The following is a 72,089-nucleotide window of genomic DNA, read 5'->3' as shown; positions in this document are numbered from 1 at the left end:
CCTGGTGATATCTTCCTCACCAGGAGCAGTGTTGCTGACCCTGGTGATATCTTCCTCACCAGGAGCAGTGCTACTGACCTTGGTGATACCTTCCTCACCAGGAGCAGTGCTATTGACCCTGGTAATATCTTCCTCACCAGGAACAGTGCTACTGACCCTGGTGATATCTTCCTCGCCAGGAACAGTGCTGCTGCTCCTGGTAATATCTTCCTCGCCAGGAACAGTGCTACTGACCCTGGTGATATCTTCCTCACCAGGAACAGTGCTACTGCCTCTGGTGATACCTTCCTCACCAGGAACAGTGCTACTGACCCTGGTGATATCTTCCTCGCCAGGAACAGTGCTGCTGCTCCTGGTTATGGCCGCATCCAGTTCATAATCATTATATGGAACATCACATTCATCATATTGCTTGTTCAGCATTAAATTAATGAGAGCATTTCTGTCTTCGGGCTTCCAATATAATTTCTCCCTTCTGCTAGCTGGTAGTATTTCAGAGCTGGAGACCTGAGCCAAGTTTGTAGTTAACAGGTGTCATGAACAAGAGTGGACGTAGCCTCGGTTGCCTTCACGTGAGTTGTTCCTGGGCGTTCCCTCCATATTTGAGGATCTGTACATATTGGGATAGGATTTATATATGAAAGTAGGTTAATATGATAAAGAATAATGAGATTCATGAGGAGTTAAGGGTATACTGTGAGGAGGATGGATCAGAAGTTGATGTACCTCTGCCCAGACGAGTTGGGGATTCCCCTGGAAATGCAAGGAGCTTGTGAGTATAAAATGAGCAAGAGAAGACAGTGTGTGGACTAATCAGCATCGCGCAAGACGGTGACGTCACACCGAAAAGACGCCGACTGGCAGCAGCTCATCACTTCACTTCCGAGCACGAAAGGTGGCGGACATCCTGTCTGTGCTACCGTTCTTACCCCTGACTTGTTTCGACAATTTGAAACTTGTGAGAAGGCCCGAACCAAGAATAGTTTAGGCCGAGACTCCCAGGAGGAATGGGGTCCAGAAGCTGGCCTCGTATGAAAACTGATACGCCATGATGACGAGGGAAAATGTGCTGAGGATGCGTCACATCGTGGCGACCAGGAGCTTGACCCACTAAGCAGTCAGTTATCGTCAAAAGGAAGGCGTTTTAACTGCTGGGTAACAGCCTCTCTCAGATTTTGACTGAAGTAGAACTGCACCTTAGTACTTATCTGGGCTGGTAAACCAGCGGCTGGTGAAAGCAAGACGCATTGCTTTGCTGTATGGCTGGTGAGTTGGATCCTGATTCTTCAATTAAATAAAAAACACGTTAATAAGATCTTGTCGGCATGTCAGTTGTACACCCAGGATGATCTCAATGTCTCTAACGTTGTCACCACACCCCAACTGCCTCCGACTAGAAGTATGTAAACAAATCGAGAAGAACACGCAGTCAGTGCAGTGTTGTCAAGCAATTTATACAATTGGAAGGTTCGTTATATTGGAGGGCCTCCTTGACCCTACGGTGTGTGGGTTTGCTAGGAAAATTATGCTTTTACGAAGATGTCATTTACGGATTACCTCGATACTAAGCTAACATGGATATTTATTGTGGGAATTTCTTCCATGCTGGATGATTTCCGTGTAGACTCCTTAGATATCCCCAAAGCTTAACGAGTTCTCTCTGAAGCAGCCCCTCAATTCCTGGAAAATAGAGGGATGGGAGGATTAGCCTCTCATTAGTTGGCTGTTGTCTCCTGTGTTTTAGTAATGAAGATCTGGTTTTTTGTGCAAACATTCTATATGTATCTTGTAGGATTTGATCAGGTATCCTCTGTGTCTGAAAAAAATCCCAAAGACGCTAATGGATACCCTCTAGTCTCTCCCCATGACTGTATTTTTTTTCAGTTGCAGTCCCAGAGAGTAGGAAGTTGTCTCACAGTGGAGACGACATATTTTTCTTAACTTTCCATCGAAAGTTTCTGCTCTGTACAGCCTCCCCCAAATCCATAGAGACAGGTTACAAGCAACAGGCTCATGGCCAGTCTGACCAGTGTTGAGTTGCTGCCAAGCACCAACAAAACCTGTTGACCTCATCTGTACAGCTCTACTCACACAGCTATTAAATCTTCTCCCGGAACAACTAAAAGGATACTACTGACTTCCTTGAATGCTTGCGGCACTAAAGTGACCTGCCACAAGGAACATGTGTATTTTCGCTTGATGTAGTATTCCTGTACCCAAGTATTCCGCAACGAGGAGCAGTATGGCGAGTGGCGACATTTATTGACATAACTACAAGATCCTGCTCGATCCTGCATGGAGGCAGGTGTCTGGAAGCCCCCGACCATAGAGCTCCTACAAGAGGCAATACTACATGTCATGTGGAACACCACCATGACTTTCGAAAGGAAGACCTACAGACAAATTAAAGGAATGGTTATATGGGGCATCTAGTAGTGTAACCATCGTGTATTTGTACACGGATTTGAAGTGACCAGGCAAGAGTACAGACCAGCGACGGATCTACCAGCGCTACATAGATGAAATTTTTGGAATAATGATGGGAGTTGAACACGGTTTCACGGCTCTCTTCGCCTGGACAAATGGAGTCCACCCTAAGCTCCGTTTCACCCTAGAAATTAGTGAAACAGCACTGAACGTTTTGGACACATGTTTATTTCGACGAACCGAAGAAAACTCAAAAGACATTCTTTTATAAACCAACGAACACACACACACACACACACACACACACACACACACACACACACACACACACACACACACACACACACACACACACACACACACACACACACACACACACACACACACACACACACACACACACACACACACACACACACACACACATATCTCCACTACTCGTCAGGTCATCCACTATCATTAAAAAGATCCCTGCCCTACTCCCTGAGAACCCGACTAAAACAAATAGTCAGCAATGGGGAGAGACTCGGGGGGAGGGGGGGGGGTCCTCAAGCGTCTCTGGGATTCCCCCAGAGAATACTCTTATAAAATGCTACAAGATGCAGATATAAAGTTAGCACAAAGAACCAGATGTCCCTTTTGTTGTAGCAATGAACAACAGCCAACTAATGAGAGGCTAATCCTCCCATCCCTCTGTGTTCCAGGAATTGCAGGGCAGCTACGGAGAGAACTCTATTAATATCTTGGGATATCTAAGGAGTCTACACGGAAATCATACAGCATGGAAGAAATTCCCACAAGAAATATCCATGTTAGATTGGAAACGAGGTAAATCCTTAAATGAAATCTTGGTAAAAGCAAAATTTCCACACAGACACACCCACACACTGTAGGGTCAAGGAGGCCCTCCAATATGACGAAAAATCTTTAAAATATTGAATAGTAGTTTTCTCGTGATTTATAATTATACTGTAAATCACTGTTACATGTGAGCCCCCCCCCCAAATGAAGTTTGCAATCATGTTCTCGTTATACTGTCCTTGGTAGCGGTGTTCAAAGTCCAGCATAACCTGGTGAAAATGCCCGCCTTGCTCCTCCGAATAAAGGACATCTTACAGCCATAGTTCTTCACCAGTCACAATTAGCTCCTCATTGTTTTTGGCCTTGTGATTGCCCAGGAAGCCCTGAACTACTGTGACAAAGCTGTTCCAAACCGCTTTTTTCTTCATAGTAAGCTTCTTGAGAAATTCCTTGCACCTGAATGCTGCTGACTTATTGTCTAGAGCTGTGACATATTGTTTTATAAGGCCCAGTTTGTTGTGCAGTGGTGCCGTCAGCACCTTCCAAATGGCTACTACTTGACGTCGTTCCTCCCTACAGAGAACTCTGTCTGCTGTGGTCATTTCCGCCTATGGTAGTACGTCCTGATGCCCCTACTGACACAAAGGTAAAGATAGCAGGGAAACTTTGTATAACCACTTTGAAGACCCATCAGGAACACCTGCATTTTGAAATCTCTGGTGACCTCCCATCCGTACTCATTTTACTTCAAGGCGTCCAGGAAGATCTTAATGGAAATAAACCCCTGTATAAAGGGTTTAGTTCCAGGGCCCCCCTGTAAGGCAGGCTCATACAGGGGGTCGCCTTCACCGCACCCAAAGGTGTTGGCCTTCCTATGAGTGGGAAAAAGTTCAGGGGAGGGGAGGCAGGTTTCTGGGTCTGTTTCCCGTTCTGTTGACCAACACAAGGATTGGGCGAGGTGCAGGTTTGGTTTGCTTCGACCAGTGATCTGTGAATGTTCACATTTCAGTCCGTTTCACAACTGAGGAATAGGAGGCCGAGATGGGTGCTGCCGCAACTATACCGTTTAGTAATCTCTGATGTGCATAGCTGTATATCAGAGTCGCTGCCGGCGGAATTCCTAGCAGGCTGCACATTGTTGTGTACTCTGGAAAACTTAAGATTCTGAGCACCCATCAGCTTAAATAATGTGGTTTTGTGAGGAAGAGCACATCAATATTCCAAGATCCAGAGAATATTTTGTCTGCAAGGAAACAACACCGATTTTGTCTACAACTGATGGACAATGTTGTTGATTAGCTGCTTTCCAGCTGACAAGTATTCTGTGCAACCCAATATGCAAGTGACCCAAACTGTCGTACTGCAAATCATCGCCCATGACCAATTCATATATATTTTTTTGGGTGAGGACTGTATTTTTTTGGGTGAGGACTATAAGTGACTAGGTCACTTACAGTCCTACCCTGAAGGGTAAAGTGATACCCTGCGGGCATTGCCACAAGGGAACCTTAGAAGGTGTACTGAACTTGACAGGGAGAAGTAGACCAAATCACTCAAGTAGGTGTTAGGTATCCCGAATTCCACCTGGAGGATTCACTTTTTAACCTCCGTTGGAGGAGAAATAAGTTTCTCCAGGCCTAGGAGTGTCTCAGGCATTAGGTAGGGCGGTGAATTGGTCCTTACTATGTGGAAACGTCATAGGGACGTCAAAAAGAAAAGGGCAATGGAGGCAGTTTTCAGATGAAAAATGGACAGTGGACCGAGGTACAACAGGCACTGAAGAAAACTGCTGTCGAGGCTACACCAAGTCCTTCTATTAGTAAGACACCAGACATAATAGACCTAGAGAGGATAGCACCAGTCACACACAGGCCAGCATGTGACACCACCAGTCTAACACCAGACATCGTCTGACTCTGCACATCTTCCAAAATTCAAGATAAAGCAGACGAACCACTTTCCTTCAGCATGTGAAGTAATAATGGCAATGGAAGAGGAACAACCAGAGCTCAAACTTTCCACTACAATCAACCTGAAATGGTGTCATTATAATTTCTCCTGAGACCAACAGACTGCAAATTAGTTAGAAATCATAACAGTTCTGCAAGGGAAACCTGTATGCTTAGAGTAGCTGGACTCTTCAGAAAGATGCACGAGAGTCGTGCTTTTTGAATACCCAATTGACTTTCACTGGATCCAATACTAGAACACAATCAAATCCTGAATGTAGAATAATGCCGCACAAAAGTAGACAAAGCAGCGACACGTCAAGTTCTGGTGACCATCATGGGACATGTGCCAGAAACATTGAATCTTGGAAATTGGGTGATATACCAGCAGAGACCATACGCCCTGGAACTCTCAACTGTCAAAAATACGGTCACCATAAATCACACTGCAACGGTCAGGAGAGAGAGATGCGGAGTGTGCAGCCTGAGGCATCCGACCAAAGACTATAGCCAAGCACAAGACAAACCAGATCACAACAGCCAAATGTCCAAATTGTGGAGGCGAACATCATGTCTGGAGCACAACCTGCTCTGCACGGAAGGAAAATGTGCAGACAGCTAAGGCCAGGATAAATACTCAAACCAAAACTATATACACCAACGTCTGGAACACTCATGCACAACCACAACAGACACTCACTCTCACAGAACAAACTTTCCCAAATCTGTCAACTCCAAATCAGAAAATACATAAAAATTCTACAGAAATATAACAAAAGCATAAAAGCAAAAAGCAATTACTTTCGGAATCAACACAACAAATTTACATTTTTTTCGGAGGTTCAGCTGAAAAACATCGTGAAGATCTTGGCAGAGACCATTATCATTTGCCTACAGATGACGCAGAATGCCTCACAACAGACTAAGGAAATCACTTGAGTAATAATGGACAAGATCGTGCAGCAGACCACAGTTACACAAGAAATAGACAGTCTGAGACAAGATGGAGCACAAGAGGACAAACAACGCGACATAGACATGCAGACTACCAACAACAGTCGAGTAGTCAAGGCACCAGACCATTAACATTCAAAAAAGCAACTGGAAGAAGCAGTGACCACACAAGATCAACGGAATCTTACAACACAAGAGACAGACATCAACAACCAATGCAGTCTGATATTCAACAACACCAACAAAGAAATATTGAACAGCAGAGATGCACAGTGAACAGCAGAGATGCACAGGTTCCAAAAACACTAGAAACGCCCATGAGCAAACAATGCAGTCCGATGTGCAGCAAAGCCAACAGCGAAGTAATGGACAACAGGTATGCACAGATAGAAGATATACAGTGACCACAACACAGCGGTTGTAACTTCAGGATCTGCAAGTTGGTACAAGAATTCAACCAACTACGAACCACTTATTTTGATGAAAGGGGAGCAGTAGAACAACAGAAGTGCACTTACATTGCATCAGGCTTGGATAACCCCATATGCATGGGAAATAGGCTTACAAGTTCCAGAAGATGAGTGGAAATGTCAGCACTAGAGAGATGCCCACTAGAGCACTAAAACATTATCTAACAGAGTGCAGAGTTACAAACCCAGTAAGATTTCAACTCGGATTCAACGGAGCAGTTGTTGTTGTTAGACACGCGGGGCATAATCTTACGAGTCATAAATACTCATTCTCCGCCTAAGTAAAACAGAAACAAGAAACAAGTTACACTTAGTAGGCCAGCCGTAGGTTTAGGGCCCGCTTAGGAATATCCCTTAAAAAAATAGCCTTATATCATGACCAAAAGGTATCTTTCTACTTTTGGCAGGTGAATTATCGACATGGACGAATTCTTAGACAGGAGTTCAGCTGACCCATTGGTCGGCAGTTTCTTCTCATTTCTAATCCGACCATGCCAACTTAAACTCCTAAAATAGACAAGTGTTGTGCATATATTCCTAGTCAGTGGGGTGGAGGTCTCAACACCATAACACCAGAACTTGCACAAGCTCTAAGTCTCGGACTTGAGTAGAACTGTTAACGTTAACCTGCAGAGTACAAATAATCATTTACCTAACTTAATGATTGTCACTGTGTCATTCTTAATAATTTTATTCATCATGAAAAGACTGAGGAAGGTGAGAGTCTGTAGTGATCTGTGCAGACCAACCTTCTCCCTTCGTCCTTCCCCCTTCCCCTTTCCCGTTGTTGCCGTACCCTTGTGTGGTCAGTCTTCCCCCCCCCCCCCCCATCCCCTGTTGGCCGTTTCCTGCCATAAACTCGAGTCAACTTACCCTTTGGCAGTGGGACCATCGCAAGTCACTTGTCCTCTCCTGTTCCCCCAATCCTATTTCCTCTAATCCTCATCACCAGTCCTCTTTCCAATCCCTCTTCCCCTCTCTTTCTGTCCTCTCCATAACCATTGCCAGATTTAGGGCCATAACATTCATGCTCTCAAGTTTCCCTTAGGTGGTCAGGGCAGCTTCTTCCCACGAGATGGGTCGTTATTGCGTAGTTCCAGTTTCTGGGAGAGGACCGCCCCTGGGGCAAGTGTTAGGCTTTTCATTGGCCAAGAGCAGGTGCTTTTGGTTCATTGGGTAGATGTGCCAGCGAGGCCTAGTGGGCAGAGTCCCCTAGGGTAGTGCCAGGCGTCCCATTGGCGGGACTCTCTGGGCCTAGAGTGGCCTTTTGAATTCTTTGGCTCTAGACCATGAGAGGCGAGGTTTGTGGGGGCCTAAGGAACTTAGTGGGTGGAGTTTGTTTTCCACAGGTAGCTTGTTAGAAAATATTTTAGTTAGTGTGTCTTAAAGAGTGACTGGAGATAGGTCCCTTCAGGACCTGGGGCAGCCATCAACATCTGACCAGATTGCAGTTAAGGTATTGTGCCACTTGAGTATTTCATGTATAATCAGTATTTTAATCCATTGCCTTTAGGATGTTTTATTAGAGCAGGATATATGCAGGCGATGAGTCACAATAACGTGGCTGAAGTATGTTGACAAGACCACACACTAGAAGGTGAAGGGACGACGACGTTTTCATCCGTCCTGGACCATTCTCAAGTCGATTGTGAGAATGGTCAAGTCACAATCGACTTGAGAATGGTCCAGGACAGACCGAAACGTCGTCGTTCCTTCACCTTCTAGTGTGTGGTCTGGTCAGCAGGATATATGTTCATTTGTAATAAAAATACGTGCCTGTTTCAATGAAGTATATATTAATGTATTTTCTGACTTAGTTATTTGTCCTCCCTCCTCGACCTTTTCGTTATTAATGCTGTGTTCTCTTCATACGTGGTATTCATGTGCCGTAATTGAAGTCCCTCTATTCTCAGTAAGTAAAGTAAAAGTTATATAATTCACTCTCCAAGCATTATCATCAAGAGTCATATGCCCTTGAGTTTTCATGATTATTGATTTCTTTCCTTCCTGGGAGATCAGTAGTAGACACGTTCAGGTTCTGGTCAGGAAGGTGGTGGCAGTCGTATATCAATTAAGTTTTTTATTCATTATTTTAAAAGTAATAATCGCTTCATTGGTTGCTCCCCCCTCGTTTAATATTTCAGTCTTGATAGTACTAGTAGTTCATTGAGGGTCACAGTGATCTGCAAGCAGTGTTAAGCTGGGGTGTTGAGTGGAGAAAGGGGAAGAGCAGATGGGGTTATTACAACTTATTACCAATGAGATGATTCCATTATGCCATGATACCAGGAGCATGGTTCCATTATGCCACGATACCAGGGGCATGGTTCCATTACCTTCATTAGCTCTAGAAATTCATTCATAAATTTCTTGTAGGTTTTTGAAGTGATTTGCTACCAGTGAGAGCTCACTATAACTAGATATTTTATTTCTTCCAGCAGGTCGTTAGTAAATGACTCTCAACATCCAACAAGATGATGTCACTAGAGAGAGTACTGAACCGGTTATACAATGTTGTCCTCCATTCCTTATTTCTGTAGCATCACTCACTGATTTCCACAAAATTAATGTGAATATTTCTTCTTGCAGGAGGAGACTGGACTCGCATTCCACTGACTTCTGGACTGATGAAAAGAACAAGGATATGCTCATTTGTATTAGGTATGATTGTTAAAATTAACTATTTTTGTGTAATGTAAGAGTGTCTCTCAAGCTTTATAGTGTGAAATTCAATAATGTATTGACTGTAGAAGACGCTTTTCAAAATGTTGGTACTCCTTATTTTTATTGTATCAACACTGTTGGGGGAGCCTAACAGCTGGGTGGACAGCGATTCGGGTTCGTAGTTGAAGACAAATCAGCAAAATGTTTTTCACCCTGATGCCCCTGTTACCTAGCAGTAAATAGGTACTGTCGGGGTTCACCGTAAGAGGGGCGAGTAACAGTATACCCAAGGTCACTCACCGTAGCCCTGCGGGTCTTCACTCTATCCTTGCGGCGCCACTGTACGCCAGGAGAGTATCCCAGTCAATCCCAACCGGCCTCTGATCGAGAATGAGTGAGAACACAGCTTGTTCTCTTTAGAGCTGTGTGCCCGCCCCGGCAAGGGCTCTACTATTAATTAACCACAAGGTCGCCAACTGGTGTTTCCCGTGTCCAGTAACACGTCAGTGGTTTTGTTGAATTGTGGTAACAGTGGCAAGAGCACACTTAATAGGTCTGCTATCAGGCAGGTATTTATTTCTATCACTCTATCTCCTTTCACGTATTATATAGCCACAAGAAATATGGAGGGGATGATACAAACGCCAAGGTATTTTGTGTTTTACTTAAAACTCAAGACATCACATCCGTATATCAACAAGTATATCAACAGCTATTTCATGCGTAAGTCGCTCGTTCCCACATATAATCATGAACTCGCCAAGCTGGTAATGCTCCCCCTCACGTCAATGTCAAAATCAGCTGGGCGACTCCCCCCTCACTGCATGATCTCTCACTGCGTGATCTCTCACTGCACTTGTTTGTTGGCGAAATATGCCCGTTTCTTTAAATTCTCAAGGATCACTAAATGTTCAAACACACAATATCTGTGACAATAGCAATAGAACGTAATTACTTCGCTGCACTGATCTTGAGCTCAATCAAACATTTCTATATTAATGAACACAATAATTCACTATCATGGTATAACACACCACTTCATTTAATGATAACACATGCAAGTATATATTACTGGAGTTCTCAGTAATTCCTTTCGTGGGCGAATATTCAATTGATCACTGCACACATGAATGGTTATTCAATACACAAACATAGACATATATATATATAGATAAATCATAGACATCAATAATAGTAATAATATAGTTACTGGGCACATAGCCTAACACCAAATACTAGTACATTTTTATATATATATATATTCTCTCACTAAATGATCATATTAAAGTCTCATGAAAGGCATTATCAACACAGTAAATTCATCAATTACTCCGGGTGCCTGCACACACCAATAATAATAATAGATACCGTGAGTGCCCTATGTAGCCCCACTCTGCACACTGGTGCCTTACTGTAACATAGGTGAGCCTTGCTCACGACATACAAAATACTCTGGCTAAATAATATAGCTGACTAAAGGGGAATTTGGGAGGGAAACTAGAATCACCTACTTCCACCTATCCTCTGGTGAGAGTTGAATTGTAGCTCCTGGTCCAGGCTCCTGCTTCGTGTAGGGAACGCCCCCACACACACCCTGTCGTGTCCTCCAGGAACTCAATCAACGTCCCAAAATAAACGCGTCGTCTCCGTGTTCTGTCCTCTGCGGGTCCCTGCTCCTCCTCCACGTCTTGTAGGGTTGGAGTCGGTCTCCCGGCCGTCAACTTCTCCTCTCAACTACGGCTGCCAACCTACGTCTCGGTTGCAGTCCTATGGATTCCCAATTAGTGTCTTCTTTCACTGCTTCCCAGTGGATTGGCCCAGCCGCTACGTCGTCACTGTGAAGCTATCAGACGTCCCAGATGATACTGCCTAGACTTCACCTGCACAGCACCCGACCCTGGAGCACTTGATGCTCAATATTCCGTCAATTCCTTCTTCGGTCCACACATGGAATGAAGGAAGACCTCCCGGCGTACTGGCAGACTACGGGTGACGCGTAAGATCAACGGGAGTGGCGTATTACTGTCAGATTGACAGGATCAACCTTCACACATCCGTCCACCTTGACGTGTCGTGTCAGACTGATTCCCTCACGGAGGATTGGCCCAGCCACTACGTCATCACTGTGAAGCTATCAGCCGTCGCATACGTCACTGCCTAGACTCCATTCTTGCACAACACCTGTCCCTGGAGCACTTGATTCTCAATATTCTGTCAATTCCTTCTCTGGTCCAACACATGAACGAAGGAAGACCCCACAGGTGTTGGCAGACCATGGGTGATGCGTAAATCCTCCGGAGACGGGGTAAACTGTCCAACTGACAGGACCCCCCAGCGCACGTCCGACCTCCTTGACGTGCTGTCTTAGACTGATGGCGCCAGAGTCGCGCACTGACCGGACCCCCCTTCCTTCGTGACGTCATATTCGCCATGGGAGGTTTTCATTGGCTCCCTGTGTCACATCGCTGTCGGCGACCAATCAGGTGTCACTGACGTCACACAGTTTTGGCGGCAAAACAGAGGAGCCAGCGCCATATTGGCTTCCTAAAGGGCCTATACCACAGGCCAAAATACTCTTCTTTTACAAATTTCTCGCCACCTCGAGAACACTACACTCTCCCACATATATCAAACTGATGCCTGTGACGTAGAGAACGCTCAGGTAAAGTGGACATGACTCTTACAGCAGACGTGGGAGAAATATGAGGGAGGGGAACACCGTCACAGTACCTGGGAGTTAGACAACTGCTACATCCTGCTTCCTGGGGGTGGAGGCCTGTTCGAGGACCAGGCCGCGGGGACACTAAGCCCCAAAATCATCTCAAGAAAACCTCAAGATAACCCCCCCCCCCCCACACACACACACACTTTGGAAACGGTTCAAAGGTTTGCCACCAGACTAGTACCCAAGCTGAGGAGAGGAGAGACTAGAGCTACGAGGAGAGACTACGGGAATTAAACCTCACCTAGTTGGAAGACAGAAGAGTTAGGGGGGACATGATCACCACATTCAAAATTCTCAATATAGGGTAGATAAAGACTGGCTATTTAACACAAGGGACACACACACTAGGGGACACAGGTGGAAACTGAGTGCCCAAATGAGCCACAGAGATTTTAGAAAGAACTTTTTTAGTGTCAGAGTGGTTGACAAATGGAATGCATTAGGAAGTGATGTGGTGGAGGCTGACTCCATACACAGTTTCAAGTGTAGATATGATAGAGCCCAATAGGCTCAGGAACCTGTACACCTGTTGATTGACGGTTGAGAGGCAGGACCAAAGACTCAGAGCTCAACCACCTCAAGCACAATTAGGTGAGTACACACACACACTCAGAGTGAGAGAGTAATCACCAGTTATAGGTTACATGACTTACTATTTACAATGCTTATAAAACAAAAGAGCATCTGCTCAAAACATTATGCACTTAATCTATGTAGAACTTAATCCTACAAAATACCTTAATCCTAACATTCATCCCTTTTTAATCAAACACTACCCCTACACGTTAAATCTATCAGGTGGTCGTATGACTCTTCTAGATTTTCTCAACTGGGACTCCGGGCCTTTTACTTCTGGGGAACCTTCTTCTGAATCACTAACTGCAAAATCCCTAGGATTAACTGTATCCACATTACCCCCTGTTGACTCTTACTCTGCCTTCCTGTCTCTTGTAGGTACGATCTCTTCATTATTAGGTTGAGTATCCCTATTTGCCTCATCCACACCCGATGGGACTGCAAAGTTCTCAGTGACCCTTTGCATGAGTTGATCTGCATGTCTTTTTCCAATTAATATTGTCAAAACTCTGCACTTGCATGGTGAAACTACTGCGGCCCAAGACTTTTATAATTGTCCCTTCTTTCCAAGGCTTACCCCATTACAAAAGTCCTTGCATATACTGCATGCCTCACTTTAAACAAATCATCTTCTCCCAGAGTCAACTGATTGCCCGAGCTAGTTACAGATTTTTCATTATCTAGATCTGTCTTTGCTGCTTCCATGTGCACTTTGAAGAACCTATTAAACAGTAATTCAGAAGGAGATGTTACCAGTGGTAGAATGAACAGCTTTTCTTTGATAATGCTAAAATCTACAAAGCCAAATCAAATTAATAGCAGCTTCCGTAAATCGCTGAAACCCTTCTTTTAAGGATTCCACTGCTCACTTAGCCAGACCATTTGAAGAAGGATTAAAGGGGCAGGTATTACAGGTTTAATACCATTCTTTCTAAAAAAAAAAAACAATCCCCCATTTCCTCAAACAAAATAAGAAGCATTATCTGACACCACCATGTCTGGCAATCCAAAATTATTAAATATTTTCCTGAGCAGTTCACAAGTTACAGATGATGTGGTGGAATTACACACACCCATGAAAATTTAGAAATTTTGTGTATGAATCTACAATCACATGGTAATAATTGTTATCCATAGGGCCAGCATAATCTATATGAAGTCTAGACCAGGGTTTCCCAGTGCATGACAAAGTGCTGGGGCCTGGGGTTTCTGATAATTCCTAGAGCAAATGTTACAATTCTTAGTTACTTCAGCAATATCCTGGTTAATTTTTGGCCACCAAACCCAACTTCTAGCTTCTTCCTTCATAGCATTGATGCCATTATGGCCTACATGCAGCTGTTCCAAAATCTTACATCTCTGTTCAAGACGAACTACCATTCTATTCCTATATAAGAGTACATCCTGGTGAATACTAAGATCAGCTTTTACTGCAGCATACTCTGACAATAATAATTTATCATTCCAACCATATTTGAGATACTTCCTCAACATATTTAATTTGAGATCTCTACTAGTTGCCTTCCTAACAGTCTGGAATTAAATATCCTAAAAAAAAATATAGATTCCACCAGGTTAACATATTCCACTGGAATACTAGAATTCAACACTTTTGTAACAGGTAATCTACTTAATGCATCAGCCACTACATTATCTTTGCCTGACTTTAATTCCAAATAATACTCAAACTGTGAAAGCAGCAATGCCCATAGTTGACTAGCATTGGCATTAACTGGAATTAGCTCTGCCAAGCAATCCTAACAGGGGTTAGGATTTTTTTACAGCATCTACCAAAGCTAAGGCTTCGTAGTCTAATTGGGAATAATTCTGTTCTGCAGGAGATAATTTCTTGCTGGCAAAACAGATTGCTTTTTCCTGACCATCTTCTTCCTGTAATAATACACAGCCCACTCCTACTGGGCAAGCATCTACCGCCAGTTTTAAAGAACGTTTACCAGTAAAATTAGTAAGCGCTTGAGAATTTACCAATTCCTGCTTAATATTCCTGAAGTCCTTCTCATTCGCTGTCCACGTAAATCTCGCCCCTTTTTTTTAAATAATTTATACAAGGGAGCTAATTTTGTTGAAAAGTTCTTCACAAACTTACAAAAATGTTACCATGCCTTCAAAAGGCTGTACTTCCCTCACCGATGATGTTGGGGCTGGAGGGGGGGGGGACTTTATAGCAGATACGTTGTTGTGAGGAGTAAAGCCCTTACCTGAAATATGGTACCCCAGGTATTCAATGGCATTGGTCTTCTAGTATCATACTCGTCCTCATTCTTCCCGCATACAATAATGTGATCTAAAAAGCTAGTCACACCCTCAATGTTTACTACCAACTGGGACATGAATCGCTGAAAAATTTCTGGAGAAGAGTAGAGTCCAAAAGGAAGTCGTTTATACTTAAATAACTCCTTATGAAAATTAATCACTAACAATTTCTCACTCTCAGCATCTACAGGAGTTTACAAGTGGGCATCTTTCAAGTCAATCTTAGAAGAAATTGCCCCCCCCCCCCCTTTGTAACCCACGTACAACTCATCTATCTTGGGTAATGAGTATTTTCCACAATAGGTTCGGTTATTTAATTCTTTAAAAATCTGCACAGATTCTCTTGTAATTGTGGACTTCCTTCAACACTGGTACAGTTAGGGCTGGCCACTCACTATGTGGAATTGGCTCTAACATATACTATAGAATAATTGGCATTATCGTATGCACTTAATGATTTCCCACATGTTTAACATTTAATTGTAAGGTATCTGCCCAATCTTTAGACACTGTTGACACTGCAGCACCAGTGTTCAATTCCAAGGGAAACTAACTTCCCATTAATTACAAAATTCACCACTTGTGACTTCACAGAACATACCTTTCCTTTCACCGAATATAGTCTACTTTCCTCACCTGCAGCTTCTTCAGACAGTTTACCTTCCTCTACCCCCTCCGTGGTGCTTCCTTGCCGTGGAGAGGGGCTCACATACACCTCCCTGGAACAGGTGTGGGTTGCCTGTGCCCCCTCTCGTGCCCCCTCTTTGGGTGGTGTACGTGCTGAAGGGCACCATGTAGGGGCCTTGTGAGCCTTCGGACCACCCGCTGGAGGGGTCGCCTGTGAGAGACCGCCCTGAGTGGATGGTTGGGTGTCCAGGCTAGGGCGATAGGGGGACTGGGGTCTTAGCACCAGTATCAAGCATGTCCTCGAGGCCCAGGGTCATTCTGTCCTCCAGGTGGATACATTTACTCGTCCCCCTCGTGGTCATCGCCGTCTGCCTCTTCGGGTTGTGAAGGTTACCTTTGATGGTAGGACCCTTCCATCCTCTGTCATTCTTGCTGGTGCCAGGTGCTCCGTTCAGGAGTATATTCCATCTCTTCGGCTCTACAGTAAGTGCTGGAAGTTTGGGCATGGTACCCTCAAATGCTCTAGTCCTGTCTCTCTCTGTCCCCTGTGTGGAAGCGAGGGTCACTCTAAGTTGGAGTGCACTTCTCCCCAGGCCCGCTGTCTCAATTGCGGTGAGGCCCACCCTACCTTCTCCCGTGCGGCTGTCCTCAACTTGAAGCACCGGGACCGTTTGTCTTTTCCTGAGGCTCGGCGCCAAGTTCATCGTCTCCCCTTTTTCGCCGGTGTCTTTTATATTCGCGTGGTGCGCTCTTCATCTCCTCGTCCTTCCCGCCTTCCTCAGTCTCACAACCGTTTCCGAGCCTTAGACCCAGACAGGCCCACCACCACCTCCCCTGTTTCCCTCTGTTCTGTCCCGAAGGGTCCCCCTCCTGGTTCTCTGTCTAGGGCTCCCCTTCCCGTCCTTCTCCTCCATCTCTTGGCTTGTTGGAAATTTCCAACACCGAATACAACGCATTCGTATTCTCATTAATTATTACTAACTCTACTGATTATTGTAGTAAGTAGAAATAACACAACGTAGAATTCTCATGTACTAATAATTTCATCTGTGCAGTAGGCTAGAATTCTCACGTCACCCGACGCCAGTATTGCGTCAGATTTCATTACAATAAACACATTATATCCAATGTATCTGAGAATTGAATTCGATTCTCTATAACCAAGGCGTTCTGTGTGATAATTAATTACAGATAAATTGACTTCCAACTAAAAGCCGAATAGAGCGTTAGAGTCGTAGCAGTTATCTAGTAATGAAAATTAACGTCACAAGTGAATGCCATGGAGAGACATTAATTCCTCTCCCATATATGTTTACTACCACGAAACTGGCAAATAACAATATTTCCCTCTTCTAAATAATAAACCCGTCCTGTCTCCAACATTTCAAGCGCAAATGCGAGAAATACTAATATTCATGACAATAATTTGTCTAATGAACGCGAGACGCGGCGTGGGGGAGGAGGGCACGCCAGTACACGGGTGCATAAGCTCTCGGGCGGACCTGCTCGCGTCGTGCTCATGAGGAGACGCCATTATCCAGCCATCAGGGTAAACGTTATCCATCCTCAGATGAAAGTCGCCACTGTGAGGCGTGAACAACCTTGCAGACAATATCTTCAACCGGTGTCAGCGTAATATAAGGAACCTTTTTAATCTGGTTCTTGACTACACGTGACCGGCCAGTGAAGCGCGCCATTATCCAGGATAGGTGAAGCCAGAGCCTGGGGCGCGAATTTCGGCAATCTTAAAACTTATACAGTGCCCATATTAGCTAAGTATCTTATCCTTATTTGATGCATCGTGTAAGGTGTAGTATAGTATATGGGTGATTGATCGTGACGACGTATACCAACACCAAACCACAGGTTATTACCCATTATCTCTTACTAATATTAATTTCTTGAACATAGAGATTCAGTAGTTTAATTAGTTGCTACTGTAAATATTTGTTTTGCAGCACGTGAGAAGAATTCTCCCTGCTACCTTCTCCCATGTTAATCCATCCCACTCGTCATCTAGCCGAGCCCAGGAGATTCGGAGGAAGCATCGTGACTTACACAAGGGAATCGTCATTAAGCTAAGATTCCTTTGTTTTCCATTATTAATTATTTACATGCAGAACTCCTTTGGATTAACATGTGTTTATTGTGATTATCATTATTATACTCATAATCTATGTTCCCATTAATGGTAGTGACATTGGTTTCTCAATAATTCATAGGATTAGATTATTATATCTTGGATTAGTGAACGAACCACACTAGTTCCTGGACGTACTGAGTTCCAGTAATAACCCCCCAATGTAGGTGTTTGAGGGTTTGATTCATTTAATTATACAGCCCATTAATTATTTCTATGATCATATTCTCTAGTATTTTATCCATAGTTACTGGTTCATCTAGGAATTATCTAATGATCAGAAATTCTCAGTTTCCCCTCTTTACTACAAAAGCGGGTGGTCCTTCGTAATTTATTTTACTATATTAATATTTAAATAATTAGATTCAAGCCCCAAATGTCCCACATTATGGTCCTTATCGAACCGGATAGGCATTAAATTTATAATTAAAATATTAATCATTAATAACTAATCCTTGTGTGACAGAAGCTAGACTAACTATTTAATTAATTGTGTCAACTAACAGTGTAACACATCAGTTAGTCTAGATCACACTAACATATTGCTACTTTCACCTCATGTATAAGGTAGCTTTAGTGGGTCATAGCCAATTACCCACAACACTTAGACCTATACCTCACACTGAGGTGAGAATCTTTAGGTCACCAGGAGCAACAGCTCATAACTTTTATAACAACCCCACACTAACACCTGCGTTAGAGTGGCCTCACCATCTAACCATTATATACTTAGGTGGTAATGACATCCACCCCACTCGTCATCCAGCTGAGGTGATCAAACACCTCAAAGCCATAATTTCTTCTTTCAAGCTCATCAGTGAATCGGTAGTATTCACATTAGTGGAACCTCGCCAACCAAGTCAAGATAATCGTTGGGGGAGTAACCCCAGAATACTACCAGAGAGCTGCTAAGTACATAAATTTCAGGCTGAAAAAACGAGTGAGATTGGATGCCACATATATCCAATTTACAGCCAGACCTTACAGACAGAACCTGACCAGAGATGGTGTACACTTGTCAGGGGAATCTAGGTTGCATGTGGTTGACAAGTTAATTAACACCATCAACCATCACAAACGGCTGTGGCTAACAAGCCAAACTTAACTGTACCTAATTGTTTCACCTGTGTGTGCAAGAGCACTCTTATAAAACAAAAACCCCAAAAATACAGCACAACTATATTCACCTTATTGCACCACAATAATCTTTACCAATGTTAGTAGGTAGAATTTAGGCTGAGATTGTGCTGAATTTGGTACAAGCCCAGACTAAATAACTTTATAGTTCTTAGTTAGGAATTATCCCGACTAGTCCTAAACTAGTCAGTAGTGTATGTATTATACCGTTTGTGCTGACCCTAAATAGGGTGGGATTAATTTTGAGATAACTCTGATTGGAGTGTCTCCATAATATTTCTCTTGTATGCATTATTTGTGTATCTATTTTGTGTATTGCTGGATTCTCTCCATTAACTCTGATGGTGATATAGATGAGCTAACCGAACGAGAACTAATGGTGAAGTTCAGACAGTGCACAAAATATCTAGCTATTTGTTGTTAGGTAGGTAGGTACATTCAACCTCAAGTGAGGTAAAGTATAAATAGCCACCTTAAATTAAGCTACATTTAATGTTACTTGTCCACTAATGAACAAGTACCCAAGCTTCATTAGTAATACATATACTAACACTGTGAAGTTTGAACCTAAGCCCAACATGGCTACTCCTGAACAATTGAGGAGAACCTACATTGGCCTTAAAGGTCATTTGACCAGATTAATTAATAAGGCTGAGGGCTTAACTAAAGATACTCCCATTGACTCTTATCACTTAGAGACATCAGTTAGAGTAGCTGATCTGAAATTTGATCAAGTCAGATCTGCAGGTCAATCTTACCTTGATCTGCTAAATACTGTAGAAACCGATCCTGAGGAAGTAAGTCAAATTGTAGACGATATCTCCCAGTATGAAGATGAGACTCAAGATATACTTTACAGGCTATCTAAATTAGCAAAACAATCTGGATCCAATACCAGTAACACTGGGTCTCACTTCAATAATCAACTACCAGAGGTTCGTCTACCTACTTTAGACTTACCTACATTTTCAGGATTAGATACAGAAAATTGGGACAATTTTTGGACTTCCTTTGAAGTTCACATCCATAAGAAGCCGTCTCTAGACAAGGTTTCTAAATTTTCATACCTACGTAGTCTTCTCCAAGGAGAGGCTAAAAAGGTCATACATAACCTTACTCTTAATGAGAGTAATTATGAGGAAGCTATAAAACTCCTGAAGTTGAACTATTGCAACAAAGAGTTAAGCATAGCTACCCTCTATTATCAATTGCTAGATCTGAATGCACCAAATAGTAGACCAGAGTCACTTCAAAGCTTCAGACTAGAAGTAGAGTCTCTAGTTAAGGCCTTAGGTACTAAAGTTAATATACCTGCTTCAGAATGGTCTATCAAGTTACTATTACAGAGGAAAATACCTCGAAATGTCTTGACAGAACTCTGCTCACATTATAATACCGAGTTTTTCACTCTCGACCAAATTTTCGAGGGATTGAGGATCACGGTTAACAGGTTAAAGACTCATGATAAAATTAAACCTGAGTCTAAACCAACTAGTACTGATATTTCAGTCAAACCTAAACAGACTCAGAGTAAGTCTAATAAATATAAATCCAAACCTGCTCCATCCACTGGGAAAAGAAGTGGAAATGTAGGTACATATTCGGTGTCTCCTTCAGAGATAACCAATGACTTGTCTACTAAAAAGACTAAGTCTATTAACCAGAGAAAGTGTCTGTTCTGCAATCAGGGACACACCACTTATCAATGCTCTGTTTATCCTACTTATAATGTTAGGGTTAAAAGGTTACAAGAATTGCACAAGTGCACCAAGTGCATGGGCTCTCATGATCCCCAGAAATGTGCAGTGCAGCTACGTTCCTGCAATCGCTGTAACCAAGGTGTACACTACTACGCCTTATGTAGAAAATCTTCAACACCAACCATGACCACTGGAGAGAATTCTACGAATTCTACCGCAGTGCAATATTGCAAAGTACATCAAGAAGTAAATGTACTTGCCACTGAGTCAGGCAATAATACTACTCTGCCTACAGCTCAACTTAAACTAATAAACCGAAGATCTAGAATCAACACTAGAGGTCTTTTTGGCCAAGGTTCACAGAAAACCTTCATTACACAACAGTTGGTAGATGAGTTAAATTTAAAACCTGCCAAAAATGTGAGGTTAAATATTTCTGGTTTCTTGTCAAATAGTGGACCTCGTGACTACAAGGTAGTCAAAGTATTAGTAAGACTCGGATCTTCTACTAGTCCAATCCAAGCGGTAGTAGTGGATAAACTTCCTACAGACCTGCAGGTCACAGGGTTAGCTCGCACTGCGAGACACCTTAAACGAAACAGCATGAGGCTAGCAGATTATAAAATAAATTCTGACTACCTCACAGATGTTGGAATACTTATAGGCGCGGATCATTATTACAAATTTATAACTGGATGCACTAGGCAACATGGTATGAATTTGTTGTCGTCATTGCTTACAGGACCAGTGCTTTTTAGACAAGGTCCAGCGTCCACAAACCAACAATCCAATAATGTAATCGTGGCGTGACTAGGCTTGGAACAGTCACCCCTACGTTTCAGGGAAATATCTGAAGATATAGAGTCTGACCCACCAATACATCGTTTGTGGGATTTAGACACTTTAGGCATTATCCCTGAGCAGCCAAGTCCTGATGATACGTGGACTTACCAGCAATACCTGGATACAGTTGTCTAGTCAAATAAACAATACTGGGTAAGACTCCCATGGAAGTTGGATCATCCACAACTTCCAGTTAATTATTTTATGGCAGCCTCACAATTGCAGTCTCAATTAACACGACTACAGAAGCAGCCAGACAAACTGAACATGTATCATCAACTTATCCAACAACAACTTAACAGTAAATTCATTGAAGTTGTTGAACACGATGACCGAAAAACAGGTCATTATTTACCTCATCACGCTGTGGTGAAAGACTCATTGACAACACCTATTCGTATTGTCTTTAACTGCAGTGCTAAAGTAAAGCCGAGCAGTGTGTCTTTAAATGAATGTCTCCAAACGGGACCTAGCCTAACACAAAGGCTACATGATGTGTTGTTACGATTTCGCACAGGCATTTTTGCCTATACAGCTGACATCAGCAAAGCCTTTCTCCGAGTAGGGTTACAGGAGGAAGATCGTGACTACACAAAATTCCTCTGGTTTAAGGATCCACTGGATCCTAACAGTGAAGTAATCACCTATCGTTTTGCCTCAGTAATATTTGGAGCTACGTCCTCACCGTTTCTTTTGCAAGCAACATTAGACACGCATTTGAGGAAATCGAACAGCCCTTATAAGGCAACCATTAGCGACAACTTGTATGTCGACAATTTCCAGGGGACAACTAATGATCAAGCTGATCTGGTAGAAATCTACCATGAGGCTAACCGTGAACTATTAGGAGCCAATATGCCACTACAGTCATGGGCCTCAAATAATAAACTGCTTAACCAGGTAATCGAGAAAGAATTTCCAGATTATCAGGTACCCAGTCAATTAAAGGTTCTAGGCATGGAATGGAACACCAGCACTGACGAGATGAATGTCAAGTCAGTACAAACTGATAATTCAACCCTTACCATGAGAACACTGCTCTCATTTGTCAGTCAACCATTTGACCCTTTAGGCCTACTTAGTCCTATATTAATAAGGGGCAAACTCCTAATGCAGGAGTGCTGGCAGAAACATATGGGATGGGATGATCCGTTATCAAGTGAGTTACAAGCCAAATGGCAAATACTCTCAACGGATTTTAATCAGTTAGGCGTTTTGAAATTTCCTCGTAATGCTTCAGGACCAAACTTACCCACCAATTTGCACATTTTTTGCGATGCCTCTGGCAAAGCATATGGCGCAGTGGCCTATTTAGTTAATAGTGCACAATCAATTTTACTCACATCTAAAGCAAGAGTTGCTTCTATCAAGAAGAGATCTTTACCTCAGATGGAGTTGACTACATTGCTAGTGGGAGTAAGATTGGCTCATTGCTTGGCAAAAACACTCAATAATATCCACTTTGGTGAGATTGTAGTGTGGTCAGACAACGAGGCAGTCTTACAATGGGTAAGAAACAATAACAACAAAACTCCTTACGTCAGTAATCGTGTCAGGGAGATTCATGATTTATCTGCTGGATATAAATTTAGACATATTCCTACTAAGGACAATCCTGCAGATTATTTATCTCGAGGGTTAACATTAAAACAACTTGTCAAGTCTTCGCTGTGGTTCAATGGACCTTCATGGCTTGTTGGTGGTCAGTGGCCCAAACAAAAGCCACAAGTCATAGTGACCAATATCACCACTCCCATGAAAGAACCAGAACCTCAACGAATATTAGCCATTGATCCTCACCATTATTCTAACTTAAGCAAATTGTTACGAGTGACTGCACATGTGTTTGATTTTCTTGCTAAGATAGTAATTCGACTTAAATTTCCCAATCCTATCCTCTACTGGATCAAACGTGCACAACAAGAGACATATGGAAGCGAATATGAGAATCTTCCAGATAAATTAACTAAGTCTCTAGGCATCTGGTACGATGCCAACACTCATAACATACTAAGATGTGGAGGACGTTTGCTTCATGCCAACATTGACTTGGACACTAAGAATCCAATTCTTCTACCTCGTCACCACATCATCACTAAACTTCTTGTCTTACATCACCATCAATATGGTACCTTACATGGTGGAGTTTTAGATACTCTCACCGACCTTAGACAAAAGTACTGGCTTCCTCAAGGTCGTCAGACAGTTAAGACAATTATTAAATCTTGTGTAATCTGTAAGAGATACGACGCTAGAGTATGTCCTTACCCAGGACCTCCACCACTCCCAGTAGAGCGAGTAGTTCATCTTCGTCCTTTCGAAACCACTGGTGTTGATTACACAGGAGCCTTACTTCTCACTGGTAACCCAGATAATATACCAGTGAAGGCGTACATTTGTCTCTTTACGTGTGCTACAACCAGAGGCGTACACTTAGAGGTCACTCCAGATATGAGTGCTGAAGCCTTCATTCAAGCTTTCCGCAGATTTGCTGCCCGCCGATCGTGTCCTAAATTAATGATATCGGACAATGGTTCCAATTTTGTGGCAAGAGAAAATTGTTTGCGAGAAGTCTGGAACCACCCAGAAGTACAGTCAGTCCTACAGAGACGACAATGTCACTGGAAATTCATAGCACCGAGAGCCCCTTGGCAAGGTGGGTTCTATGAGCGAATGGTAGGCACAGTCAAGAAGTGTCTAAGGAAAACTTTACACCGACAAAAGGTCAGTTACTCAGAACTCCAAACTATTGTTGTGGAAATCGAGGCGCGAGTCAATAACCGCCCAATAACCTACCTGTCTGATGATTTCACCCAGAGAGAACCTCTGAGCCCCTCACACTTGATCCATGGAGGTCTACTGAGTCCTCTCATCCCTTTACCCGAAGAGGACCCTGTAGACCCGTCACATGTGACCAGAGGAGACTTGGTGGAAAGCTATCAGCATCTCTCCAGAGTTATTAACAGGTGGAATGAGGTATGGACTCGTGAGTACCTCACAGCTCTACGAGAGTACCACTACGGAGCTTCGAGTCCTTACAATAAGGTGCAATTAAAACCAGGAGACCTAGTACTAGTCGACAGTGATGGGCCAAGGTCAGAGTGGCCTATAGGCAAAATTGTTGCCATTCATCCAGATCGTCAAGGTGTCCTGAGAGTAGTTAAAGTTTTATGCCGAGGCAACACTACTCTAAAAACTTTAGAGAAGCTGGTTCCCCTTGAACTGACTGAGCAAGAATATCAGCCAGATTCGGTTTCCCCAATAATTTCCGAGGGTAATAATTCTGATCCTCCAAACAACCGCCCCACTAGAGCTGCTGCTCAACAATGTAGGCAGAATTTGCAAGCCTATTACAACTCTGAACAAGAGTAATTTCCGTCACATCCCACTTAGATAACTATGATGATGCTGTGATGGAATGTTGAGTAACAAACCATTACAAGTCACCATGACCCAGGACATTCCCATCATAGTGCATTCTGTTGTTTAAAATTGTGTGAGTTAAAATCTTTAAATATTGTGTAGGCTATAAGTAACATGTTTCATTTGACATGTGATTAGCAAGACTTAAGTTCTTGTGAGTCCTTGATAAATCCAGGACGTTCGTTATGTGTGTACTAACATACTAACATATTAACATACTAATGTACTAATCTTGATATCAACTTCGGGATAGGTCAGTACTCCACAGTACACTACGACCCTAGAATCCTCCCCCTGGTGTTATGTTGGAAATTTCCAACACCGAATACAACGCTGTTGTATTCTCATTAATTATTACTAACTCTACTGATTATTGTAGTAAGTAGAAATAACACAACGTAGAATTCTCATGTACTAATAATTTCATCTGTGCAGTAGGCTAGAATTCTCACGTCACCCGACGCCAGTATTGCGTCAGATTTCATTACAATAAACACATTATATCCAATGTATCTGAGAATTGAATTCGATTCTCTATAACCAAGGCGTTCTGTGTGATAATTAATTACAGATAAATTGACTTCCAACTAAAAGCCGAATAGAGCGTTAGAGTCGTAGCAGTTATCTAGTAATGAAAATTAACGTCACAAGTGAATGCCATGGAGAGACATTAATTTCTCTCCCATATATGTTTACTACCACGAAACTGGCAAATAACAATATTTCCCTCTTCTAAATAATAAACCCGTCCTGTCTCCAACATTTCAAGCGCAAATGCGAGAAATACTAATATTCATGACAATAATTTGTCTAATGAACGCGAGACGCGGCGTGGGGGAGGAGGGCATGCCAGTACACGGGTGCATAAGCTCTCGGGCGGAACTGCTCGCGTCGTGCTCATGAGGAGACGCCATTATCCAGCCATCAGGGTAAACGTTATCCATCCTCAGATGAAAGTCGCCACTGTGAGGCGTGAACAACCTTGCAGACAATATCTTCAACCGGTGTCAGCGTAATATAAGGAACCTTTTTAATCTGGTTCTTGACTACACGTGACCGGCCAGTGAAGCGCGCCATTATCCAGGATAGGTGAAGCCAGAGCCTGGGGCGCGAATTTCGGCAATCTTAAAACTTATACAGTGCCCATATTAGCTAAGTATCTTATCCTTATTTGATGCATCGTGTAAGGTGTAGTATAGTATATGGGTGATTGATCGTGACGACGTATACCAACACCAAACCACAGGTTATTACCCATTATCTCTTACTAATATTAATTTCTTGAACATAGAGATTCAGTAGTTTAATTAGTTGCTACTGTAAATATTTGTTTTGCAGCACGTGAGAAGAATTCTCCCTGCTGCCTTCTCCCATGTTAATCCATCCCACTCGTCATCTAGCCGAGCCCAGGAGATTCGGAGGAAGCATCGTGACTTACACAAGGGAATCGTCATTAAGCTAAGATTCCTTTGTTTTCCATTATTAATTATTTACATGCAGAACTCCTTTGGATTAACATGTGTTTATTGTGATTATCATTATTATACTCATAATCTATGTTCCCATTAATGGTAGTGACATTGGTTTCTCAATAATTCATAGGATTAGATTATTATATCTTGGATTAGTGAACGAACCACACTAGTTCCTGGACGTAATGAGTTCCAGTAATAACCCCCCAATGTAGGTGTTTGAGGGTTTGATTCATTTAATTATACAGCCCATTAATTATTTCTATGATCATATTCTCTAGTATTTTATCCATAGTTACTGGTTCATCTAGGAATTATCTAATGATCAGAAATTCTCAGTTTCCCTCTTTACTATAAAAGCGGGTGGTCCTTCGTAATTTATTTTACTATATTAATATTTAAATAATTAGATTCAAGCCCCAAATGTCCCACATGGCTCTCCATTCCGCCTGACTGTGTGGGCCGACGTCCATCGCTCTCCTGATGGTTGTGTTGTTCGCTCTCGCTCTTCTTCTCCTATCGAGACACTGGAATCTGTTGCCCAGTACGTTACTGCTGGGACGCCAGTATCTTTGAGTCAGAAGCGGAAACCTGGCTCCACTCCTTCCTCCACCCCTGTCGGTAAGAAAGCTTCCCTTTCTTCCTCACCCCCTATCTCTGATTCTATCATTCCTTCCCCTCCCGCTTCGATGGTAGTGCCCCCTGTTCCTACTGTGGGGGGTTTCTTTAGCCCCCGGTTCCGTCTCGGTTACTGCCCTTCCTGAGGTGCGCTCCCCTCTTTCTGCCCCCCCTCCTCCCCTTCCTTCTCCTCCAGACCCTGCTCGTCCACCTCTGGTCCGTCCTCCCGCTTCTTGCCCTCCTTCTTTACTCAGTTTACCCATGCCCCCTAACCCTGACTTCGCTGACCCTGATCCTGACTGTGCTTTTTTAGCGTGCTGTGTTCCTTCTTCACCTTTGTTTCTTCTTTGCTCTCTGTTGCTCTCCTCTCTCTCTTTGCTGATGTCTTTTCTCCAGTGGAACATCCGTGGATTTTACGCCAATTTCCTTGACCTCCAACTTCTCATTTCACAGTTTTCGCCCCTTTGTGTCTGTCTCCAGGAGCCGATGGTTGGTTCTCGTCCTGGTCGCTTCCGTGGCTATTCTTTTCTCTCCCCTCCCCATAATTCTTCTGCTCTCTTGATTCGTTCCGATGTTCCCTTTGTCCCCCTTACTTTTTTCCTCGCCTCTCCACTGTTCTGCCACCCGTATCTTTGTGTGTAGATGGTACACGGTTTGTTCCATTTATCTCCCCCCCCCCACTGTCCCACTTTCTCTTCCCGATCTTAAACACCTCCTAGACTCCTTGCTGGAGCCTGTGCTCCTGATGGGTGATTTTAATTGTCGTCATGCCCTTTGCGATGATGTGCTGACAAACACCCGGGGTCGCCTCCTTGAACCTTTCATCCTCTCTTCTTCCCTGTCCCTTCTTAATTCTGGTGAGCCCACTCATTTGGACTCTCGGACTCGCTCCCTTTCTTGTCTCGATCTTTCTCTGTGCTCGTCATCCCTTTCCTTAGATTTCGGGTGGCAAGTCCTTGATGACCTCCATGGCAGTGACCATTTTTCTATCCTTGTCACTTTTTCTCCTTTCACCCTTCTCTCTCCTTCCCTAGGTGGCGGTTTGCCGAGGCTGACTGGCGCCTCTATACTCTCCGTGCTACTATTTCCGACCTCTCGCGCCCTCCTTCTTTTTCATGACACTGTCTTTGACGCTGCCCTTCACTCTATTCCTCGCTCTTCCACTCGGGGAACGTGGAAGTGCGTTCCCTGGTGGAGTTTGGACTGTGCTCGGGCTGTCCGCTGTAAGCGTGCAGCCTGGAAGAGACATCGCCGGCGGACCGAACTGGGTTCCCATTTCTCCTCTGTTAGTTTTGGTTCTCATCTCCCCCAATCCTTCCTCCTTCGTAAGCCTCTCCTTGAATCTCGTCCTTTAAATTTCTGTACTTATCTTCACTTTCTTTATAATGATCCCTTCTCTCTCTCTGAACTTCAATCTGCCCTAGCCCTTTGTGGTTCTACGGCAGCGGGCTCCGATGGCATTCATTATGAAATGCTTCGCCATCTCCCTCCGTGCACGTCTCAGTATTTACTGAGTCTGTACAATCAGGTCTGGGAGTCGTCATCAGTCCCTGAAGACTGGCTCGATGCTGTTGTCCTCCCTGTTCGGAAACCAGGGTGTCTCGGGTCATCCCCCAAGGACTTCCGCCCCATTGCCCTCAAGAGTTGTGTCTGCAAGCTCTTTGAACGTATGGTCAGCGTTCGTTTGATGTGGTTCTTAGAACACTATCACCACCTCTCCCCTTCTCAATTTGGTTTTCGCAAGTGCCGCAGCACAACAGATGTCCTGGTGAACTTGGAGGTCTTTCGTACTGCTTTTGCTGCGAAGTCCTCCGTTGTTGCCGTCCTTTTTGACCTGGAAAAGGCTTACGACACTACTTGGCAGTATCATATTCTGTCTCAACTTCATTCTTTTGGCCTTCGTGGGAACCTCCCTCTCTTCCTCCGGAGCTTCCTCTCTCGTCGTTCCTTTCGTGTGCGGTTTGGTACTGCTCTCTCTGCCTCTTTTCAGCAGTATGAGGGTGTACCCCAGGGTAGTGTTCTGAGCACTACTCTTTTTCTAGTTGCCCTCAACGGTCTTCTTTCCTCTCTTCCTTCTGGCGTCTTCTCTGCTCTCTATGTTGATGATCTTACCCTTTGCTGTCAGGGTGATGATTCCCTTCTTCTTTAACGGCGGCTTCAACTTGCGATTGATGCCGTGTCGTCTTGGGCCACTGATCATGGCTTCAACTTCTCTGTGTCTAAGACTTGTGTTATGACATTTACTCGGAAGCATGTCGTTCTTCGTCCCTCTTTGTCGCTTTATGGTCATCCCATTGTGTACAGGGATTCCGCGAAGCTTTTGGGGTTAGTCTTTGACACTCGTTTGTCTTGGTCAGCCCATATCTCTTACCTCCGAGTTGAATGCTCTAAGGCCCTTAACCTCCTTAAGGTTTTGTCCCATACTTCTTGGGGAGCGGATAGGCGCACGCTCCCCTATTTGCACTCCTCTCTCGTCCTGTCTAAACTCGATTATGGTTGCCCTGCATACTCTTCTGCTTCTCCCTCTACTCTTCGTCGTCTTGATGCTTTGCACCATACTGGGTTGGGTCTCAGCTCTGGTGCCTTTCGTTCGACTCCCACCCTTAGTTTGTATGTTGACACTGGCTTTCTCTCTCTTCAGGACCGCTGTGATCGCTACTATCTTCGCTATCTTGCGCGGTCCTTGTGATCGCTACTATCTTCGCTATCTTGCGCGGTCCTTCCAACATCCTTCCTCTCGCCTCTGTCGTGCATTGACTTTTCCTCCTCCTGTGGTTCCTGTTCCTCTTCATTGTCTCCCACTTTGTCCGGTTATCTCGCTTACAGGATTCTCTTTCTGTTCATATTTCTAATGTTTCTCCTCGTATTGTTCCTTCCTTACCTCCGTGGAGAGTCCCCCTTCCCAAGTTTTGTACGTCCTTGACTTTTATTACTAAAGCCTTTACCCCTCCCACAATTATGAAAAGCCTCTTCCTTGAGCACTTTTCTTTGCACTTCCACTCTATTCCCATCTTCACCGATGGGTCTAAGTCTGTGGACGGTGTGGGCTACTCTATTGTTTTTCCTGACCGTACTTATATGTGTCGCCTCCCTTCGGAGGCTAGCGTCTTTACATCAGAACTTTATGCTATTCTCTTTGCTCTTCGTCTCTTGCTTTCTCATTCTCATTCCTCCTTTGTGATTGTAGTTGACTCTCGTAGTGCCCTCATGGCTCTAGGGTCCTTTAATCCTGTCCATCCAGTGGTCATCGAGATTCAACATTGGCTGTTTCTTATTTCTAGTAAATTTAAATCAGTAGAGTTTTGCTGGGTTCCCAGCCATATTGGTGTTTCTTTCAATGAGCGTGTGGATGCTGCCGCTAAGGAAGCTATCCGTTCTTGTCCCATCTCCCGTAAAGGTATTCCTTATTCAAACTTTTATCCTGTTTTTCATTCTTCCATTCTTGCCCGTTGGCAGGGTTGTTGGTCCTCTGTGGTTGGTAACAAGCTGCGTACTCTCAAATGTAGTGTGTCCCCGTTGTCTTCCTCCTGCCACCGTAACCAGCGGTGGGAAACTGCTTTGGCATGGCTGCGGGTTGGTCATACTCGGTTGGTCATACTCGCTTAACCCACGGTCACTTAATGGAGCGCCACCCTGCTCCTTATTGTCCGAATTGCGTTGTCCCTCTTACAGTTGTGCATATCCTTGTTGAATGTCCCGACTTCCAGGAGGAGCGTGTGTCTTGCTTTCCGACCGTCCCTCGCGGTCAGTTGTCCCTCAATAGAATTATGGGTGAATCAGATACTTTTGATATCGTTCGCCTTATGCGTTTTTGTTCTCGTATTGACATTCTTGGTGATATTTAGCGCCCTCTGATTATTTCGCACGTTGATGGTGCTACATAGCCTTCCCGGTTTGGTGCCTTCTTTTGATAATTACCTTACCTTCCTCTACTGCCTTGACCACAGTACCATTACCTCCTCTTCCTGCATTTTCCGGTAGTATCCTCTCCAAGGCTTTACTATTTGTTTTCAAGTATTCTCTGCACACTTTCCTCAAGTGCCCTTGTCACAAAAGCTGCATATGTAGTCCTTAAACTTGAAGTCGCCACTACTGTGATTGTACGACAGTGTGATCTGTAGAATTACTTAAAGCTACCCAAAGTCACCACGAGCTACTCAAAGCCAGGTAGCATTACATAATACAATACAATACAATACAATACAATTTTATTTAGGTAAGGTACATACATACAATAAATATTTACAAGGATTGTTTGAGTTATAGGTAGAGCTAGTACATACAATGACTAAAGCCACTAAAGCCACATGACCTTCCCAACATTGTTGGGAAGGTCATTCCACATTCTGGGCCCCTTGATTTGTAGGGCATTTCTAGTTTGATTAAGTCGTACTCTAGGAATATCAAAACTGTATTTATTTCTGGTGTGATGCTCATGGGTTCTGATACAACCTTCTATGAAGCTTTTGAGATCAGGATTGGCATTATAGTTTAGCGTTTTATATATGTATAATACACATGAGAGAATGTGCAGTGACTTAATGTCTAACATATTCAGAGATTTAAGTAGGGGTACCGAGTGATGTCTGGGGCCAGAATTGGATATTGTCCTAATAGCAGCTTTGTGTTGAGTAATTAGAGGACGTAAGTGATTTTGGGTAGTAGAGCCCCAAGCACAAATACCATAGTTGAGATATGGATAGATAAGGGAGTAATAGAGAGTCACCAGGGCAGGGCGTGGTACATAATATCTGATCTTAGAAAGAATGCCCACAGTTTTTGAAACTTTTTTTGATATGTTTAGAATGTGTCCCTGGAAATTAAGCTTGTGGTCAATGAGAATGCCAAGGAATTTGCCGTCTAATTTGTTACAAATTTGGGTATTGTTTATTTTGAGATTTATTTGATTAGAGGATTTATTGCCAAACAGAATATAGAAGGTTTTGTCAATGTTAAGGGTGAGTTTGTTGGCAGTTAGCCACAGATGGACTTTATTTAGCTCAGTATTTACTGTGGCATTTAGAGCAAGGGGATCAGGACTGGAGTAAATGAAGGTTGTGTCGTCTGCAAATAGAATCGGTTTGAGGTGTTGGGAGGCATTTGGAAGGTCATTAATGTAGATGAGAAAGAGGAGAGGGCCAAGTATGCTGCCCTGGGGAACACCAATGTTGATGGGTAGGGTGGGAGAAATTGTATTATTCACAGAAACATATTGGAGCCTGTCAGTAAGGTAGGATTTGAGGTATTGTAGGGAGTGTCCTCTGACTCCATAATGATGTAATTTAAGAAGAAGGTTTTGGTGGTTGACAGTATCAAAAGCTTTACGCAGGTCCACAAACAACCCAACAGGGAACTCATTTTTATCAAGAGCTGTATGAATCGAGTTAAGCATACTAATAAGTGCATCGTTAGTGCTTTTTTTTGGGTCTGAAGCCATATTGGCAAGGGCTAAGTATATTGAGTTTGGCTAGATATGAGTAAAGCTGCTTATAGATTAGTTTTTCAAAATTTTTTGACAAGTTTGGCAGGATAGGTATAGGTCTGTAGTTGTTAACATCTGTGAGATTACCACATTTGTGGACAGGCGTTACTCTCGCTTTTTTTTAGAATATCTGGGAAGGTTTGGAGTTCAAGTGACTTGTTGAAGAGCAAAGCAATAGCAGGGGCTAAAGATCTGGAGGCTTTTTTGTAAATTAAAGTTGGTATCTCCTCAATGGCACCAGACTTGGTTTTAAGGGAAAGGATTATCTCATTGACGTCAGTGGAATTAATAGGCTTTAGGTACAGAGACTGTGGATAGTTACCTGAAAGATAGTCATTAATGTCTGTACTGGAAGATGGAATATAATTTGCAAGGGATGAACCAATGGAAGAGAAGAACCTATTGAACTCAATAGCAGAATCAGAGGCTGAAAGCTGACCACCTTTATTAGACAGGAGAGTCGGTTTGTTATTTAAAGACTTCTTTGATCCCAATATTTGAGAAATTGTTCTCCAAGTTTGTTTAATGTTGCTCTTTATTTGGGTAAATTTATCTTCGTAGTATTTAGTTTTGGCTCGTCTAATTATCTTAGACAGCAATAATGAGTAATTCTTTGAGAATTCTTTGGAGACAATTCCTAACCTATACTTCTTCTCAAGGTCATGTTTTTTATTAATAGATTTAAGTATTCCCTTTGTAAGCCAGGGATTGTTAAGCCTTTTGGTTGTGACTTGTTTTGTAAGCATAGGACAGTGGGTATTATAAAGGCTAAGAGTTTTTTGAAGAAAAGATTGCACTGCTAGGTTGATGTCCACTATGTTACCTAACTCGGACTCCCAGTTGACATTATCAGCAGCAGTTATAAAATTGTCTATAGCAGTTTCATTGTGTAGTCTAAAACGTATCACTCTTGACTCAAGAGGTGGTTTGCTAATGTTAGTTAAGAGAAATGTGGGGTAATGATCTGTAGTGCTATCGGTGATTATACCTGAAGTAAGCGGAGAGGTTATGTTTGTCCAGATGTGATCTAGAGTCGTGGCAGTGCTATCAGTGATTCTAGTAGGTCTAGTGATTAAGGGTATGAGGAAGCAGGAATTCATAATGAAGAAATATGGTATATTTAATCACTATAATGTTGGTGCTGAATGCAGAACATGATCAAAACTATTTTTACTCTGAAATAATCTAATTTCATAATAAATTTAGAAGTAAATACGTGGCAAGTGACGCCATAGGAAGTCGAGGGTCCAAGCGACAATGTTGTAGAGCGACTTATCCAAGATATATTGTTGCCGGAGAGTGCTGGCATATCTGCCTCATGTACACAGTGATCCAGTCGTCGTACGTCTCTGCTCAAATTGTCGCAAATTTAATTGGTGATATAAACAAGTAGAATGCGTATTTGTAATAATAACTTTCATAAATAGCCACAAAACAGTTAATATTTATTTAAAAAAAGTGTCTGGCGGTTAAATCAACTCCACAGGACAATAATTTTGTTATGAAGAAACTAACGTTATTCGTTGGTATGCGTTCACTACTTAAACTACTCATGTCCTTTTTGCTCGTTTAAACACCGAACCTCTCTGATAAATTGCTAAATTAATAGAAATTTATAAATAAAGCTTATATTTGTATGTTATCTGAAAGGTAGCGATAAAATAGTTTTTGTGAATCCATATCAGAGATGGATTCACCTTATTAGAGAGGAAAGATATTTATATTTTAAACAAGGTTTCTTGGCCAACGCTCTCCCTATCAATGGGAATTACAACCTTAAGAAGATCAATATTAACTTAATCTAGATACTGTAATAAAGAAAGTTTTCTATACATCGTAAAGACATAAATATAAGCTGCATGTTAATACTTTTGCATAAATATATTTATTTATTTATTTATTTATTTATTTATGTATATACAAGAAAGTACATTGGGTTTATGAGAGTACATAACATTAATGTTTTTTCCTTCTTGTAAAACCTCTAACACGCATATCGTTTCAGGCAGGGCCTTAATCTAACAGAAAATTTTAAGTAGGTAATTTCTAAGAAAATTTGACATTAGTAGGTACATAAAGTAAAATTTGAGGGTTATCAACTGGTACATTGTAGCATAATTTGAGGATTATTTTTACGGTATAATGCAGTAAAATATGGGTGTAGCGTAACACCATGATATAAGGTGATAACAATGATTACAATGGAAAGTTGTATGGCTTAGGTATGTATATTGGGGGATTGGGTAGCACTAGATATAATGCGAGTTTTAAGAACTAGGTAGAAAACTATGAAGACGAAATTAGGTACTTTTTGGTTTTATTTTTGAATAAGGCAAAAGTTGGACAGTTTTTTTCATTCGTTGGGGAGTGAGTTCCATAGACCAGGTCCCTTTACTTACAGTGTTTACACAGATTAAGTTTGACTGAGGATATCAAAGAGAGATTTATTTCTGGTGTATGGAGTGAGTTTATGTTTAGCATGTTCAGGGATTTAAACGGGGGAGGAGGCGCTGAGTGTTGTCTGAAAGCAGAGTTTGTTATTGTTCTGATAGCAGATTTTTGCTGGGTTATGATGGGCTTGAGGTAGTTTGCAGCGGTTGAACCCCATGCACAGATACCATATGTAAGATAGGGATAGATTAGTGCACAGAATAGTGATAGGAGAGCAGACTTTGGAACAAAATATCTGATTTTAGAGAGTATACCAATCGTTTTTGAGACTTTCTTGGTAATGTATTGTATGTCGGTGCTGAAGTTGAGTCTCTTGTCTAAGTATAGGCCAAGGCACTTTCCATCATTTTTATTGCTTCATTGTCTATCTGAAGCTGAATTTAATTTGTTGATTTGCTTCCAGATAAGATGTAATAGATAAATAAATAATAAATAAATATATAAATAAATGTTTATTTAGGTAAGGTACATACATACAAGAGATTTGACAAAGAATGATGGATTTATAGATAGGGCTAGTACATACAATGCCTAAAGCCACTATTACGCAAAGCGTTTCGGGCATGAAAAACTAAAATGACTAAAGCTTAATTGAGTATAAAGAATAAAATGTGTTGAGAACAAATAAAAATAGAGATAAAAAAGGCTGAAAATAAAAGATAACTTGGCTGAAAAAGCAGCACAAATACAATTAGGTCTACAAACAGCGTTGTTTAAAAAAAAACAGACATGGGTTGACAATAGAGGGGTAAGGTAGGCTACAGGGAATTTATTAGGTAGAGCTTCGTTTTTATCTTAAACTGGTTGAGAGAGGTACAGTCTTTAACATGATAGGGAAGGTCATTCCACATTCTGGGTCCCTTGATTTGTAGAGCATTTCTTGTTTGATTAAGTCGTACTCTTGGAATATCAAAACTGTATTTATTTCTTGTGTGGTGCTCATGGGTTCTGTTACAACCTTCAATGAAGCTTTTGAGGTCAGGATTGGCATTACAGTTCAGCGTTTTATATATAAATAAATAAATATTTATTTAGGTAAGGTACATACATACAAGAGATTTTACAAAGAATGATGGATTTATAGATAGGGCTAGTACAGATAGGTCTTTTATAGATAGGTCTTTTCTACGTTTTGTATGAGTTTGTTGGTTGACATTCATAAGTGAACTTTTTTTTAATTAAATAACGATGTGAATAATTAATGTGTGTGGGTTGGGGTCTGAGTAGATGAAGGTAGTATCATTAGCAAACAATATAGGTTTAAGAATGTTAGAGACATTAGGCAGATCATTGATGTATATTAGAAATAGGAGAGGTCCCAAGATGCTGCCCTGTGGCACTCCTATGGAAAATGGTAGAGTGGGAGAGGGTTATATCGTTGATGGCTACATATTGGTGTCTGTCCCTAAGATAGAATCGAATATAGTTCAGGGCAAGGTCTCGGATTCCATAATGTTGGAGTTTAAGTAAGCGATAGTTACAGTTAACAGAATCAAAGGCCTTTCTCAGGTCTTTTTCTTTCATCTTGTGAGTGGTAGTTTATTGAACGCCCCGTACTCATCTTGTGAGTAGTAGTTTATTGAACGCCCCATACTCATCTCGTGAGTAGTAGTTTATTGAACGCCCCATACTCATCTTGTGAGTGGTAGTTTATTGAACGCCCCATACTCATCTTGTGAGTGGTAGTTTATTGAACGCCTCATACTCATCTTGAGTGATAGTTTATTGAGCGCCCCATACTCATCTTGTGAGTGGTAGCTTATTGAGCACCCTCATACTCATCTTGTGAGTAGTAGTTTATTGAGCACCCCCATACTCATTTTGTGAGTGGTAGTTTATTGAGCACCCCATACTCATTTTGTGAGTGGTAGTTTATTGAGCACCCCATACTCATTTTGTGAGTGGTAGTTTATTGAGCACCCCCATACTCATTTTGTGAGTGGTAGTTTATTGAGCACCCCCGTACTCATTTTGTGAGTGGTAGTTTATTGAGCACCCCAATACTCAACTTGTAAGTGATAGTTTGCTTAGCACTCCAATACTTACCCTGTGAGTCTCGGTTTATTTGCACCCCATTTTTCATCCTGTCAGTCTTAGTTTATTGCCCATTTATTGCTCATAGTGTGAGCTGTAGTTTTTTTGTTCAACCCATAGTCATCTTGTGAATGGTAGTTTTTTGTGCAACCATTCTCATCCTGTGAATGTTAGTTTGTTGCAACCCATACTCACCCTGTGAGTCATAGTTTATTGTGCATCCCATAGCCGTCATGTCACCCAAGCCTGCATGTTTGTGGAGACTTAGGTTGTTTTCAGTTGAAAGTAAGAAGCCCAAATTGTCTGAAAATCTTCTGGCATAGATGGTGATATAAAGGTGTTCTAGATATCATTCATATTGTCAATATGAGAGCAGAAAGACATAAGTATAGTGATGTCAATGAAATTAGATTGACCGACCGAGCCCCGTTGTAAATATTTATGGCTTCCTGACGATAAAGTTACCGCCGTGGTCGAGGGGTAAGAAGACCTGATGTACCCAGTATACAAGCCGCACTAGCTATTAGTCCGTATAATATCCCAATATAAGCTGACAACTTACCGAGACAAATAATACTTCCTAATGATATCTATGCAATTACTATAACTGAAATGTTTTAAACGGGATTATATATTTATCATGTGTAAAATTTTTATTGTAATGGTTTTCCCTGATATTTGGACTCTTTATTAATACCTTAAACTATATTGATGCTCTGTCCACAGATCATTCTCTCTTTCAAACCATATACACTGATGGTTCCCAACACCACTCCATGGGTGTAGCTGCAAGTGCAGTTGTCCCTGTCAATGGGTGATGGACCCGTTATATTTTTCGTGGGGAGTCCACAACTGGTCCTCTACCCATCACACAGAACTATTTACCATACTTCTTGCACTAAAAAGTGTACAAGTTTCCAAACTTGATGCATTAATTGTAAGAGATTCTCGATCATCCTTAATTATGCTTAACGCTTTAAGACACAATTTTAACATGACCGTGTCTGAAGCTAGACAAAAAACTAAATTATTAGCAATGGTAACAGATTCCATTTCTTGTGAATTGCAGTTTCTTTGGGCACAGCACAGGGGATTGCGATCCTGGACGAGCTTGCATGCATGGGTGTCAAAGGGAGACTCATGAAATGGATTGAAGACAAGCTCACAGGGAGGAAAGCCAAGGTTTGCTTCAACGGAGCAGTCTCGAGAACAATGAGTATGGTTTCGGGACCCTCCCCCAAGGAGGGGTCTTAAGCCCCCACACTAATTAACATACTTATGAACGCCATTGCAAATATTAAATTTCCGGAAGGAACACAACAAGTGGGATGTGCAGATGATGTCCTAATACAAGCTCCCACCTTGGGAACAATTAAGCTCCCACCTTGGGAACAATTAAGCTCCCACCTTGGGAACAATTAAGCTCCCACCTTGGGAACAATTAAGCAGTCCCTTGAACTCCTTGGAAGGAAATGTGTTGAGCTCGGTTTCACTCTCTCCACAAACAAGACAAAAACATACTCTCATCATTAGCGGGGAGAAATTGAAAAACTACAAATTAATGGTGAAACATTTGAATGGGGTGGCCACTTTCGGTACCTTGGCGTCAGTGTCGGCTCTATCAAGGGGAAGAAAGAGGAGCTCAACCAACTCATCAGGGCTCAAGACACTGAAAGCTATAACCTGGAATGGACTTGGAGCCTCTATTGCTGAGCTTAAAATGATGTACAGAGCCTATGTGCGCTCCGTCATGGACTATGCCGCATCAGTTTTGTGCACTTATTTCCAAAGTGATATGAAAAAAACTTGAAAACATACAAAATGAAGATCTGACAATCATCCGTGGATCAATCATTCATCAATCATTCCCAAGAACTGCCAAAACATCTAATCTACGAGAGAAGTTGTCTCTCCCCAGTGTTAAAAGCCGAATTCAGCAAATGAATGCTAAGCTTGCAATTAGGATAGCCAGAGATCCCTATTACAATGATATTGTTTAGAAAAAACTGAGTTCTGTGCTACTAACAGGAGGAAACAACTTCACCTGCTTGAGCTAGCTCGTAAGCTCATGCTGTAGAGAGGTTATCTCCCTGGGTGGATGACCCATGCAGGATCATTATCAATGAAATGGCAACGAAAAAATTCGACATGATAGCTCAAGAAATTAGGCACAATTATCTCGAGAAAATCTATAAAGAAGTCGGAAATGAGTTGGATCAAATCTACACTGATGGGTCATCTAACCCTGTCAATGGCAGAGTTGGTGCAGCATACACTGTAATTAGGAATAATGCCTTACAATGTGGAAATGAAGAAAAAGCCCATGAGAACTATCCCTGTTCCACACAATTGGAACTAAGTGCCATTGTTATGGCGTTAAGATTCTTAGAACGAAGCACTAACGGTGCAGGGATTTGCACTGGTTCTAAAGCAGCGCTACAAAGCCTTATTAAAAATCGGGCAGAAAATGTTGCGATAGTTGCTGAGATCAAGAGAACTGTGAAAGTACTAACCAGTCAGGGAAGAGTCGTCAAATTCCTGTGGATCCCCTCCCATATTGGAATCTGTAGAAATGAACGAGCAGATGTGCAGGCTCCTGTAGGTGCTGAAGGAGACCACATTGAGTATTTCATACCCAAGACTCTGCTACAAACTAGAGGTATCATCAGGCAATATCACCGTGACAGGGTTACTGAGGAAAGGAGGATAGAAGAACAAATCAGTGAATCTGTACGCTGGTACAACATGGCTGCAGCTGGCAATCCCAATCATTATGGACAAAAAGGAGGTGACCGCGATAATCAGTAATAGCAAGAATCCGTCTTGGATACAAGTATCCTTGGAGATTCGTAATGGAAACAACAGTTGAGCAGAGGAGTTGCAGAATCTGTGGTGAGAGTGATGGACGCCGCCTTGACCACTACCTGAAAGAGTGTAGACATCTAAGAGTCATTAGAAATATGTGTACAAAAATAAACCACACATTGTTTGAGGTAGGAAAACACTATTTGTCAAATATAGATACTGTTTATAAAAGATTCCCCCATTTTGCACTCACAACATAACGTAAGATTTTAAGGGTTGACGAATGTTAATCTTTTTGTTTGATAATCTGTTCACTTGAGACAGTTAAGCAAGTCCCAGCTGTGTCTGGGTACAAGTGACGGATAAACAACCCAGTGGATTTTCTTCCTATTGGGAAGTGTTGTACATGCTGCTATGGCGGTATGTCCACTCACAGAATGAGTGGCGTTGCCCATTAAACTCGCCCCCCCTGGGCAAAATTAAAAAAAAAAAATCTTCTTTGGCCTCCGAATGAATGACGATGCCAAATTTATGAGAAGGATAAAGACATAGTAAAATAGAAAGAGACTACTAGATGACCTGGAAAACTTAAGGAATGGTCCAGAAAATAGCTATTAAAGTTTAACTCGAGTGTAAAGATACTCGAGTTGATACTTAAGTACTTCCAGTAAGTGTAAAGATAAGTGCTGGCCATACTACATCCATCAATTCAGACCCCAACCCAAACACACTAAATAAAATTATAAATAACGAATTTAAAAACTCCACTCATGGATGTAAATCAACAAACTCTCACTAAACATCGAAAATCAACTACATTTTATTTGGTAGCAAATCATCAAACCAAATTCAACTTCAGATAGACAATGTTAACATTAGCAATGAAAATGATGGAAAGTTCCTTGACGCATACATAGACAAGAGACTCAACTTCATTACCCACATGTGGGTGTTGTATGTGGGTGCTGAGAGAATGAGAGAGAATGTGAGAGAAGAGAAAGAATGAGAATGAGGAGGTAGTGAATCCTTAGTATATCCCGATTTCGAAGAAGTTTGTCTCCACTCTGCCTTGCCTGGAAATTATTCATCAGTTATGGCAATGTATGCAGGAAGTTCTGTTGTGAACAGAGTAATAATATCTGTATAACCGTCTGTCAACGGCATCTTTGACAACTGTATGCCTATTCTCAATAAAAAAAATGCCTCGGTTTGAATTGAAGCGGGCTCCCATTTATATAATGTGGAGCGGCAATCTCATGCAAAAAGCTAGAACATGTACTCCTAACCATTTCGTTCAATTAATGCCCTTGTCTCCACTGCGTCACATATCCATAGACAGTACCCAGTTACTAAGCACTATTACAACTACACCTCTAAGTTTGTGTCGATCAACATTATCTGCAGAAGCTGCGAACACATCTTCTCTAATCGGAAAGAATTTTGCTCCCTTTATACCCAAAAGACATTATGACTTTAAGGAGACACTTTTTTTTAAAGAAGCCAAAATTGTCGAATGATAATGCTAGCGAAAATTCTGGCAAACTTCACAATGGAAACTTTTTAGTCGCAGAAAAAGTCTATGGGCATTTGCGAGAAATCGGCAAAGTGTTTAAGGGTAACATAAGCATAAGGGTAACTATAGTCACGCTTAGGTGAACCGCAGCCAAGTCAGCTGGTAGCCAACTATCTAAGCAGTTTCGTCATCTGGAGTACCACTTCTCCTAATGGCGTCTCACAAGAGGGTGGATGACCTGGCAGAGCCCGCGAGTAGATAAGGCGGCGACCGGAGGGACCCCATGCGCATACATGATAACCCTCCCGCTCCGGGGCCTAGTTAGGAGCATCCACTGTGTCTAGTTTTCCATGTATGCCGACGTCAAATCATCATCCCTGCCGATTGGGCAGCCTGCTGCTTTGGCCTTCAGCGTTTGTTTGTTCTTTTTAAATGTTATACTGTGCACCCCTACCTATGTGTGCTGTGTCCCATATAGAAAAAAACAACTACAAAAGAATTTTCCATTAATGTTTTTGTTTATTTTCAGGTTATTATGTATTATTAGTATCATCTTAACTCTTGTGGGTGTGATAAGATCTGCCATATATGTTTATTTTAGTTTGTGTGTGTTAGGGTATAAGGTATGCTTAGGGGTCCGTCTCGCCATGCCCTGTGGCTGGGGGGATCGGGCTCCGAAGCTACATAAAAACCCTATACCCCCCCGAAGTGGCAAGGGGAGTTAGGGGACAAAAAAAAATATCCCAAACTTGCTGAAGAAGATACATTTTGTGGTTGAAAATTCACATAATCTTACTACGGGCTTCTGTGTATGTGTCCCTTCTACGTATGGGACACTAATAAAAGTTTGATGATGATATATCTGAAAAATGAAATATTTTGTAACAAAGCAATATCAAAAGGGGAAAGCACAGTGGTTGGGAAACACATATGGAATGTGTTTCCCTTTTGAAACACTCCCTTTATGTTCAGACCAGGCTTGAAGTTTTAGAATATATAGGCAAGATGGTTAAGATCCATCCTCCACGTGAGGTTTATCAGAATATGCTTATAGATGAATCAAGTATAGCCCCAAGAGACTTCCAAAAGGTAAGGAGTAAAAAATCCTATGCCAAGAATAAGGAACGTAAACCTATCCATAGGCACAATGTTGCTGAAGACGTTTTAAATGTAATAAACATGATAGATACTCTTGATTATGTACAGGAGATAATTCATAAAGAAACAAAGTCCCCTGTGTGATATTGTATTCCAAGGAATAATTTGAAGATTTCAAGTGACATCTGAGCTGCAGAAAAATAAATCCCTAATGTCATCGGTGATGACAAGACCTTCAATATCTGCCCTTATTATTTAACAACAATTGTGTACAAGAACACTACTGAAATAAAAAAAAAATAAACATCAAGCAACTCAATATTCTTCGGGCCCATGAATGTATTTACACTGTTATGGTGAATACGAGACTTGTCATTTTTCTCCCACCTAAGCAGCAAACTCGCAGACTGTATTAATAACTCAAACGTAATGATTGGTAGTGATCAGGAAACCACTTTAAGAAAGGCACTTATGTGTTATTTGCTGAAGGCAGTATTGTTATTGCGTAGTAACCTTTTAAAGGAAAATGTTCGACACTATTTGACTGATAATATTGGTTGAACAAACACCAAGAAGATTCGTATTTAAAAGAAAATGTTTGGTAAAAGTGAACTAGTAAGAATGTTTTTATTATTATTATTATTATGATTATTATTTTCTACCACAAACGTGGCCACACTTTTACAATGATAACCACCATATATACATTTTCTTCTGTCCTCCATGGACAGGGTTAGAGAAGTGTTAAACATATAGTTTAGTGTTTTATTGAACAATCAACCACAGAAGGTAATTGCAATGCTTGTAAAATGCTAATCTAACCTGCATAAAGAAATATTGAAATACACAGATTTACGTCTGCCCTCCATAAATTGTTCAATGTGTCTTTTTTACATAATGTCATTTGTGTGAAATATGAAATGAAATGGTGAAGTGCAATTCTGACCAGGTTCCATATATCCTGTATACACATACATACAAACATATTTACATACATATATTTACGTCTATCCTACTTCGACAGGGTAAGGTAGCTTTTATATAAACTAGTGTGTTATTAAGCTTCTAGCAACTGAAGGTGATTAGGGTGCTTTTACAAGCTCAGGTTATAGTTACATTACATTCTATAACTGATGCATTACATAGTCAATCTTGGGTACAAGTCCATTATAAAATATCATTAGGCGTTCTAGTATTGATATAGTGTTTACAGAGTTCAGCATACCTCAGCCTAGGAGGGCGAAAGTCAGTCATTATAGGAAATTCTACAATATAATTTTCAAGGATGTGCATGTTTTCTCTTTCACAAAGTTTACACATGGTGTATTCGACATTTGGGTTTTGAGAGAACTGCCAGATACATCTATATTCCAGGCGTATTCTGGCACTGTAACATCACATTGCCGAGTTCTTGCCCTATTAGTTCCATATATAAATATCTCAGAGGAATCAACAATCTCATTTGGTACTTATACAATACCCAAATTTTAAACATATTTTGATAGTCGTTTGAAATCTTCTCTATGGAATTATGTGGGTGTACCTCACGCAAAAGCCAAAATGGATATGTTGTGGATTAATGACAATTGTGAGTCACTAAACCACATCCTTAAACTAACTGTTGACTGGAAACCCCCAAAACTGCCAGAAATAATTGAAAAATTAACAATGTTTCAATGCTCCAAATGCTCGATCTGAGAACATTACGAGAAGGAAATTATGTACTTTATGGACGACGTGGACAGGCTGGAGGAATGGTCTAGAAAATGGCTACTAAAGTTCAACTCAGGAAAGTGCAAGGTAATGAAATTAGGCAAAGGGAGCAGAAGGCTGAACACACGGTACCATCTGGGAGGTGAAATCCTGCAAGAGTCAAATAGAGAGAAAGATCTGGGGGTTGATATCACACCGAGCCTGTCCCCAGAGGCCCACATCAAAAGGATATCCTGAGTGCCATATGCTAGACTGGCCAACATAAGAACTGCCTTTAGAAACTTGTGTAAGGAATCGTTCAGGACCCTGTATACCACTTATGTCAGACCAATCCTGGAATATGCAGCTCCAGCTTGGAGTCCATACTTAGTTAAACACAAGACAAAGTTAGAGAGTATTCAGAGTATACCACCAGACTCGTTCCGGAACTGAGAGGTATGAGCTACAAGGAAATGCTAAAGGAGCTGAAACTCATGTCCTTGGAAGACAGAAGAGTAAGGGAAGACATGATAACCACCTACAAAATTCTCAGGGGAATTGACAAGGTGGACAAAGACTTACTCTTCAGCACGGGTGGAACACGAACAAGGGGACACAGGTGGAAACTTGAACCCAGATGAACCACAGAGACGTTAGAAAGAACTTTTTCAGCGTCAGAGTAGTTAGTAAATGGAATACATTAGGCAGAGATGTGGAGGAGGATGACTCCATACACAGTTTCAAATGTAGATATGATAGAGCCCAGTAGGCTCAGGAACCTGTACACCAGTTGATTGACAGCTGAGAGACGGGACCAAAGAGCCAGAGCTCAACCCCCTGCAAGCACAAATAGGTGAGTGCTTATATCTCTACGTCTGTTTTGTGTATTAAAGTGACTACATTTTTATGTTAACGTCTTTCTGTAAAAGATGTTGTTGATGATTACGATAAAGTGCAAATAAGGTATTGCAACTTTATAGGAAATCCTAATTATATCTTGGTTCTTATACTTGAAATATTGGATACTTTGCTCTTTACATCGCACCTCACCACCACCTGCTGTTCACCTAGCAGTAAGTTGGTACCTGAGAGTTAATTAACTGTTGTGGGGATGTATATCCTGAGGCATTGTATGCAATGTTCAGAACAGAACACTTGTTGGAAATTTCCAAAATTTAATTATTAATCTCTAGTAGAATAGGATGTATTTCCTGTACTAGGCGTCAGAATCATCTAGCGCTTAATTACTAACATTTAGTACTTCAAGAAGCAATTCTTGTACTAATCATTATATTTTACTAATACTACCACTATCACGCGCGTCGCGTGAGCACCGGAGACTTTGGCGTCATGGGGCTAGTGCGGGCGAGCGTGAGGCGACGCCTAAATGTGTATATTCGTCCCAGTTTTCTCACCTTAATTCTCGTGCTACGTCTTTCGTTTTGATACCACTGTGTTCGCAATTAAATTCCCTGCAGATGTATATGCATATAATGTCCAAAAGACTGGCGAAACTCTCCACAGCAAAGCCTAAATTCGGAAAAAGTTACCCGTGAGCGCACAAAATCGGTAAAATGTGTATACACGTTTCAGTTTTCTCACCTTAATTCTCATGCTACGTCGTTCGTTTTGGTATCATTGTGTTCGCAATTAAATTCCCTGCAAATGTATATGCATGTAATGTCCAAAACCCGGGCGAGACTCCCCGCAGCAAAGCCTAAAATTACCCGTGAACGAGCACCAATTTGCATACCACAACCTAATGTGTATACTCGTTCAGTTTGATAATTTTCATGTTACATCGCTCGTTTTGATATCAAATTGTTCGCAATATAACGGGCGCGCATTTTAAAACTAGTCTCATAATAATAGAGCAATAACTGGAATTTTAACAAATATTTTAATTTTGAACGCTCATCAGCAAAATTATTTATATCTTTCTAGTGTTCTGACATCAATTTTCATGTTTACATCGCTCGTTGTGATATCAAATTGTTCGCAATATAAAGGCGCGCATTTTAAAACTAGTCCCATAATAATAGCATAATAAATAGAATTTTAACATATTTTAAAATTTAAAATTTAGACCCAAAAACATATTTATAATCTTTCAAGTGTTCTGACATCAAGTTTCGTGTTACATCTTTCATTTTGGTATTAAATTGTGCGCATTGTAAAGGCGCTTATTTTGAAACTATCCCGTGGTCGATCGGATAAAAAATGAATTTTATACAAATATTTTTGTAGTGGTAGTGGACGCGAGTCCTGTCCACGGCTAGGACTCGAGAGAAAAAAAATGGACGTGATCGGTGTCCAAAGCAAGCGATAGTGCTACTAATCAGTAGAGTAATCATATTAATTCATATCATACTGCGTAAAAGGCAGGTCAAAAGTTTCCAATGGTGTGTTGCGCCAGCCAGCTCGACTGGAGAATAAAGCTTTACATTTAAGAGAATTGTGTTAAATTCTCCTTTATTGCAGCATTCTTTAACAAGAATTATTAGCTAATATATTCTCCATTGATCAAGCGATATAACGTTTATTTGCTGAGATCATTTCATACAGTTACGATCTGTTTTCAGAGAGATTCATGGAGGAAAGAATTTTCCCTATAACCTTTTCATCTTTGTAAACGTCGTTTCATATTAATTGTCACATAACGAGAGTTTAATTAATATTTAGCGCTCTTGTGATAAACTTTGTCTTTATTATCTCGCATAGTTGGGCAAATTATACGAGTTATTTCCTCTGTTCCAACATTACGTGCTATTGCACATGCGCGAGCGAGACTGGGAAAAAGAGAGAAGCAGCTATTGTTCTGAGAGACATTGTGTCTCGAAGCTTACTATATTGCCGTCTCGTATTTGCGTCATCCTTGCTACTGCGGATGTCAGAGTGACGGAGCAGCTTCATCATTCCTCAGACATCAGTATCGGCAAACCTTAAGTTCCTATTTACCTTTATTGTTTGTGATCGCTGTTCAATATCAGGTAGGACGTTTGTCCTCAGGCTGAGTGACAACTAAAAATAACAAGTAAGATTTATTTCAGAACGCTCTTTCACATTCCATCTAGAAATATTTGTGGTATAATATGTTTTTAGATAGTATTTACATGCTACCCGTATTTCAGCCTGTGTCTTATTGGCAAGAGAGGAGATTAGCTTCTGCCTCGTTCACGTGTTCCTAGGATATCCTGATTCAACAAGTTTCAGTGACGATTCTTACCAGACGCATGCTACGATTTCATCATACAGCTAAGCTGTTATCTCGTTCTTGTAGTTTAGTAGAACATTAATTATTATTTATTTAATGATCTTTAACATAAGATCTAATATTCCATATATATTCTTTACAATGTGATTATATATTAATGTCGCAGTATTTGTAGATGAAGTACATTCACTTCTTATTTAAATTAACCCCCCAAAGTTTGTGGGTAAAGTCTGCTCAATATTTCATTTCATGCTACAGTCCATTTATTGCTTTAATATTTCATGATTTATTATACAAGAGATCCATAGGCACTGGTTCTATGATTTATTACCAATTTATTAATTTAGTTTATTTCCCTTTTATCTAAAGGGTGGTCCTTCGAAGTTATTAATAATGATAGTAATAAATTTCAATATTCTGAGTCCGATTTTTCCACAACACTGTACAAACATAACATTGTATACAGCACCTTGAGAAAGAATGAAGGTTACATTTGAAAATTTGTTTTTTAATACACTTACACATTTGAGATGGTTTCGGGGCTTAGCATCCCCGCGGCCTGGTCCTTCTCATTACTGGACTGTCAGCCAGGTTGTTAGACGCAACTGCTGGCAGCCTGACGTATGAGTCAGCCTGGTTGATCAGGTATCCTTTGGAGGTGCTTATAAAGTTCTCTCTTGAACACTGTGATGGGTCGGCCCAGTTATGCCCCTTATGTGTAGTGGAAGCATATTGAACAGTTTCGGGCTCTTGATGTTGATAGAGTTCTCTATCATAGTACCTATTGCACCTCTGCTTTTCAACTGGGTATTCTGCACATCCTGCCATGCCTTCTTGTCTCATGTGATATTTCTGTGTGCAGGTTTGGGCCCAGCCCCTTTAATATTTTCCACATGTAAATTATTATCTAACTCTCCTGCCTGCGCTCAAGAGAATACAGATTTAGACATTTTGGTAGGTTCTAGTAGTTTAGATGTTTTACTGGATGAATTCTAGCAAGAAAGGATCTCTGCACGCTCTCCAGGTCAGCAATTTATCCAGCTTTGAAAGGGGCTGTCATTGTGCAACAGTATTCCACTCTAGAGAGCACTAGCATCTTGAAAAGTATCATCATCGGTATAGCATCTCTAGTGTGAAAGGTTCTTGTTCAACCCGCTCTTGCACAAGACAGCACATATACGACTTATTGCTTATAGTCACCATTTCGCTTATAAGTACATATGTGACATATTCCAAGCCATATTTTTTTTTTCAAGGCACTAACTTTTCCTCTCAGTTTTATTAAACAATAGAGATTTTATACAAAATTTGACAATATCCTGAGTTACTTTACGATTTATTTAAATATTTTAGTTTTGTTTTATTATTTTTATAAAACTGTAATATCAGTATAGGTATAGGTTCAGTACTAATTGTAATATCTTAGCATACTAAGAAGGTTAGGTTAGGTTGTGGTTTCTATTCAGCACTTCAAGGTAAACTCATATTCACAATAAATTAATATGTCACATATGCACTTATTCATAAGCAAGATATTGACTATAAGGAAGTGAGAGAACGGGTTGTCTTGTTATCCATTATGTCATTTTTCTTGCAGTTGTGATGGCTACTTTTTTGAGTTTGTTAAAAGTAAGGTCTTCCGACATGAGTACACCCAAATCCTTTACATTGCCTTTTCGTTCTGTGTTATGATTTGACTACATTTTGTATGTGGTTTCCGTTTTTAAATTTTAATTTTTCCGTAGCGCATGAGCTGGAACAATATCTTTGTTAAACACCATATTATTTTCTGCAGCCCATAGAAAGACCTGATCTACATCTCATTGGAGGTTTACCGTGTTCTCTATGTTGTCTACTCTCATACAAATCCTAGTGTGGTTCACATACCATCTCACAGATGGACAACACCTGTGAGATGGTATCGATACCATCATGCTGGACAACATCTGTGAGATTGTATCCATACCATCATGCTGGACAATACCTGTGAATTGCTATTCATACCATCATACTTGGCAACATCTGTGAGATGGTATCCATACCGTCATGTTGGACAACACCTGTGGGAGTTATCCGTACCATCATGCTGGACAACACCTGTTAGATAGTATCCATACCATCATGCTGGACAATACCTGTGAAATGGTGTCCATACCATCATGCAGGACAACATCTGTGAGATGGTATCCATACCATCATGTTGGACAACACCTGTGGGAGTTATCCGTACCATCATGCTGGACAACACCTGTTAGATGGTATCCATACCATCATGCTGGACAACACCTGTGAGATGGTATCCATACTATCATGCTGGCCAACACCTCTGACTTGGTATTCATACCATCATACTTGACAACACCTGTGGGAGTTATAAATACCATCATGCTATCAACACGTGTAAGATGGTATCCATACCATCGTGCTGGACCAGACATGAAAGATTGTATCCATACTATCATTCTGGACCACACCTTTGAGATGGTATCGATACCATCATGCTGGACAACACCTGTGAGATGGTATTTATACCATCATGCTGGACAACACATTTGAGATGGTATCCATACCATCTTCATATACAACACCTGTGAGATGGTATCCATACCATCATGCTGGACAACACCTGTGAGATGGAATCCATATCATTATGCTAGAAACACTTGTGAGATGGTATCCATACCATCATGTTGGACAACACCTGTGAAATGGTATCCATACCATCATTCTGGACAACACCCATGAGATGGTATCCATGCCATCATATTGGACAACACCTGTGAAATGGTATCCATACTATCATGTTGGAAAACACCTGTGAGATGGAATCCATACCATCATTCTGGACAACACCTGTACGATGGTATCCCATGCCATCATGTTGGACAACACCTGTGGAATGGTGTCCATACCATCAGGTTGGAAAACACCTGTGAGATCGTATCCACACCATCATACTGGACAACACATACAACATGTCGGAATGCTTGAGAATGGCCGAAGTCAGATATGCATGTCCCTCTGCAGAGGGACGTGACAAGGGAAGAGCTAATGCAGGCTGCAGAAGCAAGGTGTTGACACAGGGGGAGGGATGAGAACGAGTGAAACACAGAACTTGGCTCAGTATCTCCAGCAACCACATAGGGGAGTTAAAATCTCTCACCAACAGGCCATCATCCCCAGGTAGGATTATAGCAGAAACCTCCCACTATTCCACCCCTCATTCATTCCCCCCAACCAGTAGAGACCCTCCCCAGACCATGCCCTCTCTGCTCGCCAAACCCAGGACCCCCGTGTTTCCCTCCATGCCCTCCTTCCCCACCCCCTTTCCCTACCCCAGGTCCCCCTGTTCCCACACTAATGCCCTTCCCTGTTTCTTCAGCCCATGCCCTCCCCCCAAGCTCTTCTTATTCATACACCCCCCCCCCCCCTCCCTCCTAATGCCAGGCTCCCCTTCCCTTCCCAACCCCTGCCCTCCCGGCTTTGCTATCCCAAGCTCCCCTGCATTATCCAACTAATGACCTTTATCCTCCTCTTCCATATGTCCCTCCTGCTCCCCCATGCCAAGCCCTTATTACCCCTCAACCACAGATCCTCTTGGCAACACTACCTCAAACACTCCTAAGTTACCCATACCGGATCCTCCCATCCCCTTCTCACCCCAGAACCCCCAGGTTCTCCTCCCTAGACCCTCCCACCCCTCTTCCCACTACCCCAGAGGAATCAACAGAAACTGAGAATGGAATGGAATGAAGAGAGTCAGTTTCAACGTAATGTACTCGAACATAGATGGGATTACATGCAAGGCAAGTAAACTTAGGGAAAGAGCACAAGGGTATCCATACTATCATTCTGGACAACATCTGTGAGATGGTATCCCTACCATCATGCTGGACAACACCTGTTAGATGGTATCCCTACCATCATGCTGGACATCACCTGAGATGGTATCCATACCATCATGCTGGGCAACACCTGTGAGATGGAATCCATATCATCATGATGGAAAAACCCCTGTGAGATGGTATTCATACCTTCATACATGGAAAACATGTGTTAGATAGTGTCTGTACCATATTTTGGACAACACCTGTGAAATTGTATTTATATCATCATACTGGAAAACATGTGTGAGATAGTATCTATACCATAATTCTGGACAACACCCATGAGATGGTATCCATACTATCATGCTGGACAACACGTGTGAGATGGTATCTCTACAATCATTCTGGACAACACCTGTGAGAAGGTATCTATACCATCATGCTTGACAACAACTGTGAGATGATATCCATATCATTATTCTAGATAACACCTGTGGGATGGTATCTATACCACGATGTTTGAAAACACCCGTGAGGAGATATTAATACCTTATTAGTGAGAAGATATGTTAGACAACACCTGTAAGGTGGAATCCATATCATCATACTGGACAACAACTGTGAGATGATATTCATACCATCATGCTGGACAATACCTGTGAGATGGTATCCATACCACATGTTAGACAACACCTGTGAGATGGAATATATCATCATGCGAAAACATCATGCTGGACAACTTGTGTGAGATGGTATCTATATCATCATGCCGGACAAACCTGTGATATGGTATTCATTGCATCATATTGGACAACACCTGTGAGAATGTATCCAAACCATCATGCTGGACAACACCTGTGAGATGATATCCATATCATTCTGGACAACACCTGCGAGATGGTATCCATATCATCATGCTGGTCAACTCCTGTTAGATGTATTCATACCATCATACTTGACAACTTTGTGAGAAGGTATCTATACTATCATGCTGAACATCATACGTGAGACTGTATCAATTTCATCATCTTGGACAACGCCTGTGAGATGGTATCCATACTGTCATTCAGGAGAACACCATGTGAGATGGTATGCATACCATCATGCTGGATAACACGTGTGAGAGGGTATCTATACCATCATGCTGGACAACACCTATGAGATGGTATCCATACCATCAAGGTTGACAACACCTGTGAGATAGTATCAATATCATATTTCTGGACAATACCTGTGAGATGGTATCCATACCATATGCTAGACAATACCAGTGAGATGGAATATATCATCATACAAAAACATCATGCTGGACAACACCTGTTGAGATGGTATCCATACCAGCATAGTGGACAACACTTGTATGATAGTATCCATACCATCATACATGACAACTATGTGAAATGGTATCCATACTATCATGCAGGACAACACCTGTGTGATGGTAGCAATACCATCAAGCTGGTCAAGATCTGTTAGATGGTATCCATGCCATCATTGTAGACAACACCTGTGAGAATGTATCCATACCATCATGCTAGACAACACCTGTGAGATGGTATCCATACCATCATGCTAGACAACACCTGTGAGATGGTATCCATACCATCATGCTGGACAACACCTGTGAGATGGTAACCATACCATCATGCTGGACTCCACCTGTGAGATGGTATCCATACTATCGTAATGGACAACACCATGTGAGATGGTATGCATACCATCAAGCTGGATAACACGTGTGAGAGGGGTATCTGTACCATCATGCTGGATAACACCTGTGAGATGGTATCTAGTCCATCATTCTGGACAACACCTGTTAGATGGTATCCATACCATCACGTTGGACAACACCTGTGAGATGGTATGAATACCATCAGGCTAGACAGCACCTATAAGATGATATCCATATCATCATTCTGGACAACACATGTGAGATGGTATCCCTACCTTAAAACTAGATAACACCTGTGAGATGGAATCTATTTCATCTTGCTCGAAAACAAATGTGAGATGGTATCCATATCATCAAGCTGGAAAACATGTGTGAGATGGTATCCCTACCATAATTCTGGACAACATCTGTGAGAAGGTATCCATACCATCATTTTTAAAACACATGTTAGATGTCATCCATACTATCATGCTGGACAACACCTGTTAGATGGTATCCATACCATCATGCTGGACAACACCTGTGAAAAGGTATCCAATACTATCATGCTGGAAACATCTGTGAGATGATATCCATACCATCATGCTGGACAACACCTGTGAGATGGTATCAATATCATATATCTGAACAATACCTGTGGGATGGTATCCATACTATACATTCTAGACAACACCTGTGAGATGGAATATATCAGCATGTGAAAACATCATGCTGGACAACTCGTGTGAGATGGTATCTATATCATCATGCCGGACAAACTTGTGATATGGTATTCATACATCTTGTTGGACAATACTTGTTACATTATATCAATATCATCAATCTGGACAACACCTGTGAGATGGTATCCATACCATCACATTGGACAACACCTTTGAGATGATATCCGTATCATATGTCTGGACAACACCTGTGAGATGGTATCCATACCATCACATTGGACAACACCGGTGAGATGGTATGAATACCATCATGCTGGATTACACGTGTGAGATTGTATCCATACCATCATGCACATCAACAACTGTGAGATGGTAACCATACCATCATTCTGGACAACACCTGTAAGATGGTATCCATACCATCATGTTGTAAAACACTTGTTAGATGTCATCCATACCATCATGCTGGACAACACCTGTGAGATGGTATCATAACATCATTCTGGACAACACCTGTGAGATGGTATCTTTACCATCATCTTGAGGTTATCTTGAGATGATTTCGGGGTTTTTAGTGTCCCCGCGGCCCGGTCCTCGACCAGGCCTCCACCCCCAGGTAGCAGCCCGTGACAGCTGACTAACACCCAGGTACCTATTTACTGCTAGGTAACAGGGACATAGGGTGAAAGAAACTCTGCCCATTGTTTCTCGCCGGCGCCTGGGATCGAACCCAGGACCACAGGATCACAAGTCTAGCGTGCTGTCCGCTCGGCCGATCATGCACAACAACTATGAGATGGTATCTATACCATCATTCTGGAGAACACTTGTGAGATTGTATCCATACTATCACGTTGGGCAACACCTGTGAGATGGTATCAATATCATATTTCTGGATAATACCTGTGAGATGGTATCCATACCACATGCCAGACAACACCTGTGAGATGGAATATATCAATATGTGAAAACATCATGCTGGACAACTCGTGTGAGATGGTATCTATATCATCATGCCAGACAAACCTGTGAGATGGTATCCATATCATCATGCTGGACAACACCTCTGGGATGGAATCCATTCCATCAGGTTCGACGACATCTTTGAGATGATATCTATGCCATTATGCTGCAAAACACTTGTTAGATGGTATCCATACCATCATGGTGGACAACACCTGTGAAATGGTATCCATACCATCATTCTGAACAACCCCTGTGAGGTATCCATACCATTATGTTGGACAACAATTGTGAGATGATATCCATACTTTCATGCTGGACAACACCTGTGAGATGGTATTCATACCATCATGCTGGACAACACCTGTGATATAGTATTCATACCATTATACATGACAACTAAGTGAAATGGTGTCCATACTATCATGCAGGACAACACCTGCGTGACGCTAGCAATTCCCTCAAGCTGGTCAATATCTGTAAGATGGTATCCATACCATCATGCTGGACACCACGTGTGAGAATGTATCTACCATCATTCTGGACAACGCCTGTGAGAATGTATCCATACCATCATGCTATAGATACCAGCATGATGGTATCAATACCATCATGCTGGAAAACACCTGAGAGATGGTATTCATACCATCATGCTAGACAACACTTGGTAGATGATAACCATACCATAATTCTGGACAACACCTGTGAGATGGTATCCATACTATCACGTTGGACAACACCTGTGAGATGGTGTCCATACTATCACGTTGGAAAACACCTGTGAGATGGTGTCCATACTATCACGTTGGACAACACCTGTGAGATGGTGTCCAATCAAACACGCTGGACAAAGTTTGTGAGGCGAGATCACTACCATCATGCTGGACAACACATGTGAGATTGTATCGATACCATCATTCTGGACAACACCTGTGAGATGGTAATCATACCATCATTCTGGACAACACCTGTGAGATAGTATCCATACCTTCATGCTGGACAACACCTGTGACATGGTATCCATACCATCGTAATGGACAATACCATGTGAGATGGTATGCATACCATCAAGCTGGATAATACGTGTGAAAGAATATCTATACCATCATGCTGGATAACATCTGTGAGATGGTATCTATACCATCATTCTGGACAACACCTGTGAAATGGTATCCATACCATCATTATGGACAACACCTGTAAGAAGGTATCCATACTATCATGCTGGACAACAACTGTGAGATGATATCCATATCATCATTCTGGAAAACACCTAAGAGATGGTATCTATACCATCATGCTGGACAACAAATGTGAGATGGTAGCCATACCGTCATGCTGGTCAACTCCTGTTCGATGTTATTCATACCATCATACTTGACAACTATGTGAGAAGGTATCTATATTATCATGCTGAACATCGTATGTCAGATGGTATCAATTTCATCATCCTGGACAACGCCTGTGAGATGGTATCTATACTGTCATTCACGAGAACACCATGTAAAATGGTATGCATACCATCATGCTTGATAACACATGTGAGAGGGTATCTATTCCATCATGCTGGAGAACACCTGTGAAATTGTATCCATACCATCATTCTGGATACCTTTTCAGAACACGTGAGAAGGTATCCATACCATCATGCTGGACAACAACTGTGAGATGATATCCATATTCTGAACAACACCTATGAGAAGGTATGGATACCATCAAGGTGGACAACACCTTTGAAATAGTATTCATACAATCATACTTGACAACTATGTGAAATGGTATCCATACTATCATGCAGAAAACTTCTGCATGATGTTAACAATGCCATCATGCTGGAAAACATGTGTGAGATGGTATCCCTACCAAAATTCTGGACAACACCTGTGAGACGGTATCAATACCATTACTATGAAATTACCTGTGAGATGGTATCCATACCATCATGTTGGAAAACACATGTGAGATTGTATCCATTCCATCGTAATGGACAACACAATGTGAGATGGTATGCATTCCATCATGCTGGACAACACGTGTGAGAAGGTATCTATACCATCATGCTGAATATCAACTGTGAGATGGTATCCATTGCATCATATTTGACAACGCCTGTGAGATGTTGTACATACTGTCATTCTGGACAACACCATGTAAGAAGGTATGCATATCATCAAACTCTATAACACGTGTGAGAGGGTATCTATACCATTATTATAGATAACACCTGTGAGATGGTATCCATGCCATCATGCTAGATAACACCTGAGACATGGTATTCATACCATTACTCTGGACAACACCTGTGAGATGGTATCCATGCCATCATGCTAGATAACACCTGAGACATGGTATTCATACCATTACTCTGGACAACACCTGTGAGATGGTATCCATGCCATCATGCTAGATAACACCTGAGACATGGTATTCATACCATTACTCTGGACAACACCTGTGAGAAGGTATCCATGCCATCATGCTAGATAACACCTGAGACATGGTATTCATACCATTACTCTGGACAACACCTGTGAGAAGGTATCCATGCCATCATGCTAGATAACACCTGAGACATGGTATTCATACCATTACTCTGGACAACACCTGTGAGATGGTATCCATGCCATCATGCTAGATAACACCTGAGACATGGTATTCATACCATTACTCTGGACAACACCTGTGAGAAGGTATCCATGCCATCATGCTATATAACACCTGAGACATGGTATTCATACCATTACTCTGGACAACACCTGTGAGAAGGTATCCATGCCATCATGCTAGATAACACCTGAGACATGGTATTCATACCATTACTCTGGACAACACCTGTGAGATGGTATCCATGCCATCATGCTAGATAACACCTGAGACATGGTATTCATACCATTACTCTGGACAACACCTGTGAGAAGGTATTATGATGATGTTGATGTTGGTTGTCCTTCCTTATGGACAACCCAACCCAAAACCCAGAGAGTGCTTATTTTGACCAGGAGATCACCCTGGGTGCTTCTGGCACTTGGATAGGGGTTCAACCTCACACGTTTAAGGGGTTGCGGCTCCAATACTAACCTCGTTGTCACGTGCACACACCCATTCGTGCCGCCGTGACTCCCCACTGTCTCCTTATTTGGTATGATCTGCTCAATCCCGTTTTCTGAATTATTTCTCTGTACTACCCTGTCCTTAGCTATGGTTCTTGGTTCTTTTTCTTTCTCTCTCTTTCCTACTTTCTGGGAAGCCTCACTAAGACAAGGGCAAACACTTCCTAGTAATAAACATTTAATATACAGAGAACATATACACACATACGCAAGAAACAATAATAACTCCAACACTCTATGCTATTGCAATCAGGTTGCATCCAATCCCATTGGGACTCTATCAGCTGTTTATCTCAGGTGGTAGTCCAACTCCTGGGTCGCCACTTATGCTATCAACCTCATTAGGTGGGGTTAAATCTTCACATATACTACGACACTATCATCCCTAGAACATATATATATATATATATATATATATATATATATATATATATATATATATATATATATATATATATATATATATATGTCATACCTAGTAGCCAGAACGCACTTCTCAGCCTACTATGCAAGGCCCAATTTGCCTAATAAGTCAAGTTTTCATGAATTTGTTGTTTTTCGACTACCTAACCTAACCTAACTTTTTTGGTTACCTAACCTAACCTAACCTATAAAGATAGGTTAGGTTAGGTTAGGTAGGGTTGGTTAGGTTCGGTCATATATCTACGTTAATTTTTACTCCAATAAAAAAAAATTAACCTCATACATAATGAAATGGGTAGCTTTATCATTTCATAAGAAAAAAATTAGAGAAAATATATTAATTCAGGAAAACTTGGCTTATTAGGCAAATTAGGCCTTGCATAGTAGGCCAAAAAGTGCGTTCTGGCTACTAGGTACGACATATATATATATATATATATATATATATATATATATATATATATATATATATATATATATATATACATATGCAGGTAATTCAGCCCACAGTTGTAACTCCATAAACTTCAACATAAGTAAATGATAACCAATCACCCTACCAGTCCTAGAACATATATAAATATACACGAAATGTACACAAGGAAATCTAGCCTATGGCTGTAACACGATAAACATTAATATAAATGTTCCTTTATACAAAAATAGTCAGTCACCCACCTTCCACTGCATGCCAATGACACTCAAACGCTGTACTGACTCTCCATAAGTAATTACTAAGAACCTCTTCTCTACAGAGGCTCTTCACCCTGAACCCCTTCAGGTCCTCTTAGAATTGTCTACCAGGGTCCTCCACAGCTCTTCCGGCTGCTACACCATGAAGTCTTCCTTAACAGCAATGGTGCTTCACCACTGGCATCAAAGAAGCACGTGAATCTTCACTGCTCCTCTTCCCACAATTTGAGATCCACCTCCTTATTATGGGGCTCTGCTCTTCCACAGGGTTCAATATCCACTCCTACAACCTTGAAATTCCACTCGTTAACTTCTGTGGCCTCACAGTACTCCCATCAGCTTCTTCCTCAGGACAAACTTGCAACCCATTTACATGCTAATAAAAATATTCCTTCTTAAACATATAACTGAAATCAATCACACACAAGAAATGTTTCACCTGACATCTCTCTGCTTTCTACATGCTGTGAGGTGATTCCCCCACATTTGGGCTCGTCCATTTTCTGCCCTCCCTGGGAGCCCTCCGCTTCTGGGCGGCCCTCTCACTCAGTCGCCCACCAGCTGTCAGAGAGGAAGGACGTTGCTCTGCCCTCCAGGACGTTTCTCAATCTTTACTCTTATTTTGGCTTTCTGCCTCATTAAAACATGCCTAACGTACTCACAAGCACTTGCTGTGATCGTTGGGCACACGATCAAATACAGACAATCACTGTAAACTGGTTGAAAAAGGCTTACCACATAGATGTACAAGGGCACTTGCCTCAGCGTCAGACGTTGACGTGCTCCTTAGCTCACCAAATTGCCATTTAAACTTCTTTACAGGGCTTCTCCCCTTCCTGACTCAAGCACGATGTCGTTCCCCAGGCTTCATACAAGAATGCCTGAATAATTCTCCTTTTGATGGAGCACATAATCAGAGAATCTTCCTCTGCTACCCGGAGCTTAAAAACACTGCATCCTTCTTCCACGACGGCTGTTACTCGAGTAAAGTCTAGACCCCTGACATGAGCCTCATGCCTTCCTTCCAAACTTTTGACATCTCATGTCAAGTCGTTCACTTACATTATTGATCACTGCCCATACTCTTAAACTATTTATCAAATCTAACCGATTATTTTACGTATGTATATCTATGTCTTTATTTCTTTGAACTCTTTTTTAGGTCAGGTCTTGCAGAATAACTCTTAAGGTAGAGTCGTTTTTCAGCTACCTGAGATCATAACAGTATCCATACCATTATGCTGGACAACAACTCAAGATGATGTTTATATCATCATTCTGGAGAACACCTATGAGAAGGTATCCTCACCATCATGCTAGACAACAACTGTGAGATGATATTCATAACATCATTCTGGACAACACCAATGAGAAGGTATCCACACCATCATGCTGGACAACAACTGTGAGATGGAATCCATACCATCATACTGGACAATATCTGTGAGATGGTATCCATGCCATTATTCTGGAAATCACTTGTTAGATGCTATCCATATCATTTTACACCACACCTATGAGATGGTGTCCATACCAACATGCTGGACAAAATTTGTGAGGGGGGTATCCATACCATATATCTGGACAACACCTGTGAGATGGTATCTATACCATCATGCTGGATAACACCTGTGAAATGGTATCCATGCCGTCATGCTGGAAAACAATTGTTAGATGGTGTCCATATCATCATGCTAGAAAACATGTGTGAGATATGTTACGGCCCTCTCGGGTCGCAACTGGGTTCTTACTCTGATGTTGTTAGAGGAAGGGTATCCGGCCCCAAGCCAGTAATGGCTTTCAAGGGATGTGATCCGTAACGCAAGTAAATTAAAGGGGAAGGGAAATAAAGTCAAAAGTTAATATAATAATTAGCACCGTCACCAATAAATATATATAAAAACGATTACACGGGGGGGGGGGGGGGGGGGGGATATAAACACTATAATACACTGTCGTCTTCTTCTGAAGACTCTGGATCTTCTCGGTGCCAAGCTCTCGGTGCTCTCGTGGCCTCACGACGAATCCTTCGAAAAGCTGAGTCTACCCCGGCCACAGGCCAGCCAAAACACAGTTCCACTGGGGGCACCGCCGTGGAGGCCGTCAACCACAAGTCCAGCAGATAGCTGGCAGGTTCCGAATCAGCAACGCTGGTTAGGCCACTCCACGAGCGATACTAGGGTAGCGCCCTAGTCAGGAGCCTCGTGTGATACCACAGATCACTCTCCTTTCCACGATACCCCAGTGGATAAGCGTCTCCACCAGTCAGTCCCGGGTATGACAATCCTTCAACTGCCGCTTCACAGGCAGGGTAACACCACAGTGTTCATCCGGGAGGCGACTCACAGCTGCTGCAGCAAAACACTTGGTGTCGAGACGGCTGCCTTGGGTAGACTGATCCAACTTCCATTACAGCAGTCCCAGGTCGACTCTGTAATCAGACACGTCATCAGTAACAGGGACCCACAAAAGACCTCACTTACAGGCTCAGACCCAAACGCCCACCTATCCACTCCATAGATGGCGTTGTTGTCTGAGCACCACCTCACCAGAGGTCAGCAGCGGCTGTGTTGTGAGCTGAACAGGACCGGAAACTGGCCCTCGTGGCCAGTACACCTCGTCCTCACCAGGTGTCGTCGTCCAGTTGGAGGGGTTTTCGGGAGCTGACCCACAGATGGCGCGGTCGTCACTGCTCCAGGCTCGGACGCTGGATTCGGGTCCGTAACACCTCCCCACCAAAAAGAATTTGGTTTGGGGTTCTATAAAGAGAAACACAAACCAAATTAGTATGGGGACACAACTCCAAATGGACTCATGTACACTGTAAACTGGAACGGCGAGGCTGTCTCGTCCACAGAACTGTCCTAAGGAGAAACCCTGGCACAAAGGGAACTTGAAGATAGAAGGCAATGACCTGCCTGATGTAATCGTCCACATCTCCACTGCGATGTCAAGCAGGGGCATCATCTCACCTCTCGAGTAAGGATCGGTGTAGACACGATGTGGGGCGACTCGACACTTCCCTGTGTCGTGGCACCGATGATGGCTGGTCACAGACGGTATTTCTAGTACCGGTCCGGCGGTCCTTCAGGGAGACGGGCACCTGGAATACAGGGGTCTGATAATTTAGAGTGACAGCGACAGCGGGTAAAACAGTACTTACAGCATACTCCTCTACTAGGTCCACACCTAGTCCCAACAGGGCTGTTCGTACATTGAAGATGGCATTCGCTCTGCCACCGTCAGGTCGACCAACGTTCCGTATAACACTGCATTTAGGCTCAGCAATCACGCGGGGGGTGTCGACCTGTCGGAAACACACACTCATATTATCATCTCTCGTACCTCCTGTATCCACCATCACCTTCCAGGTCCCTTCTTCGACTGCAACACTCACAGTGCACGTCTCTAACCCCTGGGATCTCTTCACGATGTTCAAGGGAGCCACCATCCGTCGGGTCGTCCACTGGTCCTTACTGAGACCACACACGAGAACAGAACAAAACACCGCTAAGAAACATTTGGCTAACTTAGGGATAAGCTTCCTGAGCCTGTCATGTCCATAGCCGGCAATATCCACTAGCCTGGTTTGGACCGAAGAGGGCACTAGACCTTTCGAACACACCTCACATACCTCCGACGTCTGGGGAATCTCTGGCCGGTTCAATGAACGCTGTACCTTGCCATACTGCAAGTACTCAGGTGCCTTCACTCCAGACTCTTTGGTATCCGTGGGTGCTTGCACACGAGACCTCTCTTCTTGCTCAGTCGCTTCTGTCATCGTAACCGTATGTTCCTTATCGGGAGAAGAATCAGGAGTCTCTGCTAGAATACTGTCGATCTGCGGGTGAGAGGACAAATTAAACATGTTTAAATCCGGGTCTGTTTTTACCTGGATATTACCACTGCCTGCCGTTACCTCAGACCTTACTGTTCTGGCTGACTCGTCCGCGACCTTGGGAAGATTGATGCTCCAATCTGTCACCAAGTCGTTGGCTAGTACCACGTCAATCCCTGCTATAGGGAGGGTATCGACTACTGCCAACGCACATGTGCCGCTGAAGTAAGGCGAGTCGAGATGTATCGGCACTAAGGGGGCGATGTACTGCGTCCTAGGAAACCCAACCAGGATAACCTTTTGTCTCCCTTCCACACCCACTCCCTCAGGTAACGAGTTTTTCACGATCAGGGACTGGGCTGCTCCACTATCTCTGAGCACTACAACTGATCTACCAGTATGACCACTCGATACATACCCGCTTGAAGTGTGAGGGGAAAACAATCTGGGTTCTTCCTGCGTAATCGTAGACTGGCTTCCTGCTGGTGATGTTACACAGCTCATCAACATCACCTCCCTACGAGCGCCGCTACCCCTTCTGCCTCGGCACATAGCAGCTACATGCCCTTTCTGCCCACAAGTCCAGCTCACCACATTCCTCCTCGGACTCCGGTGTTTCGGACTGCTAGGACTCTTCCTTCGAGGGCTACTTGGGGGCGTCTTCTTAGCGCTTTGTGGGACGGCGGTCTCTTCTTCGTCATGAGGTTTGTCAAACCGGCGTTGGTAATGCCTCGGGACGTACTTAGCAGAAGGCCTGTGCGTCAAGATGTATTCCTCAGCCATAGTGGCTGCCGCACTCAAGGTCTCCACCTGCTACTCCTCTAAGTACGTCTTCAGATCTCCAGACAGACAGTCCTTGAAGTCCTCTAACAGTATGAGCTGCTCGAGGTCTTTGGTCTCCACCTTCCGAGAAGCACACCATTCCTGGAAAAGTCGCTCCTTGATGGTGGCGAATTCGGTGAAAGTGTGCTCTGAGGTCTTCTTCAGGTTCCTGAACTTCTGCCTGTAAGCCTCAGGTACCAATTGGTACGCCATGAGCACGACCTTCTTCACCTTGTCATAATCGCCGGAGTCGTCAAGGGACAACGTGGAGTAGGCGATTTGGGCCTTTCCAGTCAAGACTGACTGTATCATGATGGCCCAATTCTCCCTTGGCCACTCCAAAGAGGCAGCGACTTTCTCGAAGGCTGCGAAGAACTTCGAAACTTCCTTCTCGTTGAACTTCGGGACCATTTTGATGTTCCTTACCGGATCGAAACTACTGGTTTCCGTTGTTGGCCTCCGACCACCTAACCGCAATACTTCTAGTTCATGTTGTCTCTCTCTTTCTTTTTCTTCTCTCTCTCGCTGTTCTCTTTCTCGTTTCTCTTCTCTTTCTCGCTCTTCTCTTCTTTCTTCTTGTTCTAATTCTAAACGCCTCATCTCTAATTCTTTTCCTAATCTCTCTCTTTCCATTTCTAATTTCTTATCTTCTCTCTTTCTCGCTTCCTCTTCTCTCTCTTTAGCGATTTCTAGCTTTTTCCATTCTATTTCACGATGGATCTCTAGTTCACGCATTTTCACAGTAAGCACACTTATGTTTAGTTCACTCTCATCACTTTCGACATCACTGCTCTTACCTTCCTTTTCAGTGAAAGCTATTTCCTCACCTTCCTTTATACTAGGTGCCTCGCCTTCCTGTTTCTCCTCTGCCTTCAGATGCCGGTGAACCTTGGACAAGATCTCCACACGGGAATCACTGGCACGGATCTTGATCTCCAGGTAGGCACTAACTAGTACAAGTTCCTGTTTGCTCAGATATTTTAATCTGGCAAGACAGTCCTCTCTGTTCAGAAAAGCCTGAACATCGTCCAGATCATCGATGGTAGCTTTTTCTGCCATTGTCACAGATGGAACACTTAACTAGCACTTAACACACCGCTTTCACGTTAGCAATTAACGCACCGAGCACTGTTCTACGTCAATATTGCACTTTATCGCACCTGGCGCCTCACTTGCCAATATTGCACGTAATTACTTCGGGCACCGCACTACGCAATATTGCACTTAATCACAGCGAACACTTCGCTCTACAATATTGCACTTAATCACACCGAGCACCTCACTACACAAGACGTATAACGTTCCAATCGTCACACACAGGGGGGAATTATTTACAGGGATTACGCCACTTCACCACCCCTGTCAAACATACTTGACAAGGGGACGTATCCCGCTGGGGATGCCAATTATGTTACGGCCCTCTCGGGTCGCAACTGGGTTCTTACTCTGATGTTGTTAGAGGAAGGGTATCCGGCCCCAAGCCAGTAGTGGCTTTCAAGGGATGTGATCCGTAACGCAAGTAAATTAAAGGGGAAGGGAAATAAAGTCAAAACTTAATATAATAATTAGCACCGTCACCAATAAATATATATAAGAACGATTACACGGGGGGGGGGGGGGATATAAACACTATAATACACTGTCGTCTTCTTCTGAAGACTCTGGATCTTCTCGGTGCCAAGCTCTCGGTGCTCTCGTGGCCTCACGACGAATCCTTCGAAAAGCTGAGTCTACCCCGGCCACAGGCCAGCCAAAACACAGTTCCACTGGGGGCACTGCCGTGGAGGCCATCAACCACAAGTCCAGCAGATAGCTGGCAGGTTCCGAATCTGCAACGCTGGTTAGGCCACTCCACGAGCGATACTAGGGTAGCGCCCTAGTCAGGAGCCTCGTGTGATACCACAGATCACTCTCCTTTCCACGATACCCCAGTGGATAAGCGTCTCCACCAGTCAGTCCCGGGTATGACAATCCTTCAACTGCCGCTTCACAGGCAGGGTAACACCACAGTGTTCATCCGGGAGGCGACTCACAGCTGCTGCAGCAAAACACTTGGTGTCGAGACGGCTGCCTTGGGTAGACTGATCCAACTTCCATTACAGCAGTCCCAGGTCGACTCTGTAATCAGACACGTCATCAGTAACAGGGACCCACAAAAGCACCTCACTTACAGGCTCAGATCCAAACGCCCACCTATCAACTCCATAGATGGCGTTGTTGTCTGAGCACCACCTCACCAGAGGTCAGCAGCGGCTGTGTTATGAGCTGAACAGGACCGGAAACTGGCCCTCGTGGCCAGTACACCTCGTCCTCACCAGGTGTCGTCGTCCAGTTGGAGGGGTTTTCAGGAGCTGACCCACAGATGGCGCGGTCGTCACTGCTCCAGGCTCGGACGCTGGATTCGGGTCCGTAACAAGATAGTATCCATACCATAAATTTGGACAACACCTGTGAAATGGTATCCACATCAGCATGCTGCTAAACATGTGAGAAGGTATTCATACCATAATTTCCCCTTCCCCATCCGGCCCGTTGGCGCTGTGAGGGGGCTTAGTGGACGGCTGCCAGAGTGTGATGCTCCGTGGGACAGTCCTCTGTCCTTTTGTGGCCTTGCACTCCTACTGCTGTCTTCTCTAATTGTGCAGGATCGCTTTTCCTTTTCCTTATGTTTCGTTTTTCTCTCCCCTCTTCTCCTATCTGCTTGTCGTTTCCTGCCGACCTTTTGCTTGTTTTGATTATTCCTTTGGACTTCTTCTATTTTGACACCCATGTGCTTGAGGAGGCATACTCTTGCACCCGTAGAACTGTAGTACCCGATGTCTCGAGCGAGGGGAACCTTTTATTGTCAATCCCCCTTTCATCGCTGAACCCGATCTCGACGGACTGACAGTTCTTAAGGTGGCGTTTGTGGGACGTATACTCATGACGCACCCCTAGGGGGGCCCCCGGCATGATCGGCGATAGGTTCCTGTTGGGTGTCCTGCCTCTAATTGTGGCTCCATGGTGGGTATGGGGGCACATTCGTGGATGAATTTCTCTTCGTCTATATCTCGGTTGAATGTTTCTGTTGTACCCTCTCAGGCTCTTGGGGTGGGCGACCAAGCCCCCGAGTCGGCCTGTATTGGAAGACCAGGCTCTGTAGCCCCCGCTGCGTTGGGCCCTGACCTTGCTCCTCCTTTGACCCTCCTGACTTCTTCCCCCAGCTCCCCTCCCTCCTCTGTGGTTGGGTCAAGCCTCCAGCCCTCAGTGGTGACCACTTCGTCCCCTGGTGCGGCTAAGTCTCTCGTTGTGACTACTGTGCCTTTTGACCCCTCTCTCTCTCAGGTTTCTCAACGCCGTCTGCGCGATTCCTTCCCGTGCTGATGCGTATCAGGCCTTGTTTGGTCCCGCTTCATGGGCCAAATACTTTGATCTCCTCCTCTTGATTCTGCGCCTCCTGACGATTTCTCCCTCCATCGGCATCTTGTTGATTCCGTGGATGCGTAATACCGCACTTGTCTTGGTGCACGTGTCGTTACTGCTCCTTCTCAGGATGCAGCTTCCTGCTTGGCTGCCTTATCCTGCCTTGGCGAGATCCCTGTTCGGGTCTCAAAGAACGCTCTGTGGGAAAAACCTGCTGAGATTGATATAAGAGGAGACTACTAGAGACTTGGACTGAACTAAATTAAAAAATTACTGTCAGCAAATTAATTCCTAAAATCTCTAGCTAGGGTCATAAATCCTAGCTCCTCTTTTCCTAATGACAGATTGTGGGCTGTAAGGGACAGGTGGGGTGAATGAATTAGTTGATAGAAGTTCCAGTTCACCTGTAGACAGGGATCTCACATCAGCTTGTATTTTATACAAGGATAAGATTTGATAAATTCAGGTATATGACTGAACACTGGCTCTGTTTAAATCAGGGATTTAAACATACATAGTCTAGCCTAGCACCATAACTATTAACAGCCAATAGGTTCTTATACTATAAACAACAAATTAAATTGTAAAAGTATAATAAATGACTTTAAATGTAGTCAAAGTACTAGAAAATATATTCAATTAAACGAACTTGTATGATAACTTATAAATTAACTAAGCAAGCAATTGTTAACAGTATTTATATATTCAAATATATATGCAGACATATTTATATTCAATTTATTTGATTAGGGTACAGTCAGCTTGACTGAATCCTTTTCCACACAATGGACACTCATGAGACCTAGTGCCTGGATAAGGACCTGCTGCTCTTCACAAAATATTAATAAACTTACTGAAATGTGAGGCTTTGCCTCGCTTTTTAACCGACAGACAGATTTATAGGATATTAAAGTCACACAAGCATACAATTGGCCAATCATAAACCAAAATAACCTTCAATATACTTCTCTGCCAGTCGGAGTGCCTTGTCTGACAAGGCGCCAGACTGATTAACTTTCTCTTGTTGAGTTTAGGCATGATATTTTTTGTCACAGCGTTGCTGTATGATGTACTGGCAGCGTTGCTACGTGATTTTCCCTGCAGTTGCAGAAGAATGATAGTTGATGAAGATTAGGAATGAAGGTGGTGGAAACCGTGTCACTGTGATCTCCACTATACACTCTTATTTTATATAAATGTTCTAGGATTTTCCTTGTAGATATTGTCCAGGTACTCCCCCAGTTCTAGAGAGTGTTCACTGGTGATAAAGATATTAGATAAGGTGTCCTTGAGCTGGTAATGTTCGCTAAGGATCCGTCACACGTGTTCACAGTTGTCAACAAACGCGTGGTCCTCCTCGGCTCTCGTGCGCGCTTCTGCCCCCGATCCCCTCCCATGCTCCCAGAGCACGGAAGTATTCTATGAATATTGATTGATTATTTTTACAGTCTAGACTTATGATTGAGATAAGATGTGATTATAATATAATTAGATATAGGATATAAAGATTATAAGTAGTACTTAATAGTACCACTGATTCTTATTAAGGATTCGATTTTATCCCTACCGGATATTGAATCAATGTTCCAATAATTTTTTAATTAAAAAATCCTTCTAGAAGCTTCTGGATCCATAAGAGATCATGCACAAAGTCACGTAGGCATCTATAGGGCCCTATGGCATACGGGAACCAAGTGGCATTATCTTCCAGGATCAAACTGTACAATGAATCTATAATGATTCTGATATGATTTTGATACAATTTGATATGATTTTAGATATGATTTTGATATGATACAGAAATTATACATTTCTTAGATGATAATTAGATATGGTGGGTAAAAATTTCCCACACGCTCAGTTGAATGCCAGTGTTGGCACTATTCTCCTCCCGCCCCATGTTGCGACCGGTGTTTGGAATCTACAGGACTGCCACGATGACATTTGGCATATCCTTGATGCCCAAGGCCATTCTGTCCTCCAGGTAGACTCGTTCACTCGACCCCCCCCCTCGTGGTCGTCGCCGTCAGCCCCTTCGGGTTGTGAAGATCACCTTTGATGGTAGGACCCTTCCATCCTCTGTCATTCTTGCTGGTGCCAGGTGCTCTGTCCAGGAGTATATTCCTTCTTCTCGGCTATGTAACAAGTGCTGTATGGTGCCCTCCGCAGCTCTGGGACTGTCTCTCTTTGTCCTTTGTGTGGGGGCGAAGGTCACTCTTAAGTCAATGTGCACTTCTCCCCAGGCTCGCTGCCTCAACTGTGTTGAGGCCCACCCTACCTTCTCCCATGCCTGTATCCATTACAAGCTTGAGGCGGCCGTCCTCAACTTGAAGCACCTGGAGCGTTTATCTTTTCCTGAAGCGAGGCGCCAGGTTCGCCAGCTCTGGCCTTATGCTAAAGTCTCTTAGGCTCGCATATTGCGCTCTTCCTCTCCTCGTCCTTCCCTCCTTTCTTGGACTCAAAACCGTTTCCGGGCCTTCGACCCTGATACGCCCACTGCGTATCTTTGAGTTCTGTCCCGAAGGGTCCCCCTCCTGGTCCTCTGTCTGGGGTTCCCCTTCTTTCTACCCGGTCTGTCATGTCTCCTGTCTTTTCTTCGTCTCCCTCCGATCCTCCTTCCCATCCTTCTCCCCCATCTCTTGACTCACCCCGCTGCCTGTCAGTGCCGGCTGATGTACATTGCTCACCTAACGGCCGTCGTGTGTGGTCTCGTTCAGCTTCTGTTGAGACGCTGGAATCCGTTGCCTGGTACGTAGTTGCTGGGACGCCAGTCTCTTTAAGTCAGAAGCGTAAGCCTGGCTCCTCTCCTTCCTCCTCCCCGGCGGGTAAGAAGGCTTTGCTTTCTTCCTCAGCCCCTACTACTGCCTCTACTGCTCCTTCACCTCCCATTTCAGTGGTTACACCCCCTGTTCCTGCTATGGAGGTTTCTTTGGCCTCCGCTTCCCTCTCGGTTGCTGACCTTGCTGAGGTGCGCTCCCCTCTTTCTACTCTCCCTCTTCCTGCTGCTGTCCTTGACTGCTCCTCTCCGTTGTCTCCTCTTCCTCCTCCGGACTAGTGGTCTGTTCTCCCGCTTCCTTCCCTCCGTCTTTGCTCAGTTTACCCATGCCCCCTAACCCTGACTTTGATGACCCTGATCCCAACCCTGATATTCTTTATTGTGCTATGTTGCTCTTTCGCCTTTGTTTCTTCATTGTTCTCTGTTGTTGTCCTTTCTCTTCTCATCGAAGTCTATTCTTCAATGGAACGTTCGAGGTTATTACGCCAATTTCCTCGAACTCCAACTTCTGATTTTACGGTTTTCGCCCCTTTGTGTCTGTCTCCAGGAGACGATGCTTGATTCCAGGAGACGATGCTTGATTCCAGGAGACGATGCTTGATTCCAGGAGACGATGCTTGGTGCTCGTCCTGGTCGCTTTCATGGCTATTCCTTTCTCTTCCCCCCCCCCCCCCCACGGCTGTTGCTGGGGCTCCTAATTCTTCTGCTCTCTTGACTCGCTCTGATGTTCCCTTTGTCTTCTTACTTTTTCCTTTGCCTCTCCATTGTTCTGCTGCCCGTATCTTTGTGGGGAAATGGTACACAGTTTGTTATATTTATTTCCTTCCCCCCCCCCCCCCCCCCCCCCCCCCCCCCCCCCCCCCCCCCCCGAGTGTCCCGCTTTCTGTTCCTGATCTGAAACACCTACTGGACTCCTTGCCAGAGCCTGTGCTCCTGCTGGGTTATTTCAATTGTCGTCATTCTCTTTGGGGTGATGTTCTGACGAATACCCGAGGTCGCCTTCTTGAGCCGTTTATCCTCTCTTCTTCCTTGTCTCTTCTGAATTCTGGTGAGCCCACTCATTTGAACTCTCGGACTCGCACCCTTTCCTGTCTTGATCTTTCTGTTTGCTCTTCTTCTCTTTACTTAGATTTCACATGGCAGGTTCTTGATGACCTCCATGGCGGTGACCATTTCCCCATCCTTGTTTCCTTTTTCTCTTTTCGCCCTTCCCTCTCCTTCCCTAGGTGGCAGTTTGCTAAAGCGGACTGGAACCTATTTACCCTCAGTGCTGCTGCTCTCTGACCTCTCCCTTCTGCCTCTCCCTTGCGCTCTCCTCCTTTTTCATGACACTGTCTTCGACGCTGCCCTCCGCTCTATTCCTCGCTCTTCCTCTCGGGGTCCACGGAAGTGTGTTCCCTGGTGGAATGCAGACTGTGCTCAGGCTGTCCGCTGTAAGCGTGCAGCCTGGAAGAGGCACCGCCGTCGGCAGACGGCCGATTCTTTTCTTTTCTTTCAGAAAGTGAGTGCGGTGGCCCATAGGGCAATCCGTACAGCTGAATGTGAATGTTGGGCATCTTACGTCTCCACCATCACATCCGAAACTCCTCTGCCGCAGATCTGGAAGCGTATCCGCAAGATAGTGGGTAAGTTCGTTCCCGAAGTTTCACCGGTCCTTCACGCCCATGGTACTCTTGTGGCGGACCCGTTGCAGGTCGCTACCAAACTGGGTTCCCACTTTTCTTATGTTAGCTCTGGTCTTCATCTTCCCCAATCTTTCCTTCTTTGTAAACATGTCCTTGAGTCTCGTCCTTTAGATTTATGCACTCGTCTTCGACTCCCCTATAATGATCCCTTCTCTCTCTGAACTTCGTTCTGCCCTGGCCCTCTGCGGTTCTACGACGGCGGGCTCCGATGGTATTCATTATGAGATGCTTCGCCATCTCCCTCCGTGCACGTCTCAGTATTTACTGAGTCTGTATAATCGGATCTGGGAGTCGTCGTCAGTCCCTGAGGACTGGCTCGATGCCGTTGTCCTCCCTGTTCGCAAACCAGGGTCTCTGGGAACATCCCCTAAGGACTTTCGCCCTATTGCCCTCACAAGTTGTGTCTGCAAACTCTTTGAACGTATGTATGGTTAACGTTCGCGTGATGTGGTTCCTGGAACACCATCACCTCCTCTCCCCTTCTCAATTTGGTTTCCGCAAGTGCCGCAGCACGACAGATGTCCTGGTGAACTTGGAGGTCTATATTCATACTGCTTTTGCTGCGAAGACCTCCGTTGTTGCCGTCCTTTTTTACCTGGAAAAGGCTTAGGACACCACTTGGCAATATCATATTCTATGCCAGCTTCATTTTTTTGGCCTTCGTGGTCATCTCCCTCTCTTTCTCCGCAGCTTCCTCTCTCGTTGTTCCTTTCGGGTGCAGTCTGGTACCGCTCTCTCTGCCTCTTTTCAGCAATACGAAGGTGTGCCCCAGGGTAGTGTTCTGAGCACTACTCTTTTTCTGGTTGCCCTCAATGGTCTACTTTCCTCTTCCTTCAGGCATCTTCTCCGCGCTCTATGTCGATGGTCTTACCCTTTGCTGTCAGGGTGATGATTCACCTCTCCTTGAACGTCGGCTTCAACTTGCGATTGATGTGTCGTCTTGGTCCACCGAGCATGGGTTCAAGTTCTCTACTACTAAGACTTGTGCTATGACTTTTACTCGGAAATGGGTTGTTCTTCGTCCCTCTTTGTCACTTTATGGTCATCCCCTTGAGTACAAAGATTCTGCGAAGCATTTGGGGTTATTCCTTGACACTCGTTTGTCTTGGACTCCCCATATCTCTTAC

The sequence above is a fragment of the Procambarus clarkii genome, chromosome 72 (genome assembly GCF_040958095.1).
Source record: "Procambarus clarkii isolate CNS0578487 chromosome 72, FALCON_Pclarkii_2.0, whole genome shotgun sequence".
NCBI lineage: Eukaryota > Metazoa > Arthropoda > Malacostraca > Decapoda > Cambaridae > Procambarus > Procambarus clarkii.
This window is presented reverse-complemented; position numbering follows the sequence as displayed.